A 72,089-nucleotide genomic window follows, 5' to 3' on the forward strand; every position below is an offset into this window, starting at 1 on the left:
ACATCTATGGTTGGACATTCAGTGATGATTCCAGAGACCTATTTTTACTTTTGGAGTATTGTGGGGGCACCTATTTATTTTGGTTAGCCAAGGATGGGGTTGTTGGTTACAGACCCTGATGGGGATTGGTCGGGGGGGGAGTGGGAGAAGGAGGGGGAAGGAGAATCTTCCAAGGAGACTTTCAGAGGTGTCCATGAGAAATACAATGAATTTATTATCCTGCAGAGCAGTGTTGCGGAGGTGGTGATTGTTCTTATTTGTTTTTACCAGGGAGAAACCGAAAACCTTAAATTGTCTTCACCTTGTTGCCTTTAACAATGCTTTGGACTTAGAGGGTGTCTGGTTCAACTTCTCTGCCAGTTTCAAAGTGAAATAGTATTTGGGGCATGCCACCTAGTGGCAATAGCTTTTGGTTTATTGCTCATTTACCCTAGTAAATCAAAGTCTCCTAGGCTTGAGAGCCACATTAGAGGCCATCTGGGTCATCCTTTAGGTTTTCTGTAAGCAGGCAAGGATACCACCCTTTCTATGGAACCAAGAGAGAAAAGATAGTCAGTTCAAAACCACCAGGGCTCGGAAGCCCATTGACTCCTGTTCTCTGGTGGAACTGGCATGTGGTGGCTTGCCTGGCTGGGACACAGCCCTGTATCCCCACAGGCTTTTTGGCGGTCCCAGAAACAAATGCTTGGAAGAAGACAAGGCTGTTTCTGCATCTTAGCCCTGACTTGACCCATGTCCTCTCTCTGACCTCTTTTCCTCCCTCACCCTTCCCCCTAGCTCTTGGCTGCTTCTTCCTCTCTCCATGTTCCCTGCTGCTTTTACTGCTTTTCTTCCATGGTCATGCTTTATGTACCTAAGAATATAATACTTTTTAAAAGTTGCCATAGTTTCCTTTTTAAATTTTAGTTTTACTTTTTCTTCCTAAAAGGAAAAGGGCTTATGCTTAATTCGGGACACTTGGAAAACAGGGAAACCACATGCATACCATTTTAGAGATAATCATTGTCAATATTTTGGTAAAAATCCTTATAGCCCCTTTGTGTGTGTGTGTGTGTGTGTGTGTGTGTGTGTGTGTGGCTTTTTAAAAACAAACTCAAAAATGATATAATTACTTCTTTTCACGTAGTAATATATCATAAGCATTGTCTCATGTCAATAAATGTTCTTTCACTACATGATTTTAGCAACTGTATTACAGGATATACCAGAATTGTTAAATTTAAAGAAAGTGAGAAGGTAGGGAATATTTTAAATTCATAGTCACATTCAGTTCGTACTTTATTCAGCATCTGTTGTGTGCTATGCTCCTGCACAAGGCGATTTTCATATTCATAATCACATTTAACCTTCACAAGATCCCTATGACCCCCTATGAAGTATTGATGACATTTTGCAGAAGAGGAAAATGAAGGCCTGAGACGTTAAGTAGCTTGCCCAAGGTCACACAATTTGTAAGAGGGAACACAGGAAGAAAACTTCGGTCTTGGAGCTACAGCTCCTCAGCTACTTCCTGAGGTCCTAATGGGTACTGAGTGTGGACGTAGTTTTTCTGAGCATTCTTCTCTTTGTCCTCATGATATTTATAGAGAGAACTACCTAAAAGGAGGTAAGTGTCAAAAGACTATATAGCCAAGGTAGGAAATGTGAAATAGGATATGAGAAAGTGTAAGGAGAGCCACCTAGGGAGACCCCTGGGTGTTCAAAGCCTCAGGAATAATAACTGTTAAGTGTTCTATATACATTATTCAATTTCATTCTCACAACTCTGTTAAGTACATACTATTATCTTATTTGAAGGTTAGGGAAGTGGTTGGTCCAAGGTCACCCTGCTGGTAGGTGCCAGAGGCACAGTTAGAACCCAGTCTGTCCAACTCCAAAGCCTTCTTCACTGCTATACAAACTTCCTTTCTATGTTAATTAGTTCTACTAAGAACTTTAGAGTGATATGGTCACGGGTCTCACCCCTGGTTTTAAAAGTGTGTTGAAAGGAGTTATGGTTCAGATAAATGAAGAGGGAGAGAGAGGGAAACAGAAGACTAAAGTGAAACAAAGCCTTGAAAAAAATTATTAAAAGGCTGCAAGAGTGCTAATTGCAATAAGGGGAAGATTGACTAGCAATCTTTGATGCAAAAAGTTTGGAAAGCAATGCTGAGCCGTTGAAATGGTTGAAATTTCTGCTTTTTCTTGTTTTGTAAGCAAAGAAGAAACGTATGAATAGTTGTTAGAAATGGTTTTTCTTCCACACAATGCTAGTACATTTTCCAAAAATAATTAGCTCAAAATACATTACTTATCATGAAACCAATGAAACAGTCCTTCACATAGAATGTTTCTCAAGTTTATACTGTGTGGTGAAAGATTAGCAGCAATACTACATTTAGGACTGTGTCTATTTGAACTGCTCCTGTTTTGGTTTCTGAATGTCTGAAATAAAATGGATAATACTATGTCACAGGTGTAGTAAAAATTAGTGAATAAATACTAAGAGCTTGGGGAGTGATTTAAAAGGAAAATGTTACTATATGCTATTATTAGTTATTATATCCTCATTCTTATTCTGAAGTCATAATACTCTGATTGTGACACTGTTAGTCATCACCATGGAAACCACTGACATATGCCATCTTTTTCTCTGTGGCCTCTCCCCATCCTCCAGGCAGTTTTAGAGGCTGCCACAAAAATAAAATTCCTTCACTAGTTTGCAAATGTCTTCTCTACTAAACTTTCCCTTGAATGCATCCCTATATCTCTACCTCCACCTTTCTTCTCTTGTATTACCCCCACTCATTCTCATGGGTGTGATTCCAGGCAGCATATTTGTCTATTGCTTTGTTCTCTTCTACCTTGCTCTTCCTTTCCTCCTTGTAGGTGGGGACAATCTTTGTTGATTCAACAAGTTTTTCCTTATCGCTATTAATATCTGCATGGAAAAGAGAAGCCAAATCTAACTTAAGGTTACCAGGTTTGTTACTGCTGCCAATTGCTGAAGTCTCAATGTCTCTTGTGTTTTGCTTCAACACTTAAGAATTCACCATAAATAGCTCTAACTGTAATTCTTAAAGAAGAGTGAAATCAAGTAACACCAGTTACCCATCCATGGGGTATCAGATGGATATTATACTAGGTTGTCTCTATTAGTTAACATTTCATAAATGAGTTCAGTTAGATTTTTAAAAATCTGATATTCTTCATTCTTTTGAGTGAAATTTGGCACATGAAGACAAGCTATCCTTATTACAACACTTAATCTGGAGCAATGAAGCATATGCATTCCCTAGTGAGTATTTTAAATAAGTTTTTCCATGTTACCAAGTAGCTTTTAGTTATCAGACTAATAGGATGAGACCTGACCCTACAGTAGCAGAAAACAGTATCTCACTTTGTAGAGAACATTCAGAACCGATGCTCTTGCAACTTTCTGCCAGCAGTCATTTTTTCAGTGATGAAGTGTCCCCCTTTTATCCTCCCCTCCTTTTGAGTCACTTAAGATGAAAAACAGGAAAAGAAAGTAAGCTGATTTAATAGTTTTCCCATCCTCCAAATAATCCCCTTTGCACCATTCTTTTTCACTTTAGTTTCTCTTTCCCAGCAGGAGGCTAAGCTTCTAAGCTCTGACATCTTGCTCAGAGTAGCTGTGAGTAGTAGAAGCTCTACAAAAGTGTAGGAACAGCTCGCTGTGCCTCTTTTGACAGGGAGGGAGGACTGGAAGCCTGGCTGTGAAGTGGCTGCCCTTGAGCGCATGTATCCCTGTCTTTAAAATCTCTGTACTGAGTCTGGTTCTAACTCCAGTGAAAGTGGGCCTGGCTATCTCACAGAGTTCTCAGTGGTCCCCAGTGAGGAGGGTCAGTGGGGGGCTGTCAAGCAGTATCTGAGGCACCACCCTTCACTTGGCTTGCCATTCTGGGGCTGGAAGTGAGAGAGCCCTGAGTTGACTTTTGTCTCAAGCCTACCTCCCTGTGCTCCTATGCACCTCCTCTTTTGCCCTGCTAACAGATCTTCTCACTGCTGGTTCTCACCCCAAATTCCAAGCTGAAGGCAGAACAAGTTGTTGCTTTGCTTGGCCATACCCCAGCGTTTGCAAGGGGCAGATGACCAGATGCCAAGTAGGCTGAAGCCTCATCTAGTTCTTGTCCTTTTGCAGGCACAAAGGAACTAGAATGGATTGAATTTAAAGTTAAACTAAGCCAGAGCACAGTAAGCCATTTGCTTGGTGGCCTCTATAGGAATCTGCCCTTTTAGAGCAAGGGACAGGGGAGGGACAGTGGCCCTCCCTCCTCCAGCGTTTCTTACATCTCCTTTCCATCTTCCTCATTGGAATGAACCCTGCAACAGTCTGTGGTGGGCACTGTAATTAAGGTGGTATACAGTGTGATATTACAAGGTTTCTTAATTTCCATCCATTCCTTACTGCCTATGGACAATAACACTATTACTGTGTTGTTACTAGTACCTTTTTACAGATGATGAAAGAGAACTTTCATAATCATTTCATAGCTCTGCTGCTGAGCTCAGGGCTTGTCACATATTGAGACCTCAATAACATTTGTTTTTAAACTAGGATTTGACCTGCTCTAAGGAGTTAGTCTCCTCATGATAAGAACCCTGGACTAAGACCAAGGCAAGTATTTTCCTTAAAAGTATGGAGAGACTGGGTCATTACCTAGTCTCCAGGAGTTCTTTGGGGGCTACTTTTCTGTGTTTGATCCCAAACAGGGTTGTAGGGGAGGAAAAAGTTTTCCTCAACTCTCTCAGAATCCCTGGCTGAGTCTGAGAATTAAACTGACAAAGATTAACAGGAAAGAAGCCCACACATGTATTGAATAGAAGTTTTATGTGATATGGAAGCCTTCATAAGGAAAGGAAGGCCTGAAAAAACAGATCTATGTATCTTTCTACTGGGTATGATGAAGAGTGGGCAGTTCTGGAGAAACGTGATAGGTTGAAGAGTCCGAGGTAAATACACTAAACCAGGGGAAACTAGCAAGGCCTGCTCGTTAGGATTCTTCTGGGCATCCCTTTGTCTTTGGAGATAAGGATGCTCCTTTCCACTGGGCAGAGGGAAGGCACTCTTGCAGAAGGATTTTATGACCTGTTTCAGGGGAAAAGAGTGACTGACTTTTCTGCTGCTGCCCTTAAACTCTTCCACCAGGTTAAAATATTCAATATGCCAAGGTTCCATATTGGGATAGCATGTTCTGAACCCCATAGGGTCAATCTTCCTTCTCTTTGTTGCTGCTTGATTATAAAGGAGCTACAATTACTCGGTAATGCTCAGATTTGTAAGGTTCTATCTCAGCACACCCCAACATGCTGATCAAGGTGTGAACTTGTAAAGAAGGCTGTGTGGTCCAATATGTTGGCTTAAATCAGGGAAGATGGTTTCTTTACTGCAGGGTTTCCTTCCACCTTTTATATGCTAATATGCATTGGGGATGTCCTAAAGGAGTACATAAATATTTCATCAATTCTAAGCAGTCCTTTCCTCCCACATTTTGTCATCTCCGAAGTTAGGATACTTCTTGGACAGCGGCGTCTTGCAGTGGCTGTTGGCAGGCAGCCGTTGAGACCTGCTCAACTGAGGTCACTGCTGGGCTCGTGTGAACTTGGTCACAGCCGTTCTTGCTGTCATCACATTAATTGAGTTAGGTATCTTCTTAGGATATATGTGATGTTTAATTGCTCTTTAGAACGTCTTCAAAAGGTCACACCATGATCTGGCACTGAAATGAAATGTTACTGTATATGCCAAAAGGTATGGAACCAGAGCAGTGGGGTGTATGTATGATGTTAGAGTGGCAAAACTTCAGTACTGCAGGCTTAACAATTCCATATTTTCTTGCAAAGCAATAACCAAGTGCTTGATAGAACTTGAGAAAGGAAGATATCCATAGTTGAGGGTGTATTTTGTTACTGAGATAGGTGCAAAAGGATTACCTAGCATGTGCCAAGAAAGCAATAAAACTGAAATCAGAACTACCAAATCCCCAGGAGAGCCTTGTGTCCTTTTTCTTTCTTAGTGGTACCTAACTCTTAGCTTTATAGATTTCATGAAATATGTTAGTGTGAAGTATTTCCAATCTTATTTGACCACAGACTCTTGTTTCCCCAGGAACATCTCTTGGAACTAGTGTTCTGTGGAATATAATCAAGATAATATGTAGCACTTATGATTAGCTAGTCACTATTAAATATTTCACCTATATTAACCAAATGACTTCTCACCACCATCTCATGATGGAGGTACTATTATTATGTCCAGGCCACTATTAGCTCTATAGTAGAGTGAGGATTCAAACCTGGGGGGCTGCAGAGCATGTGTTCTTGACCACTAGGGCACCAAGACTGGGAAACTCCATTCTACCTACAGACTAGGGGGTGGACGGGGTGCTGCAAATCCGACCCATGGTTAAAAAAAATGAGTGAATATCATAATCCTCACTGATTCTTAAAATATTTAGCAGGAATCCACAGGGAAAAAATTTTTTCCTACTTTTTGTTTATACTTTGAATGCATTACTACATTTGTATATACCTAAATGATTTGTACTCCCTCCAGGTTATGAAGATTAGGGAAAAAAGTCACTTTCAGCTGAAGACTGAAACACTGCAAGTTTAACCTGAATATAATGCCAGAAACCAGTGGAATAAATATCAGCCCCAATGTAGGCCATATCTGAATGCTCTGAAAGGACCCATTACTTTACAGGTTGCTGCTTCACTGAAAGAAAAGCTGGTGTTTTTTCCACAAAGGGGTGTGTGTGTGTGTGTGTGTGTGTGTGTGTGTGTGTGTGTGTGTGTAGGGGGGAGGGGACTTACAAAAATTAGACCACTTTGTGCCACTTCCTCATCTTTTGACCAGCTACTATTTGTGAGATAAATTTCAGTGGACCAGATGGACTTGCTGATAGATCCAACAATCTCTTATTAGCTCAGCCCCCAGGGAAGAGGCAGGTGACAGAATGATTTCAGCAATAAAATGAACCTGAGCACAAAAGGTGGTGTTATTGCTTGGAGCTGCAGTGCTGTTCAGGTCCCATCAGCTCAAATTTCCCAGACAGGTGATCATGAGGACGATTCTGCCTACTCCATCTCCTTAAGAGGATTTCACCTCTGTAATAGGCTTTTTCCATGTGTGGGTTGCTTCCTGAGATTAGTGAGGCCTTCCTGAGATACGTCTGGCCTTATAAAAGCTGCAAGTGAATAGAACAGCTAGTACCTTATGTTAATTTAAGGAAATTATACTCTTCAGGAGACAAAATGCTGTTCAGTTGCTATTTATCTGTGCCAGTTGGGTAAGAAAGGGAGATGATTCATAGCCCAGTCCAGTGAGACCAGTGAAAGGCTTGATTACACCTTGGTTCCAAGCTGTCTTGTGGAGCAAGTGCCTTGGCATTCGTGGGTTCCAGAAAGACTGTAATAAGTACTTGTAGTTCGAGATTTGACTTGGGTACTGGCTCTCGTGAGAGAGAACACACAGGTGTTAGATCAGTTGTGGACAGGATCTTTTCTGTTCATTACCCAAGGGGGATAAAAGATATGGATTCCACTTTAATATGTGAATTGTAGCTCCAAAGAAATCAGATGGAGATGGCTATCTTATGGCAGCAGGCTAAATGGCAGCTATCTAAATACCAACAAAGGAGACATTACAATTCCCAGGGCTAAGAGAAAGTTAACAAAGGGAATCTAGTGCATTAAAATAAGTCATCCTTATACAATAGCCATTCCACACATATATTATGGTACAAACCAATTGGTAATAAAATTTTGACAGGGTTCATTACACTAAGTTTATAAATCAAGCTTCTGGGCTTAAGCAACAGAGACACTCTTTGTTCTGGGAGGCTGCAAACTAGAAGGTACTTGATAAGAAAGTGCTAGAAAGAGTCCAGCTGTTAGCTATTATCATGTTTCTTTTGAACATACTATTTAAGACATGTATAGTTACAAAGAATATATAAGGAGATTAAAAACCATGGTTACATTAACGTACACCTATCTCAGGGGAACTGCATTCACTTTTCTTTCAATGTATGCTTCCTGCAGCTTCTCTGCTTCATCTGGCAGGCTGCCTTTGGAATCTGTACTGCCTCAAGTCACTTTCAGCAGTGTTGGAGGACAGAAGTCATTAAGACAGAATAGATGCTAGGGGCAAGACAGCTAATAATCCACTTGAATGCCAGTCAAGAATATGTGTGGCAGGTGAAAGAAACATCCTTACACATAAATATTTTGCTGAAGGTAGAATAAAACTGTTTCAGAGGGATGTTCATTATCTTTAATAAAATTAAATCTGAAGTCTTCCACCCATATGGAAATCATCTGAGCTTAGAAAAACATATTTGAATACCAATGAGGTGGTACAGAGTATTATATTACAAGGTTTCTCAATTCCCATTTCATTTTTCTAACCACTACTGTAAGCAAAGATAACTGTTTCAAGAACTTTTGAGCCAGGTTTGCAAAACTCTGTGTGGCAACCAGGGTGGATCCTCTGAAGGGCCAGCCTCTTATTGGGTAGAGTTTTCTGAGGTAAGAAGCCGCACTTCTCCCTCCTTCTCTAACAAAAAGCCAAGAGGTACAAATTCCTACTTATGCAACAGGAAAATGACTGATTTGTTCAACTCTTCACCTCACCACATTAGTCTTGTGCTGCAGTCAAGCTACAGTCTTTCCTTCACCCACAGGAGGTGCTGAGTGTTGGTGGGACAGCCCAACTTTTGAGGATTTGCTTTCCATGTTAGAGTGCGGCCTGCTGGGCCAGCCATGGAGGGATGGCTCCAGCCTCCTCACGCTCTCTCCTAAAGAGTGAACACCTAGAATTCAGGTAGGTGCCGACGAGCTCCTATTTGTGGGGAATACTTGACTGATTTTCAAACAGTCACAAGTTAGTTCATACAGCACTTCCTTATTTGCGCATATCCAAAAGTGTTCCTTGTGACAGGAAGAGAAGCACGTGACTTTCAGAGCATACCATGTCATATGTGTCTCCTCCTAGGGCAGAGCAGTAGCCAATGTACATGGATGCTTATTTCATGAGGGACTGATGGTTGTAGTTGGGTGGCCTTATTTGGGAATGGGGAATGGGGACATGACTGGATGTTTCTTTCCGGTCTCTTCTCTGGTTCATTTAGAATCAGAGAAATAAAGAGATGACAAATTGTATCTTAAAAAAAAAAATGTGATCCCTGTTTAACCTCTCCCCTTACCACCCAGAAGTAGTCACTTTGTATCACTCAAGTGAGGGTGAGTCTTAGGATTTCTTTTCTTTGGGTCTTCAATGGAGTTTTTACAATATAGTCTTCCTAGATTATATTTTGCATTCTTTCACATATCTGCATATGTGAAGATTACTCTGGGTCAGTAATCAATCATGGTCAGCTTACTTAACCTCTCTGTGCTTCAGTTTCCTCAGCTGTAAAATAGAGATAATATTTCTACTTTATAGAATTATTGTGAAGATTAAATGAATTAATATATGTAAAAAGCTCCTGAGATGAGTACTTGGTATATAGTACAGTGTATATTATTTTTATTTTTATATTATCATCAAGGCTTCCTGGGTCTTTACCACTTACAGCTTTCCTAGGCATGGGGTAGAGAAGGGGTGAAGAAGGAACACTGAAGTTTAGGACACATTATAACCTTTTAGAATCTTATAATCTAATACATACAAAAATGACATATTTGGCACTTCATAGAACAATATGCTACAATATGTAAATGGGATCAAATGCTGATTTCAGGTGCTGGAGTAATCGAATGAATGAAATTTCATTTCATGCACCTCAGGGAGAAGGCTGAAATGAAGCTGGGCTGAAGAACAGGTAGGACTGAGATTGCTGGAGAAAAGTGAGGAGGGCATTCCAGATGAGAACAATGTGCACGTAGTAGAGAGGCCAGAAAGAGCGTGAGATGGTCTTGGGGCAGTGGTGAGACAGAACTGGCAAGTAGAAGGAAATAAGATTGCATAGAATGGAGCTGTATTATGGAAGTTCTAGAAAGTTTTATCTACTTAGAGGATTCTTCACCTGATAGGAATGGAAACAGCAGAACTCAAAGTTTCTGAGCGAAGGAGAGACTAGATGGGCACTTAGATAATACTTCCATGGTTTGAGGTTCAAGGCTGAGTCCACAGAGACTAACGAGAAGGTTGCTGCTCTGGTTGTGTTAGTGTGAGGAGATGGGGACTAAGCTGGGCACAGCAGGGGGATGAAGAAGAAAGAAAAAGACTAAAGTCACATTTCAAAAAAAATTACTAGGAAAGTTAGCAAAACCTATTTGTCAACTGATTGGATTTAAAAAATTGAAGCAATGGGTAAATCAAAGATTATTACAAATGTTAAATCTGTGGGTTTGAGAACTAGAAATAGCACAGAAAAACTTGAGAACTAATTAAAGAGGCAAAGGAAGAATTTGGGGTTGTATACATTGAGTTTGCAGTGATAGTATGATCTCCAATAATGATAACTAACATTTATTATTTACTATGTGCTAGGGACTATGAGTTTTACACATAAAACTCATGTAATCCTCATGGAAACTGAGTTAGGTACTATTATTATTCCCATTTGATCAAGGATGAGAGGCTAAATATGACCCAAGTTTCTATAGTTAAACTTAAACCTGAGCCATCTGATTCCAGCACCTATGCCAGATCACCACTTTGCTTAGATTCTCTTAGGAAGTCAAACTCTGATAAGAAGTGAAGACTGAAATGAATAGGTGGGAGTCATCCGCACAGGGGTACTCATTGCAGTTATAGGAATGATGAGCTTTCTGAGGGAGAAAACATGCAGATGGGAGAGCAGATGGCCAAAAATGAATCCTGGGGGAGGCCCCCATGAGAAGTCAACCACAGGGAATGGTGCAGAGCCCCAGCGAGGATGCACAGATCAGAGAACGGGCTGTAGGCTTGGCCTTGAGAGAACTGGGCTAGGAATAGGACTGGAGAGGGAAATCAAGGTTAAGAAGAGAAAGCTTCACCAGAGACCTGAGGGGGAAGCGACCAAGTTTTGTCAGGGAAATGAGGAAGAAAGAACAGGATGGTCAAATGAAGGGTTTGTATTTCTTTGCTTCTTTTTCCAAAATAAAAGAGACCTATTCCTCAAGAAGCTAGGGGAAAGAGGGAGAATGTGATGTGGAAAATGCAAGGAAAACTGCGGGGAAGGAAAGATCCTGTAGGTGTCATAAAAGGGGAGAATCAATGGTTTTTACATCAGCTGTAGGAGAGGACTATTGGATTGTAAGGTCTCAGGGTTGGAAATGTGCTTTAAAATCTAGCCACTTGTCTGGCCCTTGAGATAGATGAATTGTGTTGAGGAGGACAAATCTGAATATGCATTTCCCCCCTAAAGTTACTTGTTTAGGAAAGAGATGACATGTGACATCTCCACTTGTATGTCTTGTAGGCATCTCAAAATTATTAAGTCGAAAATAACCCCTCATTTCTCACCCTTGCATCTGGTCCTTACATCACACCTTGCATCTAAGAGTTTCCCCTTCCATCCTTCTAATTGTTGTGGCTAAAAACCTTGGCTTCATCCTTAACTTCTCTGTTTCACATATGACATCTAGTTAATTCATCAGCAGGTCTTGTGTAATCTGTCTTTGAGATTTATCAATCATCTGATAATTTCTCACTATCTCCACTCACACTACCCTACTCTAAGCCACTCATAATGTTTGCCTGGAGTAGTGCAGTGCCCCTGCTCCCAGCTTCACCTCCTTATGGTCTGCCTTCTTGTAGAAGCCAGGGTAGTTCTTTAACAATAGCAATTGTATCGTGACACTCTGATGTCCAGAACCCTGCAATGTATTTTCGTCTGTCTTAGAATAAAATCCAAAGTCCTTGCCGTGGCCTACAAGGTCATCACTTACTATTTACCCTCAAGCTTCCATTGCTCCAGCTACGCTGGCATTCTTGAACAAGCCAAGGATGTTTTTGTATCACGGCCTTTGCATATGCTTTTCCCTATGCTTTGATTCATTCATTCAACAAGTGTTTCTGGAGGGCCTACCACGAGCCAAGCACTAGTCTAGGCAGTTGGGATACATTAGTAAACACAGCGGACAAAGAACCTTGCTTTTGCTGTGCTTCTATTTCCAGCATGTCTGCATCTCTCGCTCCCTCTGCTCAACTGTCACATGACCAGAGAGGCCTCCCCTGACCAACTGGCCTAAAATAGCAATCCCTTCCCACCATCTCATTATTCCATATTCCTTTATCCTAGTTTATTTTCCTTAATGACACCTATCACCATCTGACATATGTCATTATTTCTTTGTCTATTACCTGTCTCTCCTAGTAGGATGCAAGCTCCTTGGCAGGGACTTACATCCTTGGCTTTAGTCTTTGCTGTAGTTATAGAATAGAGCCTAGCACAAAAATGGTGTTTTCAGATATATGCTTAATAATTAATGCATATGATTGGTGAGAACTTTACTTTAGAAACTCATCTTTTCAATTCTGGGAAGGTTTCTTGAAAAAAATTTTAAAAATTTCTTTCTCTACATTTTTTTTCCTGTTTTCCCTTTTACAAACTCCTATTATAATGTCAGATCTTAGAACTCCTCAATGACTGTTTTTATTGTATTTTTTTTCTTTTTATGGATTTTTTTTTCTTTTTGATCTTACTTCCAGGAGGTGGCTTCAACTTTATTTTCTAACTCCTACATGGCATTTTAAGATGCTGCTATAATGTTTGTAGTTGCTAAGAGTTCTTTCATGTTGTCCCATTATTACTATTATATTGGTATGATCATCTTACTTATAAGCTGGACTGAATAGGGTCATGCAGAAATCAATTTCATTCTTTCCCATCTAGTCCCATTTCTGGATACAATCTTGGTACCCAAACTTTTTCAGTTACTCATAGATAGGGGAAAAAAAATCCCTTGGTTACTTTTAGTCATTACCACTTGGTAGTTTTTAAAGTTCTTATATAGTATAAAACTCAGATCCAGTTCCTTTTTCCTTTCCTTCTGCCACCCCCAACTCCCAACTGTGCCCAGTTGGAGAGAGACACATACTTGACTTCCCTACTTGCTTGTTTTACTTTGTCCATTTACTTTTCCTTGTTTTGTAGGTGCTGCTTCTGAGCTTTCAAGGCTCAGAAGGAGAGGGGATTAATGAAAAAGACTTTTTGTGGCTTGTGTAGCCTGTAATCTGATGATTTCCTCTGAGGTGGCAGGTGCACAATTGCTGGCTTTTCCCCTTGAGGGGTATTTTGGAGGTGTGCCCACTGAGGACCTCTGACTGCAGCTCCCCTGGTGTGGGTGGGGCTGTACATCAATAGCCACCATGATCGCAGCCTTAGCACCTGGAGTTCTGACAATCCACCTGCAGGTCACATTTCCTCTCCAGGCAATACTCTGAGGTAGGAGCGAACATGACCCCAGGTTGGCTCCCTCCCATCTGTCTAAGTTGACCCACAAGGAAACTCAGATGTTTTTGCCCTACTGTGGGCAGAAGTGTAGTTTGCTCCTAATGCACCCACCTCTTGTCATTCTGCCATTAAACCAGCAATTCTAGCTATAATCTTTCACCATTGTGTGTCCCCAGGCAGGAATCAGATAATAGCCTTTCTGTTTCACAAAGTCCAAGGAACATTTGTCAAGCTCTCCAAATGTTCCCTGGAAACTCTTTTCACTTGGCTTGGGGTAATGGAAAGTATATTCTTTCCTTTCTCCCAAAAGGCAGGTTCAAGGTATCGTTGTGTAGGTCACAGCATCTAGAAAGGATGGGAGAATTAAGGGGTGTAGGCATTAATTTTTCTCCAGCCAGAGGACGAAATGAGACTTCCTGATAATGTAGCTCTGTAAGCTACCGAACCCCTGATACCTTGGGCAGCAGAAATGTCTCAGCTCGGCCCCAAAGAAGACTTGCATCCCTGACACATCACTTTAGTCCTAAGATCTGTATCTCTTAACTACAGTGTTCTAGAATTGTCAAAACATATACCTCTGGCCCTCACAGAGACAGGAAATAATATTAAATATTATGACAGATAATCAGTATTTATAGATTTTGAAGGGCCATTAAACAAGAGTTGTTAAAACTATGATCGGGGGTCTCAGACAGACCTGGGTTTGAATTTTAGTTTTGCCACCTATTAGCATGTGACCTCAGGCAAGTCGTTAAACATCTCAGCATTTTAACTGCCAAAAAATGTTAACAGTGACACTTGTTTCCTAGATATTAGAGTTGTCTGTGTGCTGCATTGCCTGATGGTAACTCGGCACCACCAATATTACTCCTATCTAAGACTGGAAACTACTAGAATATCTGGAATTTCCCAGAATCTCCTTTCCTACGTGGTTCCGGATTGGAGTTTATGAGTGAGACTTTGAGTTTGTGACTTGCGCAAGACTTGGAAAGCAAAAGTGAAGGGCGACCATTGTTTCTGGGCTAATACTTGTTCAGGCTCATCAGGGCTTCACTAGACACAGAGGCTCACATCCCTTTCCATAAACTCTCACTCTGTAGCCACTGCAGGATTCTAGGACATGCCCCATGAGCTGAGTTTCTCCATCCAGAATCTAGGACTTCAGACTGAACACATCAGTGACTCTCCACTTGTCTGGCTGCCACCTTCTAGACCATTACTCCTCCAGATGCTCTCCTATCTATGTAAGCCATCATTTCTATATGAAGCCCTTTATTCCTATACCATTTACAGTGGCCCTGTTTCCCTGATGAAACCATTCTGATACAGCATATACAGTCCTAAGGCATGTAATGAGCACTCAATAAATATTAGACAATAACAAGAATAGTAATAATAATCAGAAATGTACTGTTCACAATAAATTGGAAACTAGTAACGTTAAACTGCATGAGTTCCACTGTTTGGGAAGACCAAAGATGAGCGGTACAAAATGGTACAAAACGAGACCATTCTTAACACCTCATACCAGGAACTGCTCACATTTCTATAATGTTTTCCAATTCACAAAGTGTTTACACACATTTCACTCTATTTGGCTGAGAACTAAGCATGTATTGGAAACGGACCCTTGCTTTCTTAACAATAAAAGCCCATGATCAAGAGGCCATCACAATTCAAAGAAGAAAGTGGTTTGTATTGTAAAGAAAACACTTATGTGAAACATGATTTGTTCCAGAGTGTTCTTTCATCAGAAGAGAATGGAGCTGCCCTCTGACTCGTGTGCCCCCCGCAGTGTTACGGGGTGAGCCGTGGATCACAAGGAAGAAGTAGCAAACCCTAATGGCTCTCCATATAGTGGAAAGTTTAGCTTTCCAATCAATTTACTAAACATACACTTTATAACATGAACGCTTGTTATTGTGCTCTATGGTAATTGGGTATAAATGGTAGCAGCCAGGCTATAAATGACTGTAATTGGAATTAATTTTAGGGAGTCAATATTTTTTTCTCCTCTTGGTTCACTAGTATCGACCATTTTTTTTCAATGTGAGTTTTATTTACCTATAGGTAAGAAGGCAAGTCCTAGGCCCGTTCCTTAGGTCCAGTTTCTTTTTCTTTTGCCGCTCTCTAAGATAGGGGTTCCTGTGCTCCTTGCCAGCTCCAGTTCCCACCCTTTGCCTGTGAAATGCATAAGCATATGTGCTGCTGGCCACTGCCCCTGGCTTTCCTGTCTGCATGGCACCGACGCCACCAGCATCTCCAGAAGCACAAGGCTGGGGGTGGCCTGATGCTGGAGCAGAGCGACCCGTGACATGGGAAGGTAGAGGAGACAGCCTAGGGAAGGGAAAGGGCACCGTGAGATTCAGGTCCGGTGTTTTGTCTCTGGGAGTTCTGAACTGGAACTAAGGGTACCAGGGCTGACAGGTACCCTCCTTCACTCTTGAAGGTTTAGGGACTCACACTCTAATAGCTACATTGAGACTGGCTCCCCATGGGAACAGAGATATTTTTGCCTGTGGCTTCAAATGCATGATTTTTGGTTTTTTTGTTTACTTAGTAGGAACATGCTTATAGTGATGCACTTGTCCGTGTCCCACTTCAGGGAAAGATAGTTGCTGCTGGTGCTGTCTGTGCCCTGTGCTGCGCAGGGAACCACCTTCCCCAAGGCTGTGCCCTTCCCCAGGCCCAGCACAGGATAAGGCTGACAGGCCCTTTCAGTTCTGGACTCCGCATGGGGTTAGCTGAAGTTGTTGTCAGGCCTGCCTGGAAGCCTGATGTCTATCCTGTGCTGCTCCCTAGCCCTCCCTTCCACAAGTGTTGATCTTAAGCGGCCTCACTAATAAACATTCAGCACATTCAGCTTCAGCTCAGGGCCTGTTTCCTGCAGAGCCCAGCCTGCAACCGACTCTGTTCTCCATACCACCAATATTTGTCAACATCTCTATTTTGTAGTTGTCTCCTCTGCCATTCTCTCCGACCTCACCAATTTGTACCAGTTTTATTCATTTACTGTCATTTTTTAGCATTTTTAGAGGTAATAGAGATACATGCATATGTATAATCCACCATTGTATTGGTCAGAGTTATCTGCAGAGAACACAATTTATTCAGCCATTTAAAGCAGAGAGGGTGTTTTCAGGGTATTCAGTGTTGAGGCAGACTTACTGTAATAATGGCCCCACATTTTCTTTCCTCCTTTACAATTTGTCTTTGTAACTCCTCCCATCAAGGGATTGAGTCTGTTTCCCTACCTCCTGAATCTGGGCTGGCCTTTTGGCTTGCTCTGGCCAATGAAATGTGGCAGAAGTGATGGTGTGCTATTTCTAAACCTAATCCTCAAAAGCCTTGCACACTTTGCTCTCCCTCTGGTACCTTCCTCTTGCATGAGAATAATCCAGGCTGGCCTGTTGAAGGTGAGGCAGCAGTGAGAGTCGTCCTAGCTGAGGTCATCTGAGACCAGCCAGCTTCTAAAGTCCCCATCAGTTGACCACAAATGCTTGAGCAAGCTCAGCGAGGTCAGACAAGCTCAACTTAGACTACTAGCACTGGCCAGCTGACCCACAGATTCATGAGCGATATAAATGGTTATTGTTTTAAGCCACTGCATTTGGGGGATGTTTATTATACAGCATTATTGTGGTAATAGATGACTGACACAACGTGGCTTACAGAATCCTTGGGAAGGCAGAAGAAGTGGAGCCACACCACAGAACAGATTCACTAATGCCAGGAGTTGTTGAACCAGGAAATTCCTGGCTAAGTTAATAAACCACTGCTGTAAACCCTGGCTCCGGAACTCTGTCATTGCTGCGGTGATGAGGGAGCTGCTGCTAAAACTGGCCTCTCAGAAGCACGCTCCTGCTGCTCCTGCCATGATTATACCATCACCACAGGTACCGTGCTTTGCCCTTCTCCCATCTAATTCAGTTTAAGCAAGGGCTGCTCATCGGCAAAGTGTAAGTTATACCTCACCTTCAGCTGCGAAGCGGCCTAGTGTCAAAGCGACTCTCAGCTTTCTAATTTCTGTAGTACATGAAAAGGAGGTTGGAGTGGATTTGCAGTGTCTGCCACAGCTATGATGAACTTAAATGAGCATGATTCCTAAGCCTTATTGTGCTCAGTGATATTGAAACAGTTTCTTTAAACTCATGTGTGCAGTATTTTACAATTGGGTATATCACTCTCTATAGGGCCGAACATTATTAATTCAATTACTGGAAGTTGAGAGACTGAAGGATGAACAAAACAGTATTAAGATTTTATGAACTCATTGTTCCAGCAAAACCCAAACAAATAAGTTTTAAAGGGAACCAACAATTACAAGTCACTAAGGAGAGGAAAATGGATTTATGTTTTGAAAAATTCTTAGTCCTGTATTGATATTTGATATAGCATTACTAATACAACAGTGGTATGAGAAGGAATAATAATAGGCATTCGGTCTTGACCTGAAGTTCTTAAGGTGCCTATACACTGTGTGATAAATGAATATTTGAAAATTTATTTTGGTGTGGGGTAGAGATTTAGAAGGCTCTTAGGAAGACAGTGTCCTCTGATCTGACTTTAAGACATGGCGTCTGGTTTTAAGTGGTCAGAGAATTAATGCTCCCAAATCTACAGAGTTAGCAATTCTAGAAAAACCTGTGTCCCTGTGGATACTTTCATATGGATGGTGATTCAAGACAATAATCACTGAAGAAAAGGGAAGGCAGTTTTTAGATAACAGAATCATCAACAGTGAAGGCATTAAAATGAAAAGAATTTTGTGCCTTCATATTTTGTTCCCTGTGTCTTGTTCAGCAGAGGCACAACATGTTATTATGGTATGTGAGGCTTGCAGTGGCTTATGTCTTACTAAGAATTACTTTATTTATTCAGTCATGGCCTTGTATGGCTAGGAGTCCCTCGAGCTCACTAAAAAAAAAAAAAAAAAAAAAAAAAAAAAAGTACATGTTGTCAAGAGAACCTGGAGTCCCTCCAAAAGGTGCCCCATTGATTCAAAAGCCAGACACTTCTTTGTCAACAAAGGCATCCCATGGCGAAAAGTCTGGAAGATAAATTGCCCTTGGCTCATTGGTAAGTCTTAATCACATACCCTGTTTATTTGATTCTTACTGACACTAATGTGAAGTATCAGCAATTTTGCTTCTGAGACAGAATCCATTGATTTAATTTTGTCATTTTTCTTTTCAGTTGTGCAATCAGAAATTCATTCATGTGAGGAAAAAGCAGTTAAAACCGATGGAAAAACGCCAAAGAAAGTGACTGTCAGACTGATTGCTTTTTGGCAGAGACTGAGATCAAGATTTACCAAGGAAAGCCCACGTAAATATGACCCAAGAGGAAGTGACAGAGCTTAAGAGCATCACGAAGCGTGGAAACTGGAATTTCAGTTACCTTGCAAGGTATTTGAGAAAAAAATTACGTATATGCAAACACAAGGCAGATCACTGCGCTGATGGAATGGCGGTTACTAAAACAGCTTTACTCTGATTTCTGAAGCAACAAGAGAAAAAAAGACAACAGAGAGCAAGTAACTTACCTTTTTGGGACCCAATCTTGAGCAAATGTTAGTTCTGGTCTGCATTCAGCTACCTAGTGTAGAACAAAAGGGAAAGTGAAAGGTCCTCCAGATCAGGTGTTTCCCAGGATGGAACTTAAAAGTAGCTCTCTTATCCTGTCTGCTCTTTAGTCCCCAGTCTTGGATCAAACTTTCTGGCACTGGATTTAAAAGCATCTTCAGAATACCTGAGTCTTCACTTTAAGCCCCTTCTTGAATCCTTGTTTCCATCGTTTCCTGAGCTCTTTGTGTATGAGTCTGTTCCCTCGTTCGATTGTAATCAGATTTGAAGGCAGGGACTGTGTCTTACTCATATTTGTATTTTCTTTCCTCAACCCTTTTGTTTGACTGTGTTCTGCTTATATGTAATACATTTTTGTTTGTAAAATAAGAATATGGTTAGAGGCACATACAGATTCAACACAAACACACATTTGAATACAAGTACAAATTCTCCAATGTTTCAATTGCTGCCAAGAAAATGATGGGAGATTGTTAGATTTGTGAAGTGACTGACTTCCTGTTTTTAATAGAATGAGTAGTATATTTATATTTTAAGTGCAGATAAAAGTTGTTTTTAAAGGATTTTGATATATTTTTGTAAAGCAACAGGCTTATTGAAATATATGCAAATCAAAGAGAATCTAGAAAGGGTCAATGCAGTTATTTTATGTGAACAGAATAGTCATAGTAACTATATGCCTCAAAGTTTCCATGTATTCATAGGTAAGTTGAATGAAATGTTATCTTCATAGCTGCTGCTAATAGAGTTGGACTCCTGAATGAGGAAACAAGTGCCCGTGAATGATGCTATTATATACATCATTTTTTCTTTCTTTCCTTCGTCTTTCTTTATCCCAACTTATGGTATACTATATACACACGTCTACAACTTGCTTTTTTTTTTTTTTTTAACTACTTCCATGTTAGCTCATTAAAAAAAATGCTTCTTTCTTTTTAAGGGTTGGATGGGTAGAAGTTAACAAGTTATAGTCTCTCACTTCTGATCTTACCTTTTGGGCTCTGCAGACCCTTTGGACCCTGCTAAGTAACTCCCTGTTAGGTCTGCTAAGAGAGGACACTAGAGACCAGAATGCTCACTTTTGCTCACCGTTTGCTCTCAGCAGCACCTTAATGATGACCTTTTGCTCCATGGTAGCAGCTGGTTGCAATCTCCAACTTTTCCTTTTCTTTCTTTGTCTTCTTTGCTTTTTCTTCCTCTCTTTCTCTCTCTCTCTCTTTCTCTGTTTCCCTCCCTCCTTCCCTTTCTTTTTTTCTGTCATTCCCAGAGGCAGCCTCACTTTGTTCCCTAAGAGGCACCAGTACCGTCTGGGCAGTGACCCTTCTCAGAGGTCTGGCAACTCCCTGAGGCTTCTAAGGCAAACCTCTGTGTTCCAGTAACATCAACATTTTCCTCTGCTCTTCTAACCTCAGGGATATGAGCTGCTTTCTGGAATTACTATCTTCTGTTTCTCCTCTTAGCTTTTCTAAGTTCTCCAATAACTCACTAACCAACAGTTTAAATTAAGCTTTCTTTCTTGAAATGCCTCCAGTAGTTTCTGTTTTCCCAGCCAGACCCTGATGGATATAATATTTGACACCTGAAGTGGGTCTGACCCAGCTGGATCTGTTGGGTTGGAAGTCCCAAGGAGCAGAGCAGCCTGCACTGTCACCTGGACCTCCTGCATAGCCTGTTCTTGCTCTGGGTCCTGGAGGAACCTTAATATATTTAACTAGGATGGATATTTAAATTGTTTCCTATTTTTGTTACTCTAAACAATGCAGTAAACAACCTTAAATAAATATTTTTCACATATGGGCAAGTACATTTGTAAGATAAAGTTATAAAAGTAGTTATAAAAGTGGCTCGAAAGAATTGCCAAATTGTCCTTCATAGAGGTGGTACCAATTTAATCTCTCACAGGTAATAAAGAGAAATATATTTGCATGAGAAATAGAGAACTCAACAAAGGCAAGAGGGAGTCAGGTATGATACCTTTGTCTTAGTAAGAGGACCTTGGCCGGTGGAAGAGAGAAGCATATCTAGAATAGAATGTCATAGATTGACACAGAATGAAACCTATCACTTGAGGATTACTTTCTGGCCCAGACTCCATGGAATTCCCTTTGGAGAGAAGGAAGGCTAAAACACAAATGGAAAAGCCCTCTAAGACACTTTGATACTCACTTAATAGAGAGTAACACAAAAACGGGAGAGAGGTGCCTTGTCACAGATCACCAGCAGGGTTGGGCAGTCCAAGGAGGAGGCTTCATGCTGTGCCCCATGGAGACTCAGTACTTAGCAAATGTGGCTGTGGTGGCCTGCAGCAAGAGTGACACATACAGATGTGTGGCTATTGGAATTCGAGGCAGAGTTGCCCAGCATACCATATGTGCTAGCTGTAAGCACGTGTGAGACACCTCCTAGGGACTCCCCAAAACAGTTGGGTGGCACACTGTAGGTACTGGGTCTGTTTCCTGCGATAGTGGAGAGTGTAAAAGCTGGTAAAACACAGGCTACAAACTCTCATTTACTAAGGGTGTCCCTTTTTTTCATTTCCACGTCTTGGCCTCATTAACTTGAGTGGGCTCTCATATAAAAATAACAAAGTAAAGTACTCTTCTTCCTCAAATCCTTATAACGCATCTCAACAAACCCAGGTTGAGACTCAGTTATTTTTACCATCTGCTGTACTTGTCATTTATTCCCTGCTCAGCAGAACTCTACTGCACTTCTCATGGTCCTTGTTTAGCAGACAGGCTACATTCTACATGCTTGCTTTTACTGATTTCACCTCAGCATTATGTGGTAACAAAACTGTATACAATCAGAGCTGTGTTTTTCCTACTCTGTAAGATCTGGGCTGTTTTCCTGCAGAGGACCTTCGTTTTATGTTCCACTGTGTCTTGTTTGTGCCATTCTTAATTTACACGACAGAGACGCTGTCATCACCAATTAACATTTATCAAGGGCCCCCTGGATGCATGGCCACATAGGGGCTAATTTAATATTCTCTTTGTTTCAGATTTCAGGTGCCTCCTTCAAATGAATTTTTAAGTATCTCCGTGATGATGAAGAAGAACAGAGACATCAATTAGGATTCAGGAAGACAAGTCTTTGCAGAAAATGCTTAGAGCATCAAGGATTGCTATTAATATTTGAAAGTTTAAAAGAGGGCATACTTTTCTTCAGTCAACAAATGACAAAAGTAAAGGCATTGTTTTCATTGTTCCTGGAAGAAGCCTGGCAGCATTCCATTCAGTCATCTGCCCTTTGATCGTCCCCTTTTCCTCTTTACTTATTTCAGTCCTTCTAATCTTCAAGGCTGAGTCTGAATATTTCTTCCTGAGGCTTCTTCCAATCATATCTGCCCTTAAGGACAACTCCCTCCTCCAACTCCTATAGCCCTTATTATTATACCTTTCATTTGAAAATTTAGTACATGATACATTATACTATTATTGAATAAATAGATGTTCATTCTCTGCAAGTATATTAGACAACTGTCTGGACAATTTATTTCTTTCCCATTCTCAGAGTCAGCACAGTGTTCTGTCAACGGTAGAACCTGGAAAAATATTTATTGATGATGATGGCAGCAGTCTATTAAAAGCAGATGGAATTTTATTTTTTAAAATGAGTGAGAAGAGAGACAACGCTGAAGCTTTGGAAGTTGAGACTCACAAGCATCATTTATGTTTTCTAACATAAGAGCTCAATGTACATGTTTTTTTTGGGGGGGCGGGGTAGTGGGAGGCAAGAACATCACTGGAAGTAAGCAGTTTCTCTTTCAAGAGTCACTATCAAAATTTTTGGCCTGCCTAAGCAATATTGATTTTTTGCCGACCCCTTTTCATGTGACAATAAGTAGTGTAACATGGCTGTCAGTTGGAGGAACGGGTATTCAGGAGAAAAGACCTGAACATTTTCACATCATAAAAGAAACATTTCGGTTTCGTCACAGATTTGGAATTAAGAACACACCTTCATGTTTTATGACGTCACGAACCCGGCCCAGCGAGGCCAGCGACACACGAATCCCACCGGCCGGTAGACCCATTGTCACACAGGACCCGCAATACCAGGAGCCGCCAAGCTCTCCCCAGGACGAAGCTCCCGCGGGGCCCCACCCACCCCGGTTCCGGGAGCCTCATTGGCCAGTCTTCCGCCCGCCATTTCTGTTAGTCCCCGGGATTTGTCACGGGAGGCGGGCACCTCCCATTCCGGCACTGATTGGTCAAATCTTTACGACGGCAAGGCGTTCTGCGAGTCTCTATTGGTTCTTAGGCCTCAGAATGGGCGGGGAAAGGCAGAGCGACGGGGCTCAAGGAGGAAAGGGCGGAGTGCGCCGGCGCGTAGTCGGGGACGCCAGGCCGAGGATTTTGCTAGGGAACAGACTGTTGTCGCCCCGCCCCCTCGGGGCTTTTTGTCCCGTTAACTGTCGGAGTGGCGGGGGCTCCAGCGCCAGGCGACATGCCGGTGCGGTTCAAGGTGAGGCCGTGGTCTCCGGATCTGAAGGCTGCTGGGGGGAGTCGTGGTGGGGCGGGTGTGGGGCGCCGGGGCCTCGCTGGCTTTCTGCGCGGCGCTCCTGGGCCCCGCAGAGCCTGTCAGCCCCCGAGCCTGCCAGTCACGATCCTGGAGGATGCTTGTCTCCTCCGCCTAGCTCCCTGTCCGCTCACACACACTTCCAAGTTGCAGTGTGGAAGCGTTAGATGGTGTTGAGAAAGACTGGTTTTGGAGGACACGGGAGTGGAGATGGAAGGAGGGCACTTTGTAATGACATCTAAGGTGGCTTCAGATTGGGACACCTGTGGCCCCATCTCACAGCTTATACTTTAACCCCCGCCCCCTACCTACCCTTTAAAACTTTAAAGTGCCTATGCCTTTTAAAGCATTGAGAAATGGGACCTTGACAATGTAAAGATAAGGCTGTAAGAAATACAGTGTTCGTAGTTGTGTGTAAGTTCCAGGTAGGTGGTAGCTGTTAGGCACCCATCAACATAACAGTTGGCCACAGCATTCCACAAACCCAGTTTTGTTCTTTTATCTTAAGGGCTTGTATCCAGAATGGGAGGAGAATTTGTCTCTTCAGTTGGCTTTCCAAAATTTCGAAAGGTACAAGGCATCATACATGATATTGTGTACTTACTGAGAACTTAGGATAATTATAGTGATGAGGATTTGGATTGTCACCTGTTATCAGACAAGAGTCCAGGCTTTGGAATCAGACACCCAGCAAAAAGGTGATTGCTCAGAGCCTTAGATTCCTGCTAGCATCTGCCTCAGGTGGTTGTGAGGATTAAAGGATAGAATACGTGTGAACTGCTTAGCACAGGGCTGGATAAACAGCTGATATCAAGGAGTTCTGTGTTTATCAATCTCAAGACTTTCAACTCTCTGTAATAGTTCAGAAATTATATTTACTGATGTCTTCTTTAAAACAAAGTCCATTAATTGCATCGTATTCAAATTGTCTTTTGTATTACAGGGGCTGAGTGAATACCAGAGAAACTTTCTGTGGAAAAAGTCCTATTTGTCAGAGTCCTATAATCCCTCAGTGGGGAGAAGGTACCCATGGGCTGGACTTAGATCAGATCAGTTAGGTAAGTTGAACAAACTAATAGTCATTATAACTTAAATAAACCTTGGGGTTAAATTTGCAAAATGCTTAAAAATTTTGAAGCATCATTCAGTTGGCCTGGTTGGCTTACTCATTTGTTTAACAAATATTTATTGAGGGCTTCCTATAGGCCACGACTATTCCCAGTTCTAGAGAGATAGCCTTGAACCAGACAAAGACTCTAACTGTAGGGAAAAACAGAAACAAGTAACTCAATAAACAAACCAGGGGATTTCAGGTTGTTATAGGCTAGCATATAGATAACTTGGGGGAGGGCTGAATTGGAGGGAATACACTTTAGCTTCGATAGTCAAGAAAGGCCTTTCTGAGGAGGTGATATTTGAGCTGATACGTGAAACCTGAGAGCAGACAAACCTGGGGAGGTGTACTCCCAAGGTCTTAAGGAAGGGAGACTTTAATTAAGTAGCTTGTCCAAAGTTCATAGTAAGTGGCAAAACCATGATTTGAAATCAAGTCCTTTTTTTTTGTGGAAAGCCCATGAGTTCGGAGGCTATATTTTTGTCATCACACGTTTTTCCTCCTGGTATCCTAGGGAAGTCAGAGCCCTGGGCCAAGGTTTCCCAGAACATGGTAAAGGGGAAAATAAACATACTGACTTTACTCTACCTTCCTGTTTCATTCTCCCTCACTAGAATATAAGATATCTAAGAGCAAGGGCTCTGTCTGTCTTTCTGCCTAGTAGGTGACACACAGCCTTGACACACTCTAGTGCTTATTAAAACTAGTGTTTGAATGAATGAAGGAACGTGACTTCAAGTGCACATTAGCTGCGTGATCTTGGGCAAATTCGGCCTGTTTTACCAAGTGGGTTTAGGAAACCCATTGCACAGGATTTCTGGGAGGGATTAAATGAGATATTGCCTATTAAGGTCCAGGTGCATATATATAGGTGAGTGCTTGGGGCCCCATATCTGAGAGTGCTTCAAGTCCCCCAAATATTAGATATTTGAAACCAGGAGAAAAAATGGCATATGGGAAATAAGCATAATTTTCACAAGCCTGGGAAATTAGTAGAATGAGAAGAGTGTTTCCAGGATTAGGTTTGGAGAACAAAAGGAAGAGTGGGCTAGAGTGAGTGGCTCTGGGTTCGTCTGCGCATCAAGATCCTTTGCCCAGAGCCTGACTTCAAACATTGGATATCCCTGCTTCTTGGGCAAGGTGATGCTCAGAATCCTCCAAATGACTCAAAATTCTCCAAATTTGAGGCTCCATTAGATTAATCCAAAGTAAATCTTAAAAGTGTAGCTATCCCATTGACGGCCTATTATGACACTGGGGAATTGGTTAACCAGATTGTTGCCCTTATAACATTTTAGCTTAGATGAGCTACATTTGAGGGTGTGTTGAAACAAGACTGGGAGCAAAACCACTTTGGAGTATGGTACATTACGAAGGCAGGAATGGTCTAGGGGAGGTATATTAATGGGGAATATTAAGTAAAGGGAAAGGGCAGAGTGAGAACTCCAGGATGTTCAGAAAGGGAGGTGGGACACCAGCAAGGAATAACAATAGTTTTACCTAGGATCGGCCGGACATTCTGTTAATGTGGTGTATTTTTTTCCCCTTGGTGTATTTTTGCTGAGGCTGGGAGAGAAGGGCAGACCACTTGAGAGTCTTCCCCTTTCATTTTGCTAATCTACCAGAAGCCTCTCTCTGTTAAAGCAGAGGGAAGTCCAGGGCAGTAGTCTTTTTTGCTTTCATATCCCTTAAGAGAGTTTAGAAAGTCTTTGTATCCTTTCACGTTTTTAACTTGATATTTAATGTTTTTAATCATAAGTGTAGCAAATAGTTTCAAAGGATATGATTTCTGACATATTGAATATTGTGCATATGTTTCACATATGTTTTGTTAAAACTATGGAGCTGCCAGTGTAGCTCATTCAATTTTGGTAAATGTTCATCATGTAATTGGTAATGTCAGTCCTCATTGGCAAAGTAATCAGGCAAATTAGAATTATTTTCTTTGAGAAAAAAGTCTTTCTTTTTCAATTCCTGTAAATGTGTTAACATGTGTTAATATCTATTCGTTTCATGTGACAGCCCTCTTACTCCTGAATTTTAATTCTAAGATAGGTGGGAAAGGTGTGGACCTGGATGAAATAAGGCACTGTTTCTTTGTTATTTGTAATCTCTGCCTTCTTTGCTTTGCTGTCAGATACTCAGTAGTTATACTTTCTTGAATTGTCCCTTTGTTTATCCTCCACACCTAGGAGAATTTTTTGTTCCTTGTGGCTGGCTGAGAGGTGTGTCTTCCTTTTGCGAAGTGGGAAAGGGGGGTTGGGAATGAAGACTGCAGAGAGCAGGTCCAGCTCTCAGGCAGACCAATGTTGGGAAATAGGGCATATAGAGTTGGGATCTGCAAAATGATTCCCTTAAGCGGCCCATTTCTGCTTACCCCCCAGAATGTCTCCATATGCCTCCAGACACGTACGCACCCAGTTTGAAGTCCGCTTGTCTAGGGAAGTGTTGTAAAGGTGGGGACCCTGGGTTTAATGGCTAAAACATCTGTCACAGAGGCTAAAGAACTGTGGGTTTTATATCATGCCAGATTTTCGGTCCACCTTCCCTGCACAGCCTTCTATTTAAAGAATGGCCCCAAACTAGGACAGTGTCTCTGTGGCTGTCATTCCACAGAGCTCCTCTTACTTGGGTAGAAGGTTAAGTTTTTTGGACATTTGCTTGCCAGACAAATATAGAGAACTAGTATCTTAGCTCCAGTTAAAAGGGTTCATTCTCTTTAATTCTCAGGAAATCAAGGCAAATGTAGAACCAAGATCCAGCATAGTGACATCTCATCCCTTCCCTTCTTGGTCTACTGTGCATAAGAGAAGCTTTGTGAAAAGTCCCAAATTTTGACAATACCAGGGCCCATTGTTCTGTTAAGTAGCACAGGAAAGTAATTAGAAACGGAGGCAACATGTCCGCCTGGCTTGCCAGGCCTGTCACGTTGCGATTCTAGTGACTTAGGATAACTCGAACACTGTGACCCCAATTTTTAATTTTTTTCATGTCAAACTTTCAGTACTTTTTTAAAAGCAAAGTTAAAGATTTTATGTTGACAAACTATACCTGTTTTTTTTGTATCCTGCAACTTGAAGGACATTGTATCGCAACTGAATTTTCAATTCCATTTCTTCTCTTCGTTAAGTGTGAGGAAGAGTTGTCTTTGTAACTTTATGCTTCGGTAGCTGCAATTTTTATACACTGTATTTTGTAGGAATCACAAGAGAGCCAAGTTTTATTTCAAAAAGAAGAGTCCCTTATCATGACGCACAGATTTCAAAATCTCTTGAGTGGAATGGAGCGATCTCAGAGAACGATGTGGTTGTATCTCCAAAACCTGAAGCCCCAGAAATAGCAGAATCACAAGAGGCAGAACAAAAAGAAGATGTTAACCAAGAAAGAGTTCTTGCACTAGAAGCCTCCAGGGTTCCCAAAAGAACCAGATCTCACTCTACAGACTCCAGAGCTGAAGGGGCTTCAGATATTGTGGAAAATGATGTGGATGTAACAGCAAACCATCCACCAGTTAATGAAAATGAGGACCTGGAGCATTCTACCAAGCTGCATTCAGAAAATGTAGCTAACGGGGTAGGTATTTTCACTGTATTTCTTTTTGAAAGCATAGAATTCTTTGTAATTTCAGTAATACTACATTTTGTGCTTAAAAATTTTCCATTGTTGTTTTCTTATCTAATGTCTTATAGAATAGTTAAGAGACTGGTGACTTTAGTTATTGGGAATTCTATTCTTAAGAGTTGCCATTTTGTACTGGTTATACTAAGATATCTCTTCATTGGTTGGACAGCCTGCCTCTGGATTTTATTCATTCTATATCAGCACCACAGTCCTAAGGGAGAGATCAAATTGAGACAGAGAAGGAGGAGAGTAGTAGGCCATCACCTCTGGCAGGGGTGGTGAGTTGACTTCTACCCAGGCCCTTTTGAATTTCTTACTGTGTAAACAGAATCGCAATTGACAAAATGCAAAAGGAAGGGCAGTTCTGGCTGGATCTCAAAGATCTTGGAGTTCTGCTCTCTTATATCACACCTGGCCTGTGGAAGGTCCCTGCAAGCACATAAGCATAGGCTGCAGGGATCTGTGCAGACACCTCACTGCCTCCCACGTTTCTCTCCAGTCCACTGCTTTTTCCCCATTTCATATCCACCGGAACCATGGAGAGGCATTCAGCAGTGTTGGTGAAGAATCCGTGACTTGTTGTGACAGCCGAGGGGCACAGTGCAATCAGGGAAGGTGATGTGTAAGTGGTGGGCAGGGGAAGGGCATTCCAGAAGCAACGTGTGGATAAGGCGAGGTTCTGCTCTTTCTTAGTAATAGATCTAATTATGAATAATTGGTAGGAAGGGACTGAAAGATGCTCTCTTTTTCTGGAATGCACAGAAGTTAAGAAATAAAATTCCTTGACAGTATTAAAAAAGGAATCTTAAATAGGTTGACAGTTTAAAAGGGAGATTATTTATCAGTTGAAAAAAAAGTTTGCTGTACAACAGTGTGCATGTAGTTAACAATACTGTGTACTTAAAACTTTGTTAAGAGGGTGAATTTCATGTTATATGTGTTTGTTTTTGTTATTTTTTTTTACCATAGTACAAGAAAAAGTTCGAATAGAAACTTTTAATGACTGGATGGGATTTTTCTTTCCCTAACAGTTGGATAGAGTTCTTCGGAAGAAAGCAGGATTGACTGTTGTTCCTTCACGTGATATCTTGAGGAATTCTGAATATCAAAGGCAGTTTGTTTGGAAGACCCCTAAAGAAACTGCTCCAGTTTTTGCAGCCAATCAGGTAGTTTAATGGATATAATACATTTTAAAGTATCATCTGACCTAGTGATGCAGATTTAAGATGCAGAGCTAAGAGCTAAAGAAATTAGGTACTTAAGTAGGCCTGGAGGTAGGTTCTAGAAAAGTGAAAATGAGATTTTTGCTAAAATCATTCTGTTACTTCTGATTTTTAGTAGTAATATGATACTGTCCTAGGCTACAGATGATCATTGTTGCCAGATCCATCACATACACTAAATATGAGACAGGGTAATGAAACTTGATGCCTGGTAAGTTTCTGCATGCTGTGAGATTTCTTTATTTAATAAAAAATTATTAAATTGTTTTTAATCTAAAATATTGTGCTCGTTGACTAATATGTTGCATGTTTTTTGTCTTGCAAGAAAGGCATAACTGCTTTGAATATTTTAATAAATACAAAATACATTAACAGTAAGACAAGATACATAATCTTGTTTTTGTATCAAATGAGCAGTAATAGGAATTGTCAGTTTAACTATATTTAAAAGCTACGATGATAACTAAATGTGATACTAGATTTCATTGTACCCATACACAGTTTTTGGTACTGGACAAACATGACTAATAAATACTCTGTCGTTTTACTACCATCATCATCTAAACAGTTCCTAGGCTCTTAACTCTCATTAATGTTCTTAACCATACTTCTAGGCCCAGGGAAGGAAATACTTCATTTAGAATATCTGCAGAGGCCCATGATAGCTTAGACTTTTCTTTCTCATGATCTTGGCATTTTTTTTTTAATAAACAAACATACCCCTTCATATATCCTCACATTCATTTTCTCTTCTATGTCAACATTCACTTATAAACTATGTACCCCTGAGGACTGAGAGGGTAGATTCAACAAGACAATAATATTAGTCATCTTACACTAATAATACCCATGATCCTATAAATTGTGGGGGTTTTGGGCTTGCTTTTTTATTATTCAGTTTTCTAAAAAACTGAAATTTTTTTTTTTTTATAATGATTTTTTATTATATTATGTTAGTCACCATACAGTACATCCCCGGTTTTCGATGTAAGGCTCGATGATTCATTAGTTGTTAAAAAACTGAAATTTTTATAACATTTTAGGAACATATAAAATAGCATAAGATGATTGTACTCTTTGTGAATCTAGTAAATAGGAACAGTACTTCCTTTGCTGGCTTACAAGTATTCTTGAATAGTAAGTGTACCTACAAAATTACTTACTATCTGAAAATTGTAATTGTTCACTTTTGTAGAGCATTTCATCTTTAAGCTAAAGCTGATTCAAATCAAAGCCCCACTGACAGCTTTTACATATTTCAGTGGAAACATTGTGTAGAAATGCTCTTTTTATAGGCTGCAAAGTATAGTATAAAATAAATCGCTGGCGATACCTTTACTCGAAGTTTTATTACTGTCATCAGTGAAGGTTTCAAATAATTTTGGGGGGAAGCAAATGCTCTTTGTTAATTCAAAGCATATCAATTTCAGGGTCTGTGGATTGAAGAGCCGTGTGACGGAAACTTTCAATGCTTCTTGATAGGGAACCTCTAAAGCTATTCAGTTCTATTTTACCAAGCACCTGTTTTCTGAAAAGATGTCTTGTATTAATATGTAAAGGAGTCTGAACAATTTTTGGGGAAAAAGTCCTTGAGGTTATACTCAGGAAAAAGATACTCTGTTTGGATTTGATCTGTATGAAGATGCACTACTCAGCATTGTAAAGCAGTAATATAGGTTATTTGTGCTCCATATCTTTTCCTTTTGCTTTCATTGTAGTCAGTGGTAATATACCATTATATAGAAGCCATCTTATAAAATATTAAAGATAAAAAGAAACATTTAAAAATAAAAACACAGAGATGCCTGAGTGGCTCAGTTGGTTGGGCATCTGCCTTCAGCTCAGGTCGTAATCCCAGAGTCCTGGGTTCGAGTCCCGCATCGGGCTTTTTGCTCAGTGGGGAGCCCGCTTCTCCCTCTGCCTGCTGCTCTCCCTGCTTGTGCTCGCTTGCTCACGCTCTCTCTCTAACAAGTAAACAAATAAAATCTTAAAAAATAAAAATAAATAAAAATAAAAACCTAATTACCTGATTTTTTCCCCTTGCATTAAACTAAAGATAAGCGAGCAAAGGAGAAAAACAGAACAAATGAACACATCAGACATTCAGAATGTTAAGAATCTTCTGTTTTTGGAGGAAGAAAAAAAATTCATTTCAAGGAAGGAAAAAAAATCTGTAGAGCTGACAACAGAATTGCCTTATAAAGTGAATGTCTATGTTCATATCATTAAAATATGCCTATTTTACTTATCCCATTACCATACTGATGGGAGGGAAAGGTGAGAAACTTTGGGGAGAAAAGATATGGTTTATTTATTTATTTTTTTGGCTTAAACATTTTTTTTTATTATTATAGTAACTATTATTCAAAATATAGTAATGAGTGTAGAAAGTTGATCTTTGGATTTTTTCCCAGCTTTATTGAGGTATAATTGACAAATAAAAATGATATATTTACAGTATACATGTAATGTTTTGATATGCATATACATTGTAAAATACCACAATCAAGCTAATTAACACATTTATCACATAGTTACCTTTTTGGGGGTGTGTATGTGTCTTAAGATCTACTCTCTTAGCAGATTTCAAGTATATAATACATAGTATTAACTATAGTCACTGTGTTGTACCTTGGATCTCCAGAGCTTACTTGTTCTGCAAACTGGAGCTTCGTACACTTTGACAGCATCTCCCCATTTATCCCACCCCCTAGTCCCTGGTAACCACTACTGTACTCTCTGCATCTGAGTTCCGCTTATTTAGATTCCACATATAAGTGAGATCTGCTGTATTTGTCTTTCTGTGCCTGGCTTAGTTTGCTTAGTGTATGTTGTCCAGCTTCATCCATTTTGTTGCAAATGACAGGATTTCCTTCTTTCTTAAGGCTGAATGATGCTCCTCTGATTATGTGTGTGTATCATTTTCTTTGTCCATTCATCTGTTGGTGGACACTTAGGTTGATTCCACATCTTGACTCTTGTGAATGATGCTGCAATGAAGGTGGGAATGTAGATATCTCTTTGAGATACTGATTTTGTTTCCTTTGGAAATGTACCCAGAAGTGGAATTGTTGGATTATATGGTAGTTCTCTTTTTAATTTTTTGAGGGACTGCTGTATTGTTTTTCATAATGACTATACTAATTTACATTCCTACCAACAGTGTACAAGGATTCCCTTTTGTCCACATCCTTGCCAATACTCGTTATCTTTTGTATTTTTGGTAATAGCTATTCGAACAGGTAAGAGGTGATATCTCATTGTGGTTTTAATTTACATTTCCCTGATGATTAGTGATGTTGGGCACCTTTTTATATACCTGTTGGCCATCTAGATGTCTTCTTTGGAAAAATGTCTTTTCAATTTCTCTGCCTATTTTTTAATCAGATTGTTTGCTTTTCTACTGAGTTGTAGGAATTCTTTATTATTTTGGATATTAATCCCTTACCAGATATATGATTTGCAAATATTTTCTCCCATTCCATAGGTTGTCTTTTCACTTTGCTGGTGCTTTCTTTTGCTGTACAAAAGCTTTTTAGTTTGAGGTAGTCCCATTTGTTTATTTTTGCTTTTGCTGCCTCTGCTTTTGGTGTCAAATCCAAAAAGTCATTGCCAACCCCAATGTCAGGGAGCTTACTGCCTATGTTTTCTTCTAGGGGTTTTATAGTTTCAGTCCTTATGTTCATGTCTTTGATCCATTTTCGGTTGACAGTGTCCAGTTTCATTCTTTTGCATGTGTGTGTCCAATTTTACCAACACCATTTATTGAAGTGATTATACTTTCCCAACTGTATATTTTTGGCTCCTTTGTTGTAAATTAATTGACTGTACATTCATTATTTTTGGGCTTTACATTTTATTCCATTGATACATGGTGTCTGTTTTTATGTCCCTTTGCCCGTTTTTGAAATTTATTTTTTAAATTATTTTTTTAAGATTTTATTCATTTCAGGGGCGCCTGGGTGGCACAGCGGTTAAGCGTCTGCCTTCAGCTCAGGGCGTGATCCCGGCGTTATGGGATCGAGCCCCACATCAGGCTCCTCCGCTATGAGCCTGCTTCTTCCTCTCCCACTCCCCCTGCTTGTGTTCCCTCTCTCGCTGGCTGTCTCTATCTCTGTCAAATAAATAAATAAAATCTTAAAAAAAAAAGATTTTATTCATTTCAGAGAGAGACAGCAAGCTGGGGGGAAGGACAGAGGGAGAAGGAGAGAGAGAATCCTTGAGCAGACTCCCCTTTGGGTGTGGAGCCCCATGTGCTCAATTTCAGGACCCTGAGATCATGACCTGAGCTGAAACCGAGAGTCAGACACTTAACCGAGAGTCACCCAGGTGCCTGTCCCTTGCCCATTTTAAAAATCAGGGTTTTCTTGCTATCAAATTGCTTGAGTTCCTTATATATTTTGAATACTAACCTATCAGATATAGTATTTGCAGATATTTTCTCCCATCCTGTAGGTTGCCTCTTGGTTGATTGTTCCCTTTGCTGTATGGAAGCTTTTAGTTTGATGCAGTCCATTTTGTCTATTTTTGCTTTTGTCGTCCTTTGGATGTTAATTAGATATATGAAATGAAATTATAAACAATCATATAATTTCACTTTTTTGGTATCCTATAATTCAACTTTATATGTGACATTCTTAAAGCATTCGAAAAACTAAGTTTTGTGTATTTAACCAACAGAGAAACTAAACTAAAGTAATTTTTGTTTTAAGGTTTTCCACAATAAAAGCAAATTTGTTCCACAATTCAAAGGTAATTCAATCATCCACGAAACTGAATACAGAAGAAATTTCAAGGGTTTATCTCCAGTGAAAGAACCAAAATTAAGAAATGATTTGAAAGAGAATGGAAATTTTGAAGCAGTATCTCCTGAAAAGGTATTCATCAACATCTAATTTTAAACAAAATAAAAAACTTATGATTTTAGACTCTACACATTTTCTTTTACCAAACACTACCTGAGATTTTTGGTTTTAGCTGGTTTATTAATTCATTTGTTTGTTCATTATTTGCTAGATATTCATTAAGCACCTAGTGGGATCCAGGCACTGGGTAGGTACTGAGAATACAATTATAGCCACACTATGCCCCACACAGCTCTTGAGCTAGTAGTAGGGAGACACAGACGTAACCAAATAGATATAATACTGTGGCAAGTGCTTGGCAATACGGCAGGTAAGTCTGTGATGTCTAATAGCAAATGATTGGCCTTACAGTAATGTGAGCTATAGAGGTAACAGTAGTGATAGAAATATATACTTTAAATTAAACAATGGAAATCAGACACAAACATGCATACATACATGTATTTTTTAATTTTAATTTAATTTTAATTAAATTAATTAATTAATTAATTTATTAATTTATTTTTAAGTAGGCTCCATGCCCAACGTGGAGCCCAACTCAGGGCCTGAACTCAGGACCCTGAGATCAAGACCTGAGCCGAGATCGAGTTTGATGCTTAACTGACTGAGCCACCCTGGTGCCCCTTTTTTTGTGTTATGTTATGTATTTATTTATTTAAAGTATATATACATGCATTTTAAACCAAAGCTTCAGCATGCCAAATTATAGCTAGTCTAAGTTATATGATATACCACAGCACATACAAATACCTACCTCTGAAACTACAGCTTATTTAAGTTCTAGTGTCAGGTTAAAATTATTGTAAATTCTAGGTAAATGGAGTAAAAGTCCTATTTTCAAATCTTCTGGAGTGTTATAACTAATGCTTTATGGGTTCTAAAAATAGAAATTATATGACTAAAAGTAAATTGGCATCTATATATTTATTTCTGTACAAACACATATATACATATTTTTGGATCTTGATATTAGGCAGAAAAAAGGGTTGTTATTCAGTAAAGCAATGTGGTTGGTAACTTACTCAGTGGGACTTTATATGTAATTATTGTAACACCAGGGACCCCTGGCTGGCTCAGTCGGTTAAGCATCTGACTCTTGATCTCAGCTCAGGTCTTGATCTCAGGGTCATGAGTTCAAGCCCGCATTGGGCTCCACACTGGGCATGGAACCTACTTAATTACTGTAACACAATTGAATATAAATTTAGAATATCAAAGGCAAATGTAAAATCACTGTTCAATAGGTAGTAACATCAAATTTATTTATTTAGATGTTTATTTGTTAATTAAAAGGTTTTTTTTCCTAGCTAAGGATGTAAAATTTCTTTGTTATAAAGTGAACCAAATCCTGAGCTATACTTCAAAAAATCAACCAGGTATACAGGTTTCAAAGCTTGCTTGTTGATCGCTTGTGACTTCTCGGTTATCTTTAGTAGTTAAAACTTACTTCCACAAACAGAATTGTAATATGATATCCAATTATATTTTGTAACATTTATGTTTTCACATTCACCTATAACATATTTTAAACATAAAATGTTTAAATAATTTCCATTTTAGTGTAATAAAACAGATGATCCTTTAAAATTAGAAGCAGAGATGGAATCAAAAGAGTCAAACCAGCCTAAAAAGAAGCTTACTCCTTGGAGACATCAAAGGCTTGGGTATGTATTTTAGAAGGAAAATATCATGGTATTTAGATGATCAACATGGTGAAATATTTACTCTCATTTCGTTTCTGTTAGGAAGGTGAATTCTGAATATAGGGCAAAATTTCTGAGCCCAGCCCAGTATTTATATAAAGCCGGGGCTTGGACCCGTGTGAAGGAAAACATACCAGATCAGGTGAGTATACATAAGCTCAGCAAGCCCACATTTTCTCTGAGCCTGTATCCCAGTTCAATTTCACAATGAGTTTCATTTAGTAATAGAGACTACGGTTTAAAGGTGTGTGATACAATAGTAGCACTGAAAGTATCAGGAACTTAAAGTTATATGTTAGAATATAATTGATCAGTGTGTTTACTTTTTTAAATATCAAATAGCTCCTTTTTCAACTAGAGATTGTTATTAAAGTCTTTTAAGTTAAAAAGGCTTTTTACAATCCAATATTTCATTGTGTTAATACAACTCAGTTTATAGAATTATAGCATTGTAGTTTTCTTAATAATATCCAGACCTCCAGTCTCTGAACTGAAGATCGGTTTTCAAGATTAGTTTGTCTGACAGAGGCATCCACTGGCAATGTGGACCATGACAGTCTGTATGCATAGGGGAGGAGTGGCCTGTGCTGATCGAGGTTTGAGCTCTAGTGTTGGGATACCCTGACATATGGGAGAAATTCTGAGGATCCTAAAGAAAAGTTTGAAGGAAAGGGTAAACCTAGAATTGGGAAGCTTCTTACGGTCAAGAACAGTGGAGTTTCTGGTTGTTGTGCAATTACCATCTTTTAAACCACATCTTGATGATTTCCTGCCTTTTCTGTGTGCATAAGCAAAAGCAAAACAATTTAGACTTAGTAAATACCCCCTCTCCCATCACTGCGAAGAGAGAGATCATTTGGATGGGGGATGAATCTTTTATTTAGCTCTGTACTTGACGCCATGGCTAACAGTAACGTGTCGTGAGCCTCTGGAGGAAGGCATTGGGGCACTTTGAGCAGCTGGCTCTTGGCACTGGCAGCTCCCAGACCAATGTCCTGGTGAGAGTCCCGTATTCCACGTGTTGTTTCAGGAGGCTCCTTGATTCCTTTCACTGTGGCTGCTCCTGGTGCTCTCTACTGCCCTACTTGGGCATGGCTCAGCAACAATTCAGGCCGAGTAAAAGGCAAATCTTAAAGCTGTCCCAAATATTGTTGGAGGCGAAATTCACATATTCACCCTGGTGAAGTAAAGTTAAAAAATAAGAGCATCAGGAGCAAGCCTGATGAAGCAAAGGAATTGTGTCCATGAAACTCCTGAGCAGTTTGTGGCCATGCCAGACCTTGGTGAGGAGCTATGAGGATTCTCAAGGGGAAATGAGGAAAAGCTGGGGGCAGAGGCAGGGTACAGAGCGTGGCCACAGAGGGCTAGTGTGGCCAATTAATAGGTGTTAGCCACTGGCCTGTTACTTTTAGGGGCTTCACTGGGTTGGACTCATGAGAGGCTCCTTGTTTTGGAAAGATTATCTCTTAGTCTCTGAGACTTATTTAAATTAAGGTGAGTTGGTATTTAGGCGTCAGATCTAAAAATTTAGTGGACTAGAGGATTGTTTTGTCTGGAATCATGATAGGGTGATGGTCCTTATCCTGGTCTGATGGAAGAAAACATTTCTGTTGATGTTAATTTAAGACCTGTCTTTTCAAGTTTTCCTATTATAACATCTTGGTAACATGACTTTTTTAGGCTTTAAAAAAATTCATTGCTAATGCTGGTTGTTAATGTTTAAATTAGTGCTATTGTTTGCCTTAACCTCTGTGGGCAAAATAATTCAAAAAGTGAATTGGAACTAGAAAAGAATAAGAAGTTTTAGCTAAATTTTATCGATGATGGTGATAGCAGTTTCAGTTGACCAGGTCATAGATATTTAATATGGGCCATATTTTAGCTAAATCTTAGGTTTTATTTTTAACTTGAAGACATTTACTTATTGGCTGCTTATGAGGTATCTAAATATAAGGTACTCCCTCATTTTCCCTTTCCTAACGTTTCATGAAGGAATGTTATTCACACTCTTCAAATGCACTTGGACATCAGTGACTTTATCATTAGAATATTAGCTTTTTTAGTCCTGTTATAGTTTTCTGGTCCATATGTCATATTTATTTCCTCCTATGTTGTTTGAAATATTACACTTTTTGAATCTATTTATAGTCTAGTGCCTGGGTATTTTATCTAAGACCCAGCTCCTATTCATATAACATTAGAGTGGTTTGTTTTATTTGTCCAGTGGCTGCATATGTCTTATCTCCATTATAGAACCACTGGCACTATTGCTTTTTATAAAAGCTCGCTTAAAGGGTTTTTTAATAATAACCAGCAGTTGCAATTGTTCAGTCTCATCCTTAGAATAACTACTGAACCTGTGTTAAATTTCTTTTTTCTTGTTTATTAGGTAATCTTCTAATCATCCAAACTACATTAGTTGAGATACTTTTTCCTAAAGTGTCTTCCACAAATAGGACTTTATTTCAAGATAAAGTTCCACATTTGAGAGACATGCTATAATTTGACAGACATTGTAAGGATGGCTAGGTGTAAAATGACTCATTTTGAGGGGGATGACCTTTGGGGAAAATTTTTTATTTTTTAATCTTTCAGTTTTTTTATTTGAATTTTCTGTATATAAATTTTAAACAATTTAGTTGAATTCTTATTTTGGGAAAAGAAATTTAGAAATGAAAACATTCTACTTTTAGCATTTATATCCTATAATCTGATGGTGTTACTTGGAAAGGAATGTGCGTGTTGTTTTAATTGAGTTTAATTGAGTTCCTACCCTTTTTAGTGGCTCTGCTTGTGGACTGTAGGGATTGTTCTTGATATTGAGCTCATACCATTAGGTTTTTTTCTTTTTTAGTAGAAAAACTTGCTTTAGGAAATATCAACTTTCTATTTTTTCATCCTAATTTAGGATCATAGAAATCTAAAATTAGGTATTTGTAAACCACTATAACATTAGCACTCAGATTATTAATAAAGATTGCTGTTAAATTTCAAACATTGAGTTTTGAAGGTAAATAACAAATAGAACTGAATAAAGTTTTACAGCATTTCCATAGTATCTCCTTTTTAAAAAATATTGTTGACGAGTAAAACCAGATCACTGTGCACATGGAGGGGATATTTACCCATTCGCTCATTCATCAGACAATAGGTGCTCCCACCTGGATGGAATACAGCCTTCTCTGCTGCTCCTTCCCACCCCCCACCTTACATACAGTACAGGGCTGATGGACCCGCTTTGAACCACTCCTTCAATTTATATCTCCTTTGTTTATTACGGCATAGACCATCCAGTATTATGATGATAATTTATCATAGAGGAGGAGGTCTGCCTCCTCTATCGGACTGTGAGCACATTGAGTGCTGTGGGGACCTTCTTGCTTATCTCTGGCTCTCAGCCATCCAGCTCAGGCCTAGCACTTAGTCCACACTCAGCACACTCAGGATGTGCTGCATTTTCCCTCACATTATGGACCTTATAGGTTAATGGGAGAGAATAACAAGAGCAATTAATTCCAGTAGAATGAAATAAGTACTAATGGGGATATGCATGAAGGGCCTTGAGAACTGGAGGAAGCTGTACTAAAGCTTGAAGATTTTACCGTGTAGGTGAGGGAGCAGCTGTGAAACATTTGAAACATGAGGGAAGTTAATAGAAATAAAATCTGGTTTATATCAAGGCCCTTTATAACAAGGCCTTTGTGCATTCACAATACCCTGGTGAGGGGGCGCCTGGCTGGCTCTGCTGGTAGAGCATGCGACTCTTGATCTTGGAGTCCTGAGTTCAAGCCCCACATTGTGTGTGGAGCCTACTTAAAACAAAACCAGCAAAACACCCTGGTTAGTAGTTCAATAGATTCAAACTGTATGTCTCAGTTCCACCTGTTAAATGCAAAAACCACTCTTAGGGATTAAGGTTTAGAAATTAACAGAAATGTTAGATGAACATGGCTCAATTTTTCTTGGCAGTAAAGAAAATATCCTGAATTATCCTTCAGGAGTGTTTCAGGTTTGGTTCATTAGAACAGTAGGATCCTGCTGGGATTATATAGTTTCTTATGCCACCATCACAGGTGCTGTCCTTTGCTTTGGCTAATTCCCTACAGATGTAACACTTTCATCCCTTTGCGTTCAGGAGTGTCTCCTTAAGGACCTGAGGATGTGTTTCTCTAGTTGCTTGCAATGCCAAGTTCATTATTTGCTTTTTTGCCTGTAAGTGAAAGAAAATCTTAGCAGACAGTATCAGCATATCCTTTTAATGTTATTATTCCATCTATATGATAGGAAAAATCGAGCTTTTGAAGAATAAATAAAGATGATTTTAAACAGAATTTTAAGCTACAACTTAATTTTTTTACGTGGTGGAATTGAATTTAGGGAAGCCAGCAGGTGGCAGTATGACGCATAAGATGAAAGGGTTTGAAAGCATATAAAAGGTGCCTCTCCATATGAAAAGATGTTATTTGCATATTAGGGAATTCGAATTACCTTAGAGTTCATCAGAACGTTTTTGTTTTTTTTTTTTGTATTGTCACTTTGCTGAATATATTACAATTATTATTTTGTGGGCTATTCTTTTATTTAATACATTTCTTAAAAGTTGAGGTTTTGCTGATGCCAAGGGAACGTTGAGGAATTTGGAGAAGGAAGCCTCATGATTCTCTCACTGGGGGCTTCTCTGGTAGTAGCAGCTATTGTGGAAGCCAGGAAATAAAGCCAGGATAGGGGTTTCTGGCATGTCCTACTCTCATTACTCTTCCAGAGGTGGGGAGGTAGGAATGATAATAGGTTACCTGTTGTTGATAGCACTCCAGCCATGCAAGAATGTGGCTGGTGTTCAAGGTAATATTAAGATCTCTTGCTCAGAGAATGAAATATTACTAAAAATAATTTACAAATATTGATTGACAACTTTGTTATGTATTTAGAAGGAAGAATAATCAGGTATTTCATTGATACCCATTAATATTCAACTATGGCATTAACCTGTCATTAAGCATGTTTCTGTATTCCTCTCCTAGGCTTCTCTAAATGCCATGTGGTATGCGGAGGTTGGTTGCTTTTGAGTTTTTAAAAACTGTAATAATGCATAGAGTACCTGTGTAATTTCAGTCGAAATACGAAGTAGGTGTCAATATTTTTCTTAGCTGCTGCAAATTCTCCTTCCTGCCTGCTGGCCTGAAATAAAATAACTGTATTGTGCTTTAGCTTGATTGTTTTAATTTCTGCTTAAAAATGCACATAGTCTGATGAGTGTCTGGCCCTTTTTGCCTTCTTTTCTCCTTGTTCTCTGGCTGTATTTGTGTATCATCTTTGATAAGCTACGTGGTGATATTTGCAAAGGAGTACTTAAAGTAACACACAATGTCTCAACTCTCCTGCGTAGGTTAAAGAACTCCGAGAGAAGGCTGAGTTTTATAGGAAACGAGTTCAAGGAACACATTTTTCTCGGGACCATCTGAATCAGATTCTGTCTGACAACAACTGCTGTTGGGATGTCTCCTCCACCACGAGCTCAGAAGGAACCATTAGTAGTAACATCAGAGCTCTAGATCTTGCCGGGTGAGCTATGTTCTTTGTGGATGGCACAGATGTATGTTGTAGCTTAGGTAGATCATGGAATCATATAGGAAATTGACATGACCACTCAAAATTTGTCTTCCGATCAAATGGAGATATGCCAGCCACTTATTACATTTCATTATTTTTAGTGTATTCTCTGTGAAAGTAAGGCTGTGTGTAAATAATACGTAGTGTAAATCTAGAAGACTGGACTTTATACTATATATATGTAATTTTTATGATATCTCTTAAGGGTAAACTAGGAATGATTATACAATAGATGGAAAGAACATTAAAAAGTAACAAGAAGAAAAGGTAGCAACAACATGGCAACTTAGAGAATATAAGCTAGTGTATATCCTGTTACCACTCATTAATGGATTTCCGTGGTTAATATGACACTTAGGCCCTGATTCTGTGGGACAGTTCTCTGCTCTTTAGGTTTTAATTTAACATTATATAGCTTTATAAGAGAAACAGCACATTGATTTGTAGCAAATAAAATAGTCTTTAATTGTTGTGATATGTCAATAAAGTCATATAAGCCAAATTGAACTTTAAGTTCTAATTATGACATCTGATTTTGAAAATTCATCACAAAATCCATTCTTTAGGAATAACTGGAAAAGTTTAATCTATCTAAAGTGTACAATTTGAATCAGTTTGCTTGATCCACAAGTACACTTGAGTTTGTGCATAAACCCTAATTGAGTAAGTGAACAAGTTAGACCCTGTGGAGTCCTCATTTATGTGTGTAAATGCCAGTCTAGGAGACACTCATGAGTGTTGTCAACAGTGGTACAGGCATGCATGTGTGAAGGTAGGAGTAAGAGGTGATACATGTATTTTATTTTAGAGTATTTTAATAGAAAATCCTAATTGTAACTTTAGTGTATTATACTGTCAAATGAACTCTTAATTAGAATTCTTTCTTCAGTATCTGGGCAAAGTAATATCTGTGGGAAACAGTTGTGAACACTGGAAGGGAATGACAGACTCATTAAATTGAGTATAAACTAGAAACCTCAAACTCAAGTTTGAAACTATTTCTGTCATGCAGAGATCCTACAAGCCATAAGACTTTGCAGAAATGTCCTCCTACAACACTGGAAGAAAAAAGGCCTGTCTTGGAAGAGCAGCCCCAGAAAAATACCACAGAGAAATTGGGTGTGTCAGATGCTCCCACCACACCTGTTAGAAGGCGCCTGGCATGGGACGCAGAGAACCCGGATGAAGGCTTGCAGAAACAGCCGAGAGAGGAGGAGGAGGGCGAGGAAGAGGAGGAGAAAGCAGAAAAGGACAAGCAGGTTCATACGGGAGAGCTGGAGAAGTTGGAATTACATGAAAAATCTAAGGCAGACAAGATAAAAGAAGGGTAAGAGTTTTAAATTGATCAGTATACGGAAGCATTATGCACACGGTTAATATTTTTTGTTTTGTCTCTAAGTACAGTGGCTTACACTCTTGGTTTTATGACTAATAAAGAACAGATGTTCCTTTAATGTCACAAAGCAGGCATTTTTATATGATTTGTAATTTGATTGACTCAGGTATTTGAGTCACCAATAATTGGTAGTTGAGCACTTGAACACTGGGGGGAGGAAGTCGTTAGGGTTATTTTCATGTATGTCCTGCTAATTATGATTTACCAGATTTGTAAATGTGTCTGGAAGAATGGCTTTCTTTGTGATTTGAGGAAAATAGCTGATATTCTTTAATATCAAATGTTTTACCAAAAAAGAAGGATAATGTATTGTAATATTAAAATAAGTGATTTCTGCAAATAGCTAATTCTTGTTGGTTTATATCTTAATTGCTTTGGGCAGTGGTTCTCTACCACTGATAATGATGCCTTTTGTTCATAATCCAAATCCCTTATCATTCTGTCATGAGTTTTGTGCCTAATAGGAAACTTAGGCCCTGATTTGATGGAAGAATTCTCTGCTCTATTGTTGGTGACTTGCAGTGATCTTCCCTCTTTTCCCATATTCAGTCACTCTTAACCTCTTAACTGCATGGGGATTTGTTTTTTCAGAAACAAAATGGCCTTATCTAATAAACTGTGTATTTTCTTATTGCACAGTAATGACAAAATATTTTTAATCCTATTTTCTGGAGGAAATGCTTCATAGTAGATTGTTTGGACTTGTAGGTCGGATTCTTCATCCGTATCTTCTGGAAAAGGAGGCCGGCTTCCTACTCCAAAGCTGAGAGAACTTGGTGGAATCCAAAGGACTCATCACGATCTCACCACTCCAGCTGTTGGTAATGGGCAGACGCTGTGGTTCTTATTTTACCTGCTTTTTCTGTATGAGAATTTAGTTTGAAACTTGTTGTCTTCTGCATTTTTCCAGGCGGTGCTGTTTTAGTGTCTCCATCTAAAGTGAGGCTTCTAGTCCCAGAGCAGAGGAAAAGAGTGTCTTCTCAGGATGGCTTAGAAACTGCAAAGAATGATTTTAGGAAGGTAAATATTTATATTTTTTGGGGAAAAACATCTCTTTAGGAAGTGATTATTTTAGTCATATGTAACATGAATAATAGGTTCAGATTTTAGAAAGTTCTGTGTGTCGTGTGGAGATGATGCTATTAACCTGCTTTCAGTAAAGGCAAGGCATTGAATTGTTTTTTCTGACAGTAACATTCTATTTCTGCTGATACACTTTTTTTTTTTTAAGATTTTATTTATTTATTTGAGAGAGAGACAGGGAGAGCACAGTGAAAGAAGCAGGCAAAAATTCTGGCCCCGATTGAACTTCTATTCTAGTAGAGAAGGGAGACAATAAACAGATAACTAGGTGCAATACACAGTATTTTAGACAGTGATGAGGACTAAGGAGAAATATAAAGCAGGGGAGGTAAATAGGAAGTAACCAGGGAAGTTCTCACTGAGAGGGTGGCATTTGAGCAGAATCTGAAGTGGGTGAGAGATTGATGCATATGCACACGTAGGAAGGCATTCCGGGGAAAAAGAACAGCAAGTACAAAGTCTCTGAGGTAATCAGGTACCCGATTCCTTGGGGACCAGCCAGAGAGCAAGAGAGGGAGAGTGTGGGCAATGAGTTTGGAAGCGTAGTGGGGAACTAAACTGTATAGAACCTTATAGGTCATAGCAAAGACTTTGAATTTTATTCTGAATGAAATGGGAAGCCTTTGGAGGGGCAGAGGAGTGATACAAATTGACTTAGGTTTTCCCATGGTTATTCTGGCTGCTGTATTGGGAACAGACAGCAGGGATGTGAGAGCAGGGGCATGAAACTAGGGAGGAGTCAATTACACTATCCAGGCAAGAGGTGATGGTCGTTTGGTTCATACTGGTAGGAGTGGAGGTTGTGCGATGAAGTCCGATTCTGGATATGCATTGAAGGTGTAGCTGACCAGATTTGCTGATGGCTAAGATATGGCATGGGAGAAAGACAAGAGTCAAGGACAACTCAAGATTTTTGGCCTGTGCAGTAAGGATGGAGTTGCCACTTAACTGAGATGGGGAAGACCGTGTCAGGAAAAGGTTTGTCAGGGAAAGCGAAGAGTTCTGTTTCGGACATATTACGTTTGAGAAGCTTATCAGATGTGCAAGTAGACATGTCGAACAGGCAGTTGCCTTTCCGAGTTTGGAGTGTGGGAGGAGAGGCTGGGCTGTAGATACAGATTTGAGTGTTTATTGTCTAGGTGACACAGGTATGTGAGGTCTTGAGACTGGGGAAGATCATCAGGAGAGTGGGTACAGATAGAGAAGGGTATGTGTAGATAGGTGTCAGCCCCAGTTTTCTGATACTGGGAAGTTGAGGTGTAACCAGCAAAGAGGCTGATGAGAAATAGCCAGAGAGGTGGTGGGAAATAGGAGACCGTAGTATCTTGCAGGTGTCAAGGAGGAGGGAGTGTCAGGGGTGCCTGGGTGGCTCAGTTGGTTGGACGTCTGCCTTTGGCTCACGTCATGATCCCGGGGTCCTGGGATCTAGCCCCACGTCGGGCTCCCTGCTCGGTGGGGAGCCTGCTTCTCCCTCTCCTTCCTGCTCATGCTCACTCTCGCTATCTCTGTCTCTCTCTCTCTCAAATAAATAAATAAAATCTTTTTTAAGGAAAGGAAGGAGCATCAGTGCTACTGATGGATCAGTAAGGTATGAGAACTGATGATGGTGACTTTGACAAAGGGCAGTTTTGGTGGTGGGGAGGGACAAAGCCTAAATGCAAGTGAGTTCAAGAGAAATGAGAGGAGAGGAATCAGAGGCAGTCATCACAGACAATTGTTTTAAGAGTCTTTCCCATGGGGGCGCCTGGGTGGCACAGCGGTTAAGCGTCTGCCTTCGGCTCAGGGCGTGATCCCGGCATTCTGGGATCGAGCCCCACATCAGGCTCCTCCGCTAGGTGCCTGCTTCTTCCTCTCCCACTCCCCCTGCTTGTGTTCCCTCTCTCTCTGGCTGTCTCTATCTCTGTCAAATAAATAAATAAAAAATCTTTAAAAAAAAAAAAAAAGAGTCTTTCCCATGAAGGGGAGCAGAGTAACAGGTGGTAGTTGGGAGTGAGGTCAAGATGAAGGAAATAACAGCACATTTATATGTTGACAAGAACAGTTTGTTTGTTTGTTTTAAAGATTATTTATTTATTTGAGAGTGACAAAGAGTGTGAGCATGGGGGAGGGGCAGAGGGAGAGGGAGAAGCAGATTCCCCGCTGATCAGGGAGCCCAACACGGGGCTTTATCCCAGGACCCTGAGATCATGACCTGAGCCAAAGGCAAACGCTTAACTGAGTGAGCCACCCAGGCGCCCCAACAAGAACACTTTTAAAGAGAGAAAGAGCTGATGCAGCCCCAGCCAGCCCCTTTGCACCTGTGCACTGAGTGCCGCACACCCCTCGAGATGTTGCATAGGATCTGGGGGAAGAGCGAATGGAAGGGTTGATTTTAGGCACTCTGACAGTTCCTTCTTTGTTACAAAGGAGGAAGAATATGTGAGCATTGCTGATTAAATAGGGAGATGTGGTGGGGAGCCTTGGGAAAATCTCTTTGGATTGTTTCTTGGTGGCACATGAAGAAAGATCCTTGATGAGAATGAGACTGGGGAAGAAAAGGTTGGAGGTTTGAGTAAAGAAAAGGAGGCATGAAATGGTCTTTTCAGAGAGTGGGAGAGGGAGTGGGAGAGGGAGTGGGCCAGGGAACTGTGAGATAATGCAGGGCGACATAAAGGGCTCATTTTTGGCTGGTGGTCACAAATTTGAGGTAAGACCAGTCATGATGAGTTGTGTGTTTTTCTCCAGCCATGTTTGGCTGCAGAGGTGCAGGATAAGTAGAGAGTTGGATTTAACTGGGGTTCATGTTTTGTCAAGGAGTAAGAGGAAATGAGAAAGGGGGTCAGGGAGTTAAGGTATATGCCGGGAATTGACTGTGATGATTGGCCATGGAGGTCGAGTTAGTTAGGGCAGAAAAATAGGACTTGGGAAGGTAAGGCACAGTGCAGAGGTGACAGGATCAGTGGAAGGTCTTGGCAGACTTATTGAAATCGGGGTACCCATGGGGATTAGTTTTAAAGGTAGGAGGTGGTGGTCCAAAATTGGAAGTCTGGAAGCTTCTTGGAAGTCAAGGATGCTTCTTAGAAGAAGTACTAATTGGGTTGAGATATTGAGGAAGAGGAAGAGTTGACGGCGTAAAAAGGGTGGAGGAGAGAAGCATAGCATGTGTCAGTATCCTGGGGTGAGAAAGAACATAGGGTTCTTTTTTTTTTTTAATTAATTTATTTCAGAGAGAGACAGTGTGCAAGCAACTGTGGGGAGGGGCAGAGAAGAGGAAGAGAGAGAGTCTTAAGCAGACTCCACACTGAGTGGAGGAGCCTGATGTGGGGCTTGATCTCATGACCCTGAGATTATGACCTGAGTCAGAACCAGGAGTCGAATGCTTAGCAAATTGTATACCACCCAAAGGCCCCCATAGGGTTCTAAAAAACAAAGGCAAGTATAGTGTGTGGCAGGGAGTAGGTCAAGATGAGTCTAGAAAAGATAGCAGTATGGAAAATTTTTGTCATTATCTTGAGAGCAATGGGAAGCCATTGAAATATTTTAAAGACCTTTCTGGTTGCCATGGAAAGCAAGAGTAGACTGTGGTTACCCTTAGAAGGTCATTGGGGTATTCGAAGTAGGACGTGTTGTAAGGAGGGTGGGCCTGGACTGAAGTGGATGAAACTGAAGAATTGTGTAAGGGGAACAAAATCAAGGCTTGGTGCTGGGTTGCATCATGGGGGCAGTGAGAGACCAGGAATGATTTTTAGGTTTCTGTCTTGCCCAACAGGATTGATGGGGATGCCATGTACTGAGTAAGAGAGCTCTGGACAGAAACCACCTTTGGAGGGGGACATCAGGAATTTCACTTTCATTCACTCAATTCGATATGTAATGTGCTCTTACTATGTGTCAGGCACCGTTCTAGGATCTGGGGATTCACTGGTAATCACGACAGAATCCCTGCCATCATGGAGCTCACCTTTTCATTTTGAGAAATAGATAATTTTTTAAAAAGATAATTTCAGCACAAATAAAATCACAAAGGCCCTCCGAGGTGGGGGTGAGGTTACTTTACATTAGGCCATCAGGACAGGCACCTCTGAGGAGGTGACATTTTAGCTAAGAGCTGACTCATGAGGGGTGTGTCCAGGCAGAGAGTAGCAGAGAGCAGTAAGTACTAGTGGGCAGCGGTGAGAGTTTTAAAGAGTAAGAAGACCAGTGTGACTGGGGCGAGGAGAGGGTAGGAAATGAGCTTTGGAGGGGGGTTTGGGTAAGGAGGGGGGATGTCATTCTGAGGCACTGGGAAGCCCTGGGGGGTTTAAAGCTACACAGCAAACATGATCTGATTTACGTAATGAAATCACTCTGGCTATTCAGTGGAGAATGGGCTGTATGGGGGGTGGGGATGGGGTGAGGCCAATGAGAAGGCTTTAGGCTCAAAAACAGATCACCAAGGCCATTAAATTAAACTTGGGAAGCCCATATGTTACAAATATTCTAGAGTTTCATTCAGGCCTTTTTAGCAGTAGTGAAACCAGTATGACGGATCTCAAATTCTGTGTATATATGTAGAAAAAGAAAAAAAAATCGAACAGTTTTCCTAAGTGCTAATTATAATTATAAAAAGGGAAGCAAGAGAAAGATTTGTGATTTTATTTTAGATCTTGATTTAAAGAGAAATGTTTGTCAGAGAAGACCTCAGGCCTTCTCCACTTCAAAGCAGTAGGTTCTCTAATTGCAGAAAACAATATCTAAGGTCAGAAAGCAGTGTTTTGAATATTGTGTCAATAAACCCAAAGTCAATGAGTAAAGGCCACATTTACAAGGAATAATTAGGAAAGTTTGGAACTGTGTTTGATTTTACTCGTTTAAATTCTCCTAATAAGTAAAATTATACAAGGACTTTTAGGATAGTGATATGTTATCACTGTGGAAAATAGAAAATACTGACCAACTAAACAGAATAAATGCTGTCCTCCCTACTGTTCAGGGGCAGCCATTATTGAATGCTTGAGTTCTTTAGATATATAGTGTATTTGTCTATTGTGCTTTAGATAAGGTTTCATAATCTATTTTTTTCTCACTTGGCAATGAATTGTGAACATATTTACATATCATTAAATATCACTTACAATTAAGTCTTAATAGTGACATGATAGGCAACCTGTAGTTATACCAGCTGTTTATTATTGAAAGCAGTTTTTTAAAACCAGATGCCTATTGTTATTTCTTACTTTTTTTGTTTTGAAGAAATGCTGTAAAGGAATCATCCTTTAACTACTTTTTTGTTCATATTATCTCTTTTTGTGTAAATACTCTGCAAGTGTTATTGTGTGATAAAAGAACACAAAATTTTAAGGCTTTGCTGTTTCACCAGCTCCCCAGAGAGATTGTGCTCCCAACAACACTCTAGGAGAGTGCCAATTTTTTTATGTCCTTGTCAGCATTGGGTATTATAGTGTGACTTTCAAAAAATTTTTTATCTTTTAATTTGCTAAGTGAAAAATTAGTATCTTGGCGCTTTTATTTTGAAATTATTTGATTACTAGTGAGATAGGATGTTTCTGCTGTTTGTAATTTGTCTATATAAGTCGCTTATATATATCATTTTTCGATTTTTAATTTATATTTTACTACTTTAAAAGAAATATTTATGTAGCAATGATAGTTCATTGTCAATATATGTTGTATATTTTCCTCAAATTTGTGATTTAAAATTTTTTTAATGTTTATATATTTTTATATAACTAAATATGTTTACCAGTTTTGGTTGTTAGGCTTATAAAATCTTCCCCACACAGAATTTACATAGATTTTCCCCATAATTACTCCTACTGCTTTTATGGTTTTATTTTTTGTGTGTTTAAAGGTTTGATTTTTTATATATATATATAGACACTTTTTTTTTTTTTTTTTCCTTTGGGGTCACTTAGAAAGAAAGTCGTGCTATATCCCTCCTGACTTCTCCAGCTGCTGGTATAAAAACAATCGATCCCCTGCCTTTGAGGGAAGATTCTGAAACCAATATCCCCAAATTTGCTGAGGTAACTCTTCCAGTTTCAAAAATTCCAGAATATCCAACAAACACACCTGGGCAGTCTCCTTCTCCGCCCTGTGCTGCTTCCTACTGGCATCCCTCTCGTCGAATTCAGGGCTCTCTGAGAGATCCAGAATTTCAGCATAATGGTAATTATTTTGGTTTTAATTTTTTGTCTTTTAAAATGAAAGTATGATGGGTACAAAGGCTTAAGTAAGTACTATATGTTAATAAATTATGTTACGTAGTATTTTAGTTAAGGTAACAGATTTCTTTAAACGGGGAAAGTCTCATCTCCTCTCCGGAACACTTAACTGTGCTATAACCCCAGTTCACTTTTGTATAATTGTGAGGTTGCTTTCTTTCTTTTTTTTTTTTTTTAAGATTTTATTTATTTATTTGAGAGAGAGTAAGAGCCATGGGGACCGGGCAGAGGGAGGGAGAGAAGCAGACTCTGTACTGAGCAGGGAGCCCAATGTGGGGCTCAGTTCCAGAACCCCGAGATCATGTCCTGAGCCAAAGGCAGCAGCTTCACGACCTGAGCCACCCAGGCGCCCCAAGTGTGAGGCTTCTTTCAAGTTCTTTCCTATACACAGAGAGGCAACCCCCTGGATGCCAGTAGCACCCCTTTCCCAGGTGTGACATCTACAGATGTCTTCAGACATTGCTAAATGCTGCCAAGATAGCGAATTCAAGGCCATAAGTTATTTTTCTTTCATTTTATTAGGCATTGCTGTGCTCTTTTCTAGCTTCCACTTTTACTGTTGAAAAGTCTTGTGTTCTCATTTTTTTATCATTGTGTGTGGCTTCTTTTTCCCTGGCATCTTTGGAGACCTTCTCTTCATACTCAGTGCTCTGAGCTTTTACCACAGGTCTCTGTTTTGCTAGTACTCAGTGGACTTTTTCAGCCAGGGAACTTGGTTCCTCACTTTCTCGAATTATTTAATCAGTAATTCCTTCCCCTCCATTTTTTGTTTCCTCCTCTCCTGGCATGCCTTGTTATTCTGATGTTGGACATGATCTTATTTTCTTATCTTACCTTTCCTATTTTCCATCTCTGTCTTTTTATTTTAATTTGAAAGGGTTACTCATTTTTATTTTTTACCTCTTCTTCTGAGTTTTAAAACATTTTTTTGCTATATTTTTAATTTCTAAGAATTTTTTAACCCTGTATGCTCCCCGATACAGCATCTTGTCCTTATTTTATGGATGTCATGTTCTATCTCTTTGAAGAGATAAATGTTATATAGAATTCCCCTGTTTTGACGATGGTACCCTTGCCCTCAGTTGAACCTGTGTCCTTCAATGAGAATCGCTCTGGTAAATCTTTGGAGATGGAACCTCCATGCCTTTTTTGGGAGGAAGGGCAGTGAGTCAACTGCAAATTTAAAGAAGGATTTGGCAGCCTGTTCTGTAAACCAGTTTCCTGGTTCAGTCTTACCTTCACTCCAACTTTCAAGGGTACTTAGTACTCCTAAACCAGAGCCAGGAGAGGAGAACAAATTAGCTGCTTCTTGGTTTCCTTCCTCTGCTGGCTTAGGATTCAGCTCAGGTATGACAAGGACACACTCACTGCTTTTCTGTTTGCTTTCCATTTTCCAAAATTTTGTTGCTGTTTTGTTGTCTTTCATTTTCTCTGTGCTATGGGCTTATGTCATTCTTATAAATGTGTGTAGTCTACCTACCATCTTTAAACAGAAGCCTACTGCATTTCTTTAAAGTTAAAATAGATCAATATTGTCACTGTAAAGAATTCTAGAAATTTTCTATTGTTTGTTTACATATTTGCTAAGCACATTATAAATTAGTGAATGGTCTGTTAATAATAATTTCTATTAAAATATAAAATAATAAAATTTTTGACAGTCTACTTTCACTAAGATTCTCCTGTAAATAAGATATACTGTTAGGTGGCTTTGAAGGATAATTTTTCTGCCTTTTTTTTTCTTCAGTGGGAAAAGCAAAGATGAACAATTTCCAGTTGCCTCAGCATGAAGTCTTTAATGATGAAGGTATTTCAGTAGTGAATTAACAAATGATCAAAGTGTGAGGTTTTAATATATGGTAGATCATAATAGTATTATGATCTCAACATTGGATTAGCACTGTATAGTTTACCAAGCACTTCCACAGATATTATTTCATTAGATCTGTGAAACCCTGTGAGGGGGGTAAAATTATCCCCATTTACAAATGAGTAAACTGGGACCTAACATTTTGAAGAATTTTTTTTAGGGCAAACAGATGATAAGAGAGATTATGCCTAGCCTCACACCTGAGGTCAATACTCCTGTTTTTCCATCCTGGCTAGCTGGGGGTTCAGGAGTTTGGTCTAGCATATCTATCACTTTTTTCAAATGTCTATATATTGCCAATTTTCAGTTCTCAAAAAAAAAAATATGATTAGGGAAAATGGACTTTTTTCTTGTGTAGCAGTCATTCTGACAAATTCATTTGCTTCTAATAGTGGCAGGAGGAATTTTGAATTCCTGATGTGAACAATCAAAATTATTATTTTAATTCATCCTAAAATGTATGAAATTACTGAATTTATAAATTTTGGATTTGAAAGTAAATTTGAATTAATACTTTATATATTATAAGTTCATATACATTGAAGATTTTCTCTCCTCTTAGCAAACTTGGGACTTCTTTCAGAATTCATTGAGCTAGAAATCAAGTTATTATGTTTTGAAATGCAAACATCTGGACACTTTGAATCCAGTTGTGTTTTCTTCTTAATGGAAGAACAGTGTTTACAAACAACCTTATAATAGATTTGCTTACTGAGAATGAGGAATTTCTGTAATAAGAAGGGTAGCATGTTGAAGTCAAACATTATTTCTACATTAAGTGAAATTATTCTGGAAATGTGATGTAAGCACTATGTTAAGGTATAGCATTTGTTTTAAAAATGCTCACAAAAGCTTTTTGCTTTTTAGAACAGCTGTGCTTTTTAAAGTAGGACAAGACAGTATGATGATGAATTATTTCCAAGTAATACTGAAATCACAGGCCATGTGTTTAGGTAAAATGACATTGTGGGATTTCAGGCAGGAAACAGAATGCTCATTTAGCATTAAAATGTTTGATTTCTAAGTATGGTAAACTTGGGAAATTATGGTGAACTATCCTGAAAATGTTAATATATTTTAATAATTTTTTTCTGACAGTCAATATTGACATTACCAAGCTTGATGCTTTTAATTTTCTGTTAATGTTATAAAACAGTATTTTTATTAGAGATGTTTTCTACATTGATTATAATTTTTTCATTGCAGATGAGGACAGATTATCTGAGATTTCTGCTCGCTCTGCAGCTTCTAGTCTCCGGGCTTTTCAAACTCTGGCACGAGCTCAGAAAAGGAAGGAGAATTTCTGGGGCAAAACATAATTAAATGTGTATCTAGTGAGCTGCTTAACAATCTAGAAACAATTGGCATAATTTTTCTTTATTGCTTTTCTATGTTGAGACTTTTCAAGTGTTTGGATTTTTTTCCCCAGCATTTCCTACTTAAAAAGAATTGGTTGACTTTTCAATAGCCAATTCAGTTTACTTGGAAAATTTTAACACAGGTTCATAAAAATTCAACTTAAAGAATTCTTTTGACACCTATCCCAAAGTACAAAGATGTAGATTTCTTCACATGTTGTAAGTTTTATATCAAGGATAGCTGGTAGAATTGTGAATTTTACCTATCCACAGAATATTCTAAAAAAGGAACAAAGTGAAGTAAAAATTAAGATCCAAGCGTGAAGTATATATTCCTTGAAGATTGGTGTTATCTTTATGATTTGTAGATGTCATAAGATGAATTTGTTGTTCCTGTAACTTTTGCTGTAGCATTTCTTTTTATTTTAGTACCTTCTATACGTGGTTGCAGTGTTAAGAAAATTGTACTTTAAATTGAAAATATGAGCTGTATATATTTTTCTTATTTATGTAACAAAGTTTCCTGAGAGAATATGTATTTTTGATCTTTGTGTGTATTCTATTTGTATAAGGACTTTGGCTTACATTTGAATAATGTCTAAATTTTGAAAAATTATTTGTATAATGGAGAGTTAAAACTTTGTAGATATTTTGAAATAAAAATTGATCAAGTATTTCAATTCTGTTTGTTTGAAGTGTTTCATGTTTTTGGCTTCTCCAGAAAGTTGCTACATGGAATAAATAATTATCTTTTAGAAACAGGTTAACTAAATGTTCTACTTCTTTTGCAGCTGTCCAAATTCAATAAAACTGGAGTCCACAATAATTTCGTATGAATATAGGGAAAATGCAGCATTTACAAGGCAGATTTATTTTTCAAAAATTTAACACATAATTTTTGACTATTCTTTACTCATAGGACATATTCTGTTTTCTTACTCTTTACTTCATCTTGCAAATCATAAATCGAATTTTCTGAAAAATATGAATTTCATAAACATGTGATGTTTATAAGAATACACTGAAGACAAATACACAAAATAGTCATACCTGTTGGTTAGAAAACAAATGAAGAGTCTGTTTTAAAGTGCTTAATTTGGTTAAAAGTGCTTTTGCAAATCATTGATTCACAGTAAGGTTGTTAAAGATCTTATATTACGGGGTTATAAATAACTGGGCATATAAATATTTGCTTACATCTCACTGACATTAAAATAGTTTGTTTATAAAAGTTATTAAGGCACTAAAGGTGGGAATCAAAGTTAGAAATTAGTGTATAATTGCTGTTTAGAACACAAAATCATTTGGCTTTCATACACATGTACTGAGGCATATTATCCGTAAGATAAATTTGGAGCTTACTGTGTCCCTAGAAGCTTAGAGGTATCATTATCTTCTTCCTCAAAAGCTGGTTAGTTTAATTGGTTACCATAGAGTTTTCAATGACCACTGATCTACAGTAAAGAAAGGAATTATAGCTAGCTTGCAGGGAATTGTGTATAACAGTCTATGTTACCCTAAGCTACAGACTGTAAAATATGGGTGCACCTGTTGGAGTAAGTCACACCACATGAACTTGCTCTATTGGATGTTCGATAGATTAGGGAACGGTTCTTACGAGGTTGAGGTTATCCCCAGTCTCTGGGTGACAATTTAGCTTTGTAGTATCCTGCTGACAGCCTCTTAAAAGCACTACTCAGTGGCCCTGGGGAGAGAAGAGTGTTGAGAGATCCGTATTCTGTACTGAAAGCAGCTCAAAGGACATGCATTTGAGTTTGTGGGTAAATAGTTTCAGTTACACGAGAAATATGCCATGATACTTGCTGGAGTTTAGGCGCTGGCATTGTTAATTTTTAAATCAATTTTGTTAAAGCATAATTTCATGTACAACAAACTGCAATAAAAAAAATTACAGCTCAATGAGTTTGGAAAGAACATATACATCTGTGAAACTGCCCTACAAGATTTGTTATTACAGATCCATCATCCTAAATTTCATTTCCCTCTGCAGTTCAATCCTTCCTTCCACCCCTAATCCCAAGGCCATTGCTAATCTGCGGTCAGTATTGTTTGTAACAATTTTATATAAATGGAACCATCTTTTATATCGCTTTCACTCAGCATGTTTTTGGAAGTCCTCTTTATTATGTCCTGGTGTTTATGTTCCCTTTTGGTCCATTTACCCAGCAGTGGACTTTTGGATTGTTTGCAGTGTGGGACTGCAATGAATAAAGTTGCTATTAATATTTGCAGTTTTTGTGTGGATATACACTTTCATTTCTCTGGAAAATAGGTAATTCAATATTTATTCATCTTTAATGTAATTTCTACTTTGAGTATACAGGCAAATCAATATTTTAAACTGGTGGTTTGGTCTTTTTGTCAAAATTGGTATCTCACAAGCTAGACTGGGGAGCAAACAGAATCACAATGGAAAGTTTTTCCAAAATACACATGCCTATGCCTCTGTTCTTTCACCCATCTTCACTCCAGATGCTGAGATTCTCATGTGTCCCTGGTTGAGAACCCAGATAAAAATGTACACATATGCATATATGGTAGGCTTTGGGTGTGCTTTCTGGTATCACCTCTGGATCTCTTGGGATTTTGAACCTCGTATTAAGAACTCTTAAATGCTGATTTTAAGAGTTAAGGATAAAGAACATGATAAATATGCTTAGTACATGGTAGGAAATGTTACCATGAGATTTATGTATAAAGATCTTCATTTTACAGATGGGAAAATGCTGTTAGATTAAATGACCGGACCAAGATCTCATAGCTGGTGAATTAAATCTAGGCCTTCTTACTCAAAATCTACCTGTGCTGTCTATTCTAGAGAGCTTATGCTAAAATTTTGAGTCCTACTGTGATCACTTCTCTCTCTAGTTGATTTACTTATTAGTTACTTTTTTAACTTTTGAAGTGTCTACCTTTCTAGTCGGGTAAAGGGTATATGGGTGCTGAGTTACTGTACAAATGGATTCAACCAGAATGAAAGTGAGTCAATATTCAGAACAAGTTTGCACTTACATAGAGCATGGGTGTGGTTGGCTACCCAGGATGCTCAAGGATGGATTATTTACCTTTGTCGTAGTTGTTGACATCCAAGAGATAGTTATCCTGACTTCTGGAAGTTTACCAAAGGAACGAATAATCTAAAATGGAAACTGATCCTAGAATCATTTACATTTGGTTTTGGAATATGTTTTTGGTACTTTTACATGAGATGATATTAGTCATGTTAGCGTGCTCAGGGCCCAGTTTTTGTCAAACTGCCATCATCACTCACTTTCCCAAGATGAGTCAGCTGTGCAAAGGCTGCTCCAGGCAAAGGAACAGTGTCTGTCTTTGGACTCGTTGGGGTTGTGTTCTGCCGGGCCTGGTCACGTGAGAAGACAGCCTGCCCCTCTAGCTTAACTCGAGGATTGAAAGCAAACCGAGGGTATCCGCTAATGTCGAACTTGCACTCTGATCTGACTGTGTGGGTCTTTCTCGTAGGGTGAGTAGAGGCATGACGGGTCAGCCACTCTTCTTCCTCTCAGGTTGAGAGCCAAGCTTCCTATAACCCTATTTCATATTTCAATTCCTCCCCGGCCCTGTGAGGCCCACGAAGGACAGCAGCCTCTCTCAAGCAGAGGGCAGCTCTCCCATAGTACTACCCCTGCTCAATGGCAGGTGAGAGGGAAAGAGTCATCATCCAAAGATGGCCTTCACTTCTCTTCCATCCGCTAGTCCCATCCATGGCTTCGTTATGCTCCAGACCCATAGCAGAGCACGTCCTTGGAAATTGAGCGAGAGATGAGAACTGGTGGCAGTGAGGTGCCTTTGGAAGTCAGAGCATGAGGCCAAGGAGAGAGTGATGTTTGGGGGGTTTATAACGAATTTGAATCACATAATGGACGATCTAGATAATGTTGGGAAATTGTTCAGTTTTCCCCCATTATTCTACACCCACTAGCGTGTGGGAGCTGGCTTCTGGGCCAATTGTTAAATACTCAGAAATGTTGTGAGCAGGTGGTTAAATCTTCAGTAGTAGTTTGAAATTGGCCATGGTGGGAGAATTTACACCATAGAAATCAGCCAATGCTATAAATCAGGGCTTCCTTCCCACTTACCCACCAGAGGTGGTTTCAAGCCCAGCAATGTAACCACTACACCAGTCTCCGATTTTCTTTTTAAGATTTTTTTTTTTAATTTATATATTTGACAGAGATAGACAGCCAGCGAGAGAGGGAACACAGCAGGGGGAGTGGGAGAGGAAGAAGCAGGCTCCCAGCGGAGGAGCCTGATGTGGGACTCGATCCCAGAACGCCGGGATCACGCCCTGAGCCGAAGGCAGACGCCTAAGGACTGCGCCACCCAGGCGCCCCCGATTTTCTTTTTACATCATTTGCCTGACAGAAAACGGTCCACTTCAGGAAGAAGAGGCAGCCCAAGAGAAGCTGCTAAAAACCATTCGCATCTTCCTTAGTTTATAAAGACAAATAGCACATGATTTCAGCCATATGTGGAACTCAAGAAACAAAACAAACGAACAAAGAGAAAAAAAAAAAGAGATAAACAAAAAACCCCCAGACTCTTGAATACAGAGAACAAACCCCTGGTTGCCTGAGGGGAGGTGGGGGGGGCGGTCCGGTGAAAGAGATAAAGGGAATTAAGCACGCTTATCGGGATGAGCACAGAGAAACATATAGAATTGTTAAATCATTGTATTGTACACCTGAAACTAATATGACACTGTATGTTAATTATACTTGAATAAAATAAAAATACTTTGGTTTAGTTTCCTTTCTTGGCTGAAGTCCACCTAGAAAATAAAAAAAAAAAGCTATAAATAGCAGATAATAGATAGTAGAGGGAGACTGTCCACGACCCATCCACGGGACTACCCAGAAACGGGCCGGGAGTCTGTGTGCACAATCTTCCAAGTGATTCTGATATTCAGGTCGTTTTGGAGGCACTGGCTTTGGGGTTATAGTACCCTACAGTCAAATTCCAACTCTACCTTGAGGAAGCTGGTTAAATTTCTTTGATTCCGTGTTCTTCATCTGTTAAGATTTAAGATTCCATGGCTTAAGGTCTCTAAAGGTGTTTCATATCCCCTATTCAGATGCTCAAAACGTTCTATTGTGTGGAAGACAAACTTTCATTAAAATAATGGGGGTGGGGGGGTAGAGAGCATGTTTTAGAGAGGATAGTTTAAATCTAGAAAGCAGGAGGCAATGTATCCTAAAATTGTGGCATCTGGGGGCCCGTGGGCAGCTCAGTCGGTTAAGTGCCTGCCTGCGGCTCAGCCGTGATCTCAGGGTTCTGGGATCAAGCCCTGTATCAGGCTCCCGCTCAGGGGAAAGCCTGCGTCTCCCTGTCCCTCTGCTTCTCCCCCTGCTTGTGCTCGCATCCCCCCTCCCCCCCCCCGGTCAAATGAATAAATAAAATCTTAAAAAAAGATTGTGGCATCTGGCATCAAAGCCCTATCTGTAATGACCTACATTCAGCTCACACAGACAAAGGCAGTTTGGGGCAGGGGTGGTGAAATGATTTGTCTGTTTCCGTTATGTGGTAAAGCAAAAAAGACTGACTATAGTCTTGTGACTCAGCAACTCCAGAAGGTGGAATCAATTACCTGAGAGATGCAAACCGTACCAGCGCAAGCATGAATTGGAGATGTTATCAGGAGTCAGGCAATGCGGAGGTAAAGGACCCGCCATAATTACTGATGAAAGGAAAGATACGCAAGGTTGGTCTCTGAATGAATATACCCAACCAATATCAAAGATTTCCTATGTTTGCTACAAGTTATTTTTTATTTAAAGACTGATGATAGAAAACTCAAAGTTTTGTAATTCAGGAAGAAAATATAAACTAACCTAAATGCCACACATTCTGGGAAAAGGTAGGAGCTTTACACTTATAAATTCAATTACAGTCAGAGTTTGGGCATGTCACTCAGGAAGATCTTGCCCATAATGAGTACCTCAGCATTTGATGTTCCTTTAAAAAATTAGTCAGGTCAAAACAGTTAAAGTTTTGGACAAACCAAAGAAAATTGAAAATCATTCTGTATGACAACACTAACTCTTTGGTTCCATAAAGAACCAATAACATTATAAGGTATGACTTGTAATTTTGTGAAGATGAAACAGCTAAAAAAGATGCTTGGTTCATATATACAACGGAATATTCCTCAGCCATCAGAAAGGATGAATACCCACCATTTACATCCATGTGGATGGAACTGGAGGGTATTATGCTAAGTGAAATAAGTCAATCAGAGAAACACAATTATCATACGGTTTCACTCATATGTGGAACATAAGGAATAGTGCAGAGGACAATAGGGGAAGGGAGGGAAAACTGAATAGCAAGAAATCAGAGAGGGGGACAAACCATATGAGACTCTTGACTCCAGGAAACAAACTGAAGGTTGCTGGAGGGGAGGTGGGGGGGGGGGGTAAATGGGTGATGGGCATTAAAGAGGGCACGTGATACGATGAGCACTGGGTGTTATATTCAACTCATGAATCATTGAACATTATATCAAAAACTAATAATGTACTATACCTTGGCTAATTGAATTTAAATAAAAAATTAAAAAGCAATATTCAAAGTGCTTTGCAAATTAGCATAACCTGGCATTACCAACACTCTAGCCTGATCATTTAAATTAATTACTACATGAAGTGTAGCTGCCAAGTCTTTAAAAACATCACGGATTAATGATCTAAGAACTTGTCACTTTCTTTCATCATTCAGAATCAAAATGTGGGGACCAAGAAAAGACTTTTTATTGAGATTTTATTTATTTATCTGACAGAAAGAGAGCACAGGCAGAGGGAGAGGGAGAAGCAGGCTCCCCGCCAAGCAAGGAGCACGATGCGGGGCTCGATCCCAGGACTCTGGGATCGTGACTGGAGTTGAATACAGACACTTAACCAACTGAACCACCCAAGTGCCCCAAGAAAAGACATTTCATTCAGATTTGTTTTTATAATTTGAAGAAATACAAAAATAATTACTAGAGACTAATATTCAACATGTATAGTTCTTTATTCACTACTTAAATGATAACATAATAAAAAAATGTAGAAGCTGAATACTTTTGATTGGAGAAGCTTCTAGAAAAATATCTGATAACCCGCCCTATTTTACAAATTTAGTGAATATGTTCATTCATTCATTCATTCATTCATTCAAATGCATGCAAAAATTACACACATTAAATCACACACATTAATCTTAGTGTCTCTTAAGGTAATAATCCACTTAAACATGTCAGAGTTGCAATTTACAAAATCATCTACTAGACATTTGGCTATTTGGGTTTTTGTTAATTCCATATAAGGAGAAAGATAATTGTCCACTCGTGCTTTATGGATTTTCAAATTTTCAAATTTATGGACAACTAACTTCCACTTTCTTCTCTCGTAAGGGCAGCATAGCCAGCCAGTGATTCTTCCTTTTTCCTGTGACAGATTCCCTTTGTTAAACTCTTTTTCCTAGTTGCTAACAGCAAACCAATCCATCTATGTTACAGTAAAATATGGTACGTGTGGTTTGTGTGTGGGCAAGAGTACGTTTGCGTGTGTGTTAATGATAACAGCAACACACTGCCGTGTGTCATTTACTGCTGTTCCTTTTCGTTCACAAAGAGTAAAATAAAAATAACAAATCTTGTATGGTTTTCCCTCGGCCAAACCAATCTGCTTTAAAGAACATTTGACCCATCTTTGTCTTCTGATTTCCCATGTGTCCAAGGCATTGATTCTAGAGAACGCATCTTTTCCTTGGCCTCTGCAAGGCATCTCCTACCCAGACGTGGCAATGGTACATGGTCCGATGTGTTAGAGTATGTTAACATCTTTTGCACTGGGTGAATGAATCGATCTCCACAAGTCTTCCTGCAATAGATTTCTCTTAACAATCTTAAGACAACAAAGAAGCTAGGGACGCCTGGGTGGCTCAGTCGGTTAAACGTCTGCCTTTGGCTCAGGTCATGATCCCATGATCCCCTGCTCAGCAGGGAGCCTGCTTCGCCCTCTCCCCACTGCTCGTGTTCTCTCTCTCTCTCTCTCAAATAAATAGAATCTTAAAAAAAAAAAAAGATAACAAAGAAGCTGGAAAAAAGAAACACCTATCAATGTTCATTTTAAACAGAACTCTTTCACTCTTGGATCTGACCAAAAATGCTTGAATCTTGGTTCTACCTCTTGCTAGTTCTGTGATCCTGGGTCAGTTACCTAATTTCTCTGAGTTCTAGTTGATAGTATACGAAATACGGATCATAAACAGGGGTAATATTAGTAGGGATAATAGTACGTTGTCTCAAATTGTTCTTGTGAAAATTAAATAATTTCGTGCACGGGGAGGAACTTCATGGTGGTACTGGTTACGAGTTCAATAATTATAACTATGGTTGTAATTTTCTATCTTATTGCCTAAAATTGCTCTATTTTAAAGGAGATGAGTGACACTGGGAGGGATAAAAATTTTAACTTCATATTTGAAGAAACTGTAGTTAGCTAGTGAGACAAGAACTTGCGGCAGCGGCCGGAGGGCTGGGCGGGGGACCCCCTAAAAAGTGTGCCACCCTGCCCTGGTGACTTTCTGTCTGGACCTCACGCCAGCTCTCCACCCACCTGAACAGGACTGGAAAGAGAAGTTAGAAAAAAGAGAAACGAGAGAGGATGATTTTCATATTGAAAACTGCAGCTACTGTGATGCCTCTACTCTGGAGATTAATCACAGAAGCATCCAGTAAAGGGGCTGGACTATTAAACCAGCCACCATGCCGAGTACCTTGGCTTAGCACAGCTGGGGACGCTCTGGGAGCTGGTAGCTCAGCACGGAGGGGGAGGGAGCTCCCATCAGTCACCGTGTGAAGGATGCTGGGATGCGGAGGGAAGTGAGCCACCGTCAGGGGCATCGAGGCCCTGGTTTGTCATGGAAGCGACAGGGAAGCCCTCAGGCTCAGGAGAGCAGGTGCCGCGGCTGGACAGCCGCAGAGGTGTGCGGAAGGCTTGGCTGGCTGCGCTCTCGTCCTCTGTCATTCTGATTCCTTGCAGTCAAGTTCTCACTCTAAGTACTACTCCTCAAATTCCTGCCTTGTAAAAACGTGCAAGTATGTTTCTAGGGTATTATGTTAGTTTGCTGGGGCCCCCGTAACACAGCACCACACACTGGGTGGCTTAAAGAACAGAAATTTATTTCCTCATGCACCTGGAGGCTAGAAGTCTGAGTTTAAGCCATTGGCATAGCTGGTTCCTTCCGAGGCCTCCCTCGTTGGCCTGTAGGCGACTTTCCTCCCCGTGTCTTCACGTGATCTTCCCTGTGTCCTAATCTCTTCTTATAAGGACACCAGTCCTATTGAGGTAGGGCCCACCCAGATGATCTCATCCTACCTGAATTACCTCTTTAAAGACACTATCACCAAAAATAGTCACATTCTGAGGTACTGAGAGGTTAAAACTTCAACATATGAATTTGGGGGCAGGAGACAGACACAATTCAGCCTATAATAGGTATGTATCAAAAATAGGAAATTGCTGGGTTACAGAGTATATATATTTTAAATTTTAATAAATTGGCTAAATTGTCATCCTAAAAATGTTAATTTTCATTGTAGAGGAAAATAAATGAAATTGTGCTTCTCGCACACCCGAGCCTGTAGCCTGGGCAACCACGGAAACACATGCCACGTCTTCGTCACCCAGAGAATCATCCTTGGCAGGTAGTGCTCGTGGGGGTTTGGGAGGCAAGAGGGAGTGAATTCTTTATAATGTAGTGAGCTATGATTACTATACAGTAAATATAGACCCTTCTTACCCCCAGTCCCCAATCTGGCATTTTCTGTTAAACTGTTTCTCTCTCCAAATTCGGGACTAGAACACAAGTTGTTATTACCTATAAAAGGTCGTCACTGAATAGTGAAAGACAAAGTCAAGCTTTAGGATTTTGTTTCCGAAAGACAAAAATTGGATGACTGTGTAGTCAGGCAGAGCCATTGTTTCTAGCCTCTAGGAGACCCAAAGTAGCCAGACGAGGGCTGGGAATGGGAAGGAGACGGACTCGATGTTGGCGGGCTGTGGAGGAGCGGTCCTTCCCTGAGGCTCTCCGGGATGGAGCCCTGGGCCAATGGAATGAGTGAGGATTGCAGCCATTTCGGCTCAGGTGAGGAGGCCATGATGTGCTGAGGCCGCTGCACCTGCTTGTGGGAGCCAGTCCTGGCATCTCTTCCCAATTCTACCTCCACTGTCCTCACACAGGGAGCTTGACACTGGCCATGGTGAGAATCGTGACGCCACAGAAACCGGCAACTGAGACAAACTGTAACTTTTCCCCTTGGAGAACTGGTTGGTAGACATTTCCAGCACATCACTGGTTTGGGAACTATTGAGGATAAAAGTGACCTCTGCCTCACTTCCTGGGTAAAGTCTAGAGAGGTGGCAAACCCTTGGGAAGCCATCACATATCTAACCTACATCTGGCAAAAGGTACAGGTGACTTTTGCTGTGTGGCCTGCGGCTTATCTTAGAAAGTTTGTAAGACAGTATCGCACAATTTTATGGCCTCAGATAGGCATGGAGGAGCACACAAATTTGTCCTGTACCCTTGTTTTGTTTTGTTTTGTTTTGTTTTGTTTTGTTTTGTTTTGGAGAGAGAGAGAGCGTGCGTAAGTACGTATGAGCAAGGAGGGGAGGGGCAGAGGGAGAGGAAGAAGCAGACTCCCTGCTGAGCAGGAAGCCTGATGTGGGGCTCGATCCTAGGACCCTGACAACATGACCTGAGTCGAAATCAGACGTTCAACCATCTGAGCCACCCAAGCACCCCAAGATAGAGAATCTTAAGCAGACTCCACACCCAACATGGAGCCCAACTTGGGGCTTGATCTCACAGCCTGAGATGGTGATCTGAGCTGAAATCAAAAGTTGGACACTTAACTGACTGAGGCACCCTGGCACTCCTGTCCTGTACTTTTGAGAGGCGCTCAGAAGTCATTGAAGTGGAGCTGTATCTGTGGATTTGGTGATCAATAATCAGGCAGGAAGATGTACATCTCAGCATATAAGAGGTAGACAGGTGGGGCACCTGGGTAGCGCAGTCGTTAAGCGTCTGCCTTCGGCTCAGGGCTTGATCCCGGCATTATGGGATCGAGCCCCACATCAGGCTCCTCCGCTGGAAGCCTGCTTCTTCCTCTCCCACTCCCCCTGCTTGTGTTCCCTCTCTCGCTGGCTGTCTCTGTCAAATAAATAAATAAAATCTTACAAAAAAAAAAAAGAGGTAGACAGGTGACAGGAGACAACTACTTTCCTTCCTGCCCCCATTGGTGGACAAGAATGTGGAGATGCCCCCAGATATGATAAAGAAGCGAGAGGGATTCTTGATTGCAATTGTCCGGATGCCATTCTACCACCCACCTGACCAGGACTTGATAGAAAGTTAAGTCTCATTATGGAGAAAAGTAAATTCAACTGTTTTTTGCACATCTGATCTTGGAGCCTGAACTGTATACTCACCACTCGAACTCTTAAGAAAGTTGTAATACCATCTGGGATATGTCTGCATGAACTAGTTGAGAACCACTTCTTCAAGCTTTTTCATTATAAAAGTTGTAAACATTTTTTTTTAGATTTATTTATTTATTTGAGAGAGAGAAAGCGAGAGAGAAAACATGAGCGGGGGGGGGGGGGGGAGGGGCAAAGGGAGAAGGAGAAGCAGACTACCCGCTGAGCAGGGAGCCCGATGTGGGGCTCAATCCTGAGCTGAAGGCAGACGCTTAACTCACTGAGCCACCCAGGCGCCCCTAAAAGTTGTAAACATTTGATAAGTAAAAGCAAAATGGTATTAACCAACTTGTGATATGTTTTAGAAAAAAACATCTCTTTGCGTGGTGCAGTGGTTAAGCATATAAGCTGTGTACTTAGACTTTCTGGGTTCAGATCTTTGCTTTGACATGTTGATGTCCTCTCTTAGGCAAGTTGCTGAATTTCTTTAAACCTGTGTTCGTTTCCTCCTACAAGGATGAAATGAGTGGGTCCACTCAGGATTCTTACCTAGTGCCCTGCACACAGGGAATGCTCAGTGAGCTCTAGCTGTTGTTAGAAGGGAAATGACAGTGATCAATGCATTTTATGGGACTAGTCCTTTGGCTACATTATTTAATTCATGTTTCTAAACCATCTTATGAGTATTGTCTCCATTCTGCCAGTATGACAACTGAGGCTCAGAGAAGTTGAAGTCTAAACACAGATCTTCCACCTCCCAAACTATGTACAATCCTGTCCACTACTGTCAAGCAAGGACCAGGGCAGCCACAGCCTTCTCTCAGTGACAAGTCAGTGAACATTTGATAGTCAAATGGCAGGGTTAAATGCACTGCAGGAGATTCTGACTCTAAAATCATGAGAAGTTGGGGTGCCTGGGTGGCTCAGTTAAGCATCTGCCTTTGGCTCAGGTCATGATCCCAGGGTCCTGGGATTGAGCCCCTCATCGGGCTCCCTGCTTCTCCCTCTCCCTGCTTGTGCTTTTTCTCTCATTCTCTCTCTCTCTCTCAAATAAAGAAAATTTTAAATCATGAGAAGCTAGACAAAACGTTTTTGACTTTTGAAATATCCATCAAAAACTAAAAGGTTTTCCTTAGAGAAGAAAAAAAAAAGGCTTATTCAAAGTAAGCAAAGATAGCAGTTCAGCCACTTTAGTCTAAGAAAGGTATTAACAGTGGAGCCATGTATTTATTTTTATTTAAAACAAATATCTTAACATCTTACTCTACATTACATACTACTTTTTTACTAATTAATTAGAGCGTGATAAAAATAATTACACTAGGTATTTAAGATAGTCCTATTTTAGCCATGGTGAGAAAGCCCAGCTGGTTGTCCCGAGGAACCCGAGGCTGAGGCACCGCTGTTCATCCGTTCATCCAGTGGGGGCCACATAAATGCCAAAATGGTGACCTAAAGGGAGACCCACCCAGGCTCAGGAACTTGTCCTTCAACGTGCAATCCATAACATCACATGGGAGATTGGGGTTGCAGTGGGGAAAGTGCCACTTGCCTCTCTGAGTCAGCAAGGTTTAAACTAAAAAAGACTTTAATTAAATGACTAGGTTGAACCCTAAGAAATTATCATGTCTGCAGGTCCCAAGTCATCAAGTATTAACAATTCCCATGATTCAAACTATTGATTAAATTAAATCTTTGATTCCATGGGGCACTTGGGTGGCTCAGTCAATTAAGCATCCAGCTCTTGATGTCAGCTCAGGTCATCATCTTAGGGTTGTGAGATCGAGCCCCGTGTCAGGCTTCACGCTCAGTGTGGAGTCTGCTTGAGATTCTCTCGCCCTCTCCCTCTGCCCCCCACCCCATTTGTGTGCACTCTCTCTCTCAAATGAATAAATAAATAAATAAATAAATAAATAAATAAATAAATAAATAAAATCTTAAAAAATATATAAATTAATTAAATCATTAATTCCTGATGAACTTTTCTTCTTCCCCCAAGCAGGATTGGGTAATAATCAAAGTAATAGGAGGAGGCTTTGTTGTCTTCCGTGTCTAACTCATTGAGCTCTTACGATGCCCCTGTTCTAGTCTAAGTGTTTTGTATACATTAATTCATTCAGTACCACAATAATGATGTGGAATAAAAATTATTATTACTTGCATTTGAAAGATTTATCAAGTTGCATATGGCAGCTGTAAGCATTGTATTAAACACTCTGCATGAATAATCTCATCCCCTAAATGATATTCCCAGATAAGCAGCAGCCTCGCAGAGCTGCAACATCTCAAAAGGTAACAGATAAACGCCCCTGCACTGATGTGGCAGTGAAATGATTTCTCTGGGTAGTGGCTCAGGTCTTAGTCACCAAGGACAGTATTACTGAATCTCCTAGGAGGGCATGCATACTTCTGTTACCATGCAAATGGTAAACAACAGCTAAAGCGAAATTGCTCATATCTGTCAGAATGGCTATTATTAAAAGATAAGAGATGACATGTGTGGGTGAGGATGTATTTCTGGGAATGTAAATTGGTGCAACCGCTATGAAAAGCAGTAGGGGTGTCCTCAAAAACATTAAAATAGAATTACATATAGCCCAGCTATCCCACTTCTGGGCATATAGTCCAGGCTGAAAATACTCTCTCAAAGAGGTTCTGTTACCCCATGTGTATTGCAGCTTTATTGACAAAAACCAAGACATGGAAACAACCTGAGAGTCCATCAACAGATGAATGGATAAAGAGAATATAGTATATGTATAGAGTGGAATACTATTTAGCCATAAAAGCAATGAAATCCAGTTATTGGCAACGACATGGATGGACCGCGAGGGCTTTATGCTAAGTGAAGTAAGTCAGATGGAGAAAGACAAATACTGTATGATCTCAGTTTTGTATGGAATCTAAAAAGGTCAAACTCATAGGAAGAAGAACAGTGGCCAGGGGCTGGGGGGGGGGGGATGGGGAGATGTCAGTCAAAAGGTACAAACTTCCAGCTGTAAGATGAATAAGTTCTGGGAATTTAACGTAAAGTGTGGTGACTATAGTTGTCAATGCTGCATTATATACTGGAAAGTTGCTAAGAGAGTAGATCTTCCCTGTTATCACTACCAAAAAAAAATGGTAATTATGTACAGGGATGGAAGTGTTGACTAAACTATTGTCAGACTATTTCACAATATATACATGTACCAAGTCATCCCATTGTACACCTTAAACTTACATATGTTATATGTCAATAACATCTCCATAAAGCTGGGGGGAAAAGCCAAACTGCTATTTTCACCCTGTATGGAAAAGGTTTTCTGAAGCCAAATGATTTAACTGCTTTTAAAGGATTGCTGACTTCAATCAAAGATGCCCAACCAGAGTTGAGATTTTCTCCCCCACGCGGTTAACTGGCTAGAAGTGGCTTGTTTCCTGCTGTAAGGGGGTAGCCCTCTACACCCGGAACATAAAGAGTGCGTTTATTTGGAAGACTTGCCACACTCACACTCATGCCTTTACACACAGGGCTCCAGTAGGAGCTGGACAAATGAGGGCCTTATTCTCTTTAATTTAAATGAGTTGAAATGAAAAATAGGGGTGCCTGGGTGGCTCAGTCATTAAGTGTCTGCCTTAGGCTCAGGGTGTGATCCCAGAGTCCTGGGATCGAGCCCCACATCAGGCTCCTCCGCTATGAGCCTGCTTCTTTCTCTCCCACTCCCCCTGCTTGTGTTCCCTCTCTTGCTGGCTGTGTCTCTCTCTGTCAAATAAATAAATAAAATCTTTAAAAAAAAAAAGAAATGAAAATTAAACGACAGAGAGGTAGTGAAAATATTTGGTGTTCAATACTGCAATGACTCTGCATGATATGTTGCCTAATGAGATACAGAATAACAGGCCCCCTTTAACACAGGCCAAATAATATTAATGGTTACCATTTACGAAGCCCTTCCTATGTGCCAGGCATTGTGCTACGTGCCCATATGTGGATAATCTTCCCCCTTATCACCTGCATTTTGTAGGTGAGAAAACAGGTTTATGGGAATGAAGTAACTTGGCTGAGTTCACACCCTTTCTAAATGGTGTACTTGGGGCTCAATCCAAACCAACCGATTTTGGAGATCTGTCTTTAGCACCATGGTACATTGATTTTCAGAAAATGTAACCGGTAAGCTGCTGGACTGAATCTACAAGCTGCATCCTTTGGCTACACAGTCCTGCTTTCTTCAGCTTCCCTGCCTGCACAAGATAGCCTCGAGTCCCTCTTTTGCGTGAGGACTTTTGTGGCTGTTTCATCCTCCTTGGGTTCCATAATTCGCTAGAATGGTTCCCAGAACCCAGGGAAACTCTTTGCTTATTACTATGGTTTATTATAAAGAATAGAAATGAATATTCCAATAAAGGGCACACAGGGCACAATCCGGAAGAGTCCAGAGCACAGAAGCTTCTGTCCCCATGGAGTCTGGGGTACGTCACCCTCCCAGCACACGGAAAATCCATCAACCTGGAAGTTCTCCAAACCCCTTCATTTAGAGTTTTTATGGAGGCTCTATGACATAAGCATGATTGATTAAGTCTTTGGCCATTGGTGATTTTCACATCTCTAGCCCCTCTCCCCTCCCTGAAGGTCTGAGGGATGGGGTTGAAAGTTTTAATCCTCTAATCCTCCCTTGGTCTGGTTTTTGTATAACTCACACCCATCCTGAAGCTATCTGGTTTTTGTATAACTCACACCCATCCTGAAGCTATCAGGGGACCGACCAAGAGTCTACTCCTTAGCATTCAAAAAGGCACTCATCACTGGAGATTCGAAGGTACTTAGAAGCTCTTGTGTCAGGAATCGGGGACAAAAACCAAATAAAAGAAGATGATCCTATCATCATTATCACTCAGGAAATCAATCACGAGGATGTTATGAAATCTGTGCCAGGGATGAGGGACCAAATATATCTTATTATATCACAATATTACACCTGGTAATGTTTCTATGTTAACATGTGGAAAAGATCTGCTTTCTATTCTTTTTTTTTAGTACATGTGTTTTTATTTTTCACTGAACTATATTTGACATATAACATTGTGTAAATTTAAGAGGTACAATATGTTGATTTGATACATCTCCATATTGTAATATGGTTGCCATTATAGCAATAATTAACATCTCTATCTTATCACATAATCATTTCTTTTTAGTGGTTGAAATAGTTAAGATCTAGTCTCTTAGCAAGCTGGTAATTATAATACAGTGAAATATAATATTCACTATACTGTGCATTAGATCGCTAGGGCTTATTTACTACTCACTGCAAGTTTCACTTTTTACTCATTACATTTGCTTAGTATTCCATTGCGTGGCTATGCTCTACTTTATCTGATTAGTCCCCGTTAATGAGCATTTAGGACATTAAGATAATCATAATGAATATTAAAATATTTGCAATCTTGTAATTACAAAGAACATGCAGTGAATAAACCTGTATAAATGACTTTTTTTTTTTTCCCATGCAGCTGTATCTACGGGATAAATTCCCAGAAGAGGGACTGGTAGGTGGAAGGATAAATGCATTTTGATGGTTATTGATAAATTGTCCTTTATAGGACTCCCCCACCAACGTTATATAAAATCCTCTTTCCACCACCCTGCTGATAGAGTGTGTTACCACACTCTTGGATTTTTGCCACTCTGATAGGCGAGAAATGGTATCCTAATGCAGTTCTGATTTATAGTTGTTTTTTTATGACTAAGGTTGAGATCTTTTCATATGTTTAAGGGCACTTATGTTTCCTTTCTGTGAAAAATATGGAGTGGGAAGATTACGTTGCCTGAGATGTCAGTGACAAATATCTTTCCCAGTTTGTCACTTCTCTTTGGCATTGCCCTTGGTATATTGTTACTGTCATAATTACCATTGCTATCATTTAGCCATTCAGAGGGTTTTTGTTTGTTATAGAGTTGAGTGCATCATTATTCTCTCTCATAATCCCTGGATTTGGAGCCACAGTTAGCCTTTCTTACTCTGACACTACAAACGGATTCCCCTCTTTTCTTACCGTATTTTACAGTTTCTTCTGTTTCCCACACACGTTTAAATTTTTATTTGGTGATATTGTGATGTGCGTTATGTTAGTTATGAATCTAACTTTGTCTTTGTGAATGTGACTACCCAATTGCCTCAGCACATTTTATTAAGTAGTCCATTTTTACTCCAGATGCTACCTTTGTCATATACCAAATGTAGGCATTTGGTTCTAATTCTGACTTTCTTTCTTTTTTTTTTTTTTTTAAAGATTTTATTTATTTATTTGACAGAGATAGAGACAGCCAGCGAGAGAGGGAACACAAGCAGGGGGAGTGGGAGAGGAAGAAGCAGGCTCACAGCAGAGGAGCCTGACGTGGGGCTCGATCCCGTAACACTGGGATCACGCCCTGAGCCGAAGGCAGACGCCCAAACGCTGTGCCACCCAGGCGCCCCTAATTCTGACTTTCTGTTCTTTTCCATTGGTCCGTTTGTCTATTTGTCTAGTAGTATTACACTGCTTTAATTACTGAGGCTTTATAGCACTTTTTAATGATTGATAATATTTCTTTTAGGGAAGAGAGGACGTCCTTCTCTTAGTGCTTTAAAGGGGAAAGAAGATCGCTCCTGCCAGTTATATTGTGTGTATAAGTCTTGCCTTTTTACACATCAGTATAGACTAGCACCAGCGTGCTTCCACCATTAATCTCCTCGCAAGGGCAGCAGCAGCGGACAGTTACGGGCTGGAGTGATGACGAATGATGCTCTTTTACACCTCCTCTTTGCGGGGATGGGGGTGGGACGGCATGAGGAGTGTGTGGGGTTCGGGGTGAGCGGGGAGTTGATCTCCTGTTCTACTTGGATCTTTGAAACAATTCCTGAAAAGGAACCTCCCTGGAGGAGAACTGAGAAGCCGACTCAGGGAATATCTAATTACTACCAAGTGGTATCTACGTTGAAAGTCTTATGCTTTGGTGCTTGGCTCTTGGAGCTTTAAGCTTTTTGCTCACTGACTTTTCAAAAGATCCTATTACTTTACA

The 72,089-nt window shown here is 40.0% G+C and overlaps 1 protein-coding gene and 1 long non-coding RNA gene across 4 annotated transcripts; both read left to right on the plus strand.

The window, feature by feature from the left end:
• The first annotated feature begins 8,584 nt into the window (after nucleotides 1-8,584).
• On the plus strand, nucleotides 8,585-22,445 carry LOC123787152 (uncharacterized). The gene is made up of 3 exons (XR_006778122.2): nucleotides 8,585-8,827; nucleotides 18,585-18,796; nucleotides 21,978-22,445. It is a non-coding gene; the product is annotated as an uncharacterized LOC123787152 (long non-coding RNA).
• A 553-nt stretch (nucleotides 22,446-22,998) lies between these two features.
• Nucleotides 22,999-54,183, plus strand: SAXO6 (stabilizer of axonemal microtubules 6). Of its 3 annotated transcripts, none has more exons than XM_045789635.2 (15): nucleotides 22,999-23,443; nucleotides 24,441-24,555; nucleotides 27,811-28,184; nucleotides 29,264-29,398; nucleotides 34,168-34,332; nucleotides 35,881-35,984; nucleotides 36,066-36,165; nucleotides 41,045-41,074; nucleotides 41,410-41,585; nucleotides 42,646-42,960; nucleotides 43,738-43,850; nucleotides 43,940-44,049; nucleotides 50,007-50,117; nucleotides 52,063-52,122; nucleotides 53,392-54,183. In XM_045789635.2, exons 1-14 carry the CDS (start codon nucleotides 23,426-23,428, stop codon nucleotides 52,078-52,080), a joined length of 1,884 nt encoding a protein of 627 aa, XP_045645591.1. In that variant the 5' UTR covers nucleotides 22,999-23,425; the 3' UTR covers nucleotides 52,081-52,122; nucleotides 53,392-54,183. The 3 variants fall into 3 exon arrangements, with proteins under 3 accessions (XP_045645591.1, XP_045645590.1, XP_045645589.1); XM_045789633.2 differs by having other exon boundaries at nucleotides 23,002-23,443; nucleotides 50,007-50,259; XM_045789634.2 differs by lacking the exon at nucleotides 41,045-41,074 and having other exon boundaries at nucleotides 23,001-23,443; nucleotides 50,007-50,259.
• The last annotated feature ends 17,906 nt before the right edge of the window (nucleotides 54,184-72,089 follow it).

Source organism: Ursus americanus, chromosome 17 (genome assembly GCF_024610735.1).
Source record: "Ursus americanus isolate L20-20 chromosome 17, mUrsAme1.1.p, whole genome shotgun sequence".
Lineage (NCBI taxonomy): Eukaryota > Metazoa > Chordata > Mammalia > Carnivora > Ursidae > Ursus > Ursus americanus.

Excerpts from the sequence above, each read along its gene's own strand:
- SAXO6 (XM_045789633.2), top strand. Across the intron at positions 24,556-27,810 it reads ACTTAGATCAGATCAGTTAG|GAATCACAAGAGAGCCAAGT; the intron begins GTAAGTTGAACA and ends TGTATTTTGTAG. Across the intron at positions 43,851-43,939 it reads TCTCACCACTCCAGCTGTTG|GCGGTGCTGTTTTAGTGTCT; the intron begins GTAATGGGCAGA and ends GCATTTTTCCAG.